The sequence below is a fragment of the Saccoglossus kowalevskii genome, chromosome 6 (genome assembly GCF_978046115.1).
Source record: "Saccoglossus kowalevskii chromosome 6, keSacKowa6.1, whole genome shotgun sequence".
In the NCBI taxonomy this organism is placed as follows: Eukaryota; Metazoa; Hemichordata; class Enteropneusta; family Harrimaniidae; genus Saccoglossus; species Saccoglossus kowalevskii.
Genome location: NC_140646.1, coordinates 20,938,740 through 21,010,828, shown reverse-complemented (window position 1 = coordinate 21,010,828; position 72,089 = coordinate 20,938,740). Strand labels below are relative to the sequence as shown.

The following is a 72,089-nucleotide window of genomic DNA, read 5'->3' as shown; positions in this document are numbered from 1 at the left end:
AATGGCAGGGCCCTTATATAGTTGCTGAAAAGTTGAGTGATGTCACTTATAGATTACAGCGAAGTCCTCACTCAAAATCTAAAGTAATACATTTTGATAGGCTGAAGCCATATATGAGGGAACCAATTAAAAACTGGTTAAAGGAGGAGGAAGTGCTGGAGGGAGGAGCCGAAATGGAGGAGAAAAATAACAACAAGGAACTTCTAGAACAGGAAGGGCCTCCCCCAGATGATCAATTAACGACACTCCCTGCAAAGAAGGAGAAATCTAAAAATCTTAAACAGGGCACCCCAAAGAATGAAAATAGACTACTCCTTGAAAAAGGTGGACAAAAGAAACAGACTTCCCACCAAATGCATAAGTGGAATGAGCCTGAAACTGAGGGAATAACCATCACCGAAGCTATAGTTGAAACATACAAGGAATCCCCACAGAGACAAGGAAAAATAATAGTAGCACCCTGAAGAGATAACTTTGACCAAAGCTCTCAATAAAAATAAAGGAGGAGGAAGAAACCTCAGAGTTAATTGAAAGAAGGGAACAATTGGAGACATTTATTTGGGCGAAGGGCCCAATCACCCATAGTCAAATGAAAAAGAAGAAATTAAATTGAAATAACCAGGAAAATTGTGCTAAGGAAAACGCGGGAACTAGTTTAGAAATAAATAAATGGAACAGAGCAGGGAGAATGGGCACTAGAAGGAAGAGCTTGGCGGGAAAAACCCCTGACGTGAGAAGCAACGATATTAAACGATTAAAATCAGAAAAAGAATCTGATGTAAAGTGCCCAGGACTTAGATGTTCAAAACACAAAATAAATAAGCCGGTCCGTTATCAAAACCACGCCTGATTATAGCGGCTCGAATTGAGAGCGCGGAATGTAGTGAATCCCCTATATTTCGGCGCAACTGTGGTACAAAATCTTCCCGTGAAATTAACGTGTTGTATAATGCATAGGCGGAACTAATGAGATCTTGGTGGTGATGGTGATGGACAATGGTGCGAGGTGATGGACAATGGACAATGTACCTCACACCCTGGCTAATCAACAAGATTGCGTTCTCCCTACGTTAAGTCGTCAGTATGCAACCATGGGGTGATTGGAGTTAAAGAATAAAAGGGTGCAAAATCCTTGAATACGAGCAAATTAGAATAATGGGAAATACCACTGGTGTAAGTGCGATGGGTTGTGGTTACACTAAAACTTAAAAAGAGTGAGAAAGCCGTGTGTGAGTGATGGGTTATAGCAGAGATTGAGAAAACATTTCTCAAATAAAATTGAAAGTTGAAAGATGGTAGAGTCAGTAATGAAACTTGATTGGTGTGAGTCTGATTCTAATTATTGTATGTTAACATGTAGTTGAAATTACTTTATAAACATATTATTAATTATTAGAGTATAGGAAAACATTTAATACATTTTATTGTGTGTTTATTTTGTTGTTGAGTTGTATAAAAACAGATGTGTGTGTGCACCATACGTGACCGTTATAAGAGGCGAAAGAAAATGAGCATTCATTTTTTTTTAATTGACAGGTCGCTATTACTAAGCGAATAATTAACCAAAATTGACCATTTAATTCATGGATTGTGCCTCTATAATAACTGGCACGTATTGTGGTGACGAGTATATAACCAGAGTAAAAGTGTGTATGTCAAGGAGTCCCATCAAAAGGTGTGATTGACAATGAGGCTGCAAGTGAGATAACACAGCCACTAGATATTTAGATAGCGGAATCGATGTCGTTCCCATGAAAGCAGTATAATGTGTGAACTAGACTCCAGGGAGTTGATGAAACAAGCTGGTGACGCCGAGTTATTCTGGCACTTGGACGACAAATGGTAACTAAGGGGGTATCTGTCAACACTTTAGAGTAAACGATGTATCTAAGTAGGGAAGATCCCAGATAGAATAACATACATGTGGGAAAGGAATATTGTTTTCATTAAAAAGCGACTTTCAAATGAGGTGAAAGTGACTACCATCGTCTTGATTACAACCGAGCGATAGAGACAAAGTAATATGCAAATCAGGGCTAATATAAGAGAACTTGACACAAACTGCAGCTCACTTCGCCTCTCGGACAGATCAATGCCACTGATGAGGAAACCATTCGCTGTAATATTATCCAAGAGAGAGATGGAAGATGGAATGATGAAGACGGCGATTGAGTGCGTGATTTGTTCCGCCGTTACTTGGAACAGGGAGGAATACGAGGACCACGTCCAAAGGCAACATACTAACTTGTTGTTAAGACCAGTGTTGGCTCCCATGATGAAAACCTTGGTCAGAGGACCAACTTGTAACTATATCGCTTCTGTGGAAACTGGCAGTAATGAGGGAAGCACCAACATAGCCTCGGCCCCGCGTACAGTAACATCGTCCTGCCGATATAATACAAGACAGAGAGACTCGATACCATTACTTGGTACTCCTGATGCTACGCACATGGTAACTAACATGATGGCCGAGTTATCGCAACAGCGGGATAGTCAGCCGCCAGAAGTCCAGCGACCGGAGCCTGTGGAGCCGACACCAGGGCCATCACGACCAGCACAAGACAAACCGATGCCGCAGAGACAGGAGCAGGACACAAGTAGCGAGGAGGTCGACACCAAACTTGATAGCGACGCAGAGGGGATGGGCATTATGCAGCAATGCCTTTACGATGTTGGAAGCGCCACCGTCAACTATGGACGAAGTCCTGTAAATGGAGGAAGCGCCTATGGACAAAGTATGCTCAACGCCTTCGCCCGGGTGATGACCCGTTATCAACGCCAGTTGAGACGAACATCCAGAAACAGAAAAAAAGCGAGGAGACTCTGCAACCATTTAGGTGAACATTAGTCATAACCCGCAAGGGCGAGGAACATTGAGTAGTGACATATATTAGATCCATTTAAATTTATATATAGACTTTTTTTTGTTTCGCATCGCAGCCTATAGAGTCATGTCGTGTCTCAAGGCGACGGTCACTTTCACCCGTTTTAAGGAGTCTTTAATATTTTATCTTACCTTTACGTTTTAAGGAGTCTTTAATATTCTATTTACTTTTATTTGTAAGCATGGTAGTTGAATTGGAATTTATTGTGTTTATATACCAGTATTTAGGAACCATTTTCATTTTAAGTTAATGACATATATTTAAATAGAATATCGATACTGGTATGCATGTTGGTCTTGATAAATACGTCTATGTATTAAATTGAGTGAAACTTGCACCAAATGTTGTTAATAAACTTTGTCTACAAATGTACATCATTAATTGCAACAGTGGGTGTTTTATTTGTGTAACCAATACCAAAACTACGGGGAAATTACATCAACCACCATCTTTCAATATGCTGTTTCAGTGACACAGTGAGTCTGCTATTCAGTTAATATTGTAGCTAGATTTCCCGTTATTTGTGACCACTATTAATTTTTTTCAAATTTGGCAAAAAAAATTGATGGTTGAGTTGTGGGCGCCGATGTAAAAGAGATACGATTTTGAAGACTAAATGCAAGTATAATAAATAAATAAAGCGTCAATTTTATTTCAGAACGTGGTAATAGATGTAACAGGTGATATCTTCCAACTACAGTCTTGGTAAGTTTATTTCTATATTGAACAAATTTCTTTTGTTGAATTGATGTTTGTTTTTTCATCCCCAAAACCTACAGTTGATTGATACAAGTTAAAATTCAAAAGAATAAAGTTCTCAGAAAACATTCAGTATAGTTAATTGTACGAATTTGAGTGCACTTTCAAGGCAATAATTACCTTGCTGTTTCTCTGTGCATATCACTGCAATCATTTAAGATTTAACTATTTTGATTCAAACATGTATTAAAATACAAAGCTGTCAATAACAAACAATATTTTTGTTTAAGATTCCTGTCCAAATAAATCCTTAGAATAATAATTATGCAAAAACAAAAACTCTACAAACTACAATGCAGAGTTGTATTGGTTTCTGAAATGGCCATGTTATTTTGTAATTGAATTCAAAAAAATGTTAACTCTTTTTTTGCAAGTGTTGTTATATCTTTAATTTTTAGTGTCGCAAAATAACATTCAATATACATTTGTATGTTTTTAGTTTTAGCTATATATAGTTGATCACCATCAGCATACAGGATACTCAGAAATAGTAAGATACTCAACCTACCATCAGATAAAAGTTTAAACGACTTCACAGCATGCAGCAACCACAGACCTGGCATCTATGAAGATTATTTATTAAATCAGGCCAAATTGTATCAAGCAAAACTGGAAAAAAAATACACCAATCCGACAAAGTGATGGATGTATTGTATTTGATATAGTGAAAGTCCAGTTAGGATTCAAATGGACTAAATACAAAGACAATGTACATTATAGGACTTACAAAGGCCGATGATAATATTAAAGGTATGTACTAGTATTCAAGATAAATTACTCACCATGCATTTCGAAAGTCAATAAACCTTAATATTGTAACTAAAATAAATCTCACCCTCTTAACTACCTGTTACACACATTTTTTTTATTTACTGTGTATATTATATTAGTAAATTTGTGTAGGCACTATGAATTATGTATGTACGACTACATACATATGCTCATGTATTGTGATGAACACATGTATGTAGTTTGCACTGTATGAAGTGTACATATTTTACACGCTGTATGAAATGTGTATGTACTGTTTACACTGTATGCAATGTTTATGTACAAATCCCATATTATTTGTCAAAATCAAAATGATTCTTTTCAGAAAATAATTGTACAAGTTTTGATATTCATTTTTTAACATGTGCTCAAATCTTAATTCGTGTTCTTAATTCACTTTAGGCATGAGTGATGTGTTCCAAGTTAGAGAAAGAAAATAAACAAACCTCGTATATCTTGCAGTTCATACGGCGGGATATTACAACATTTGATGTAATCGGGTATATATTAGTTTCTTGCCTCGTATTATTACTAGAATTCAAATTTACTTTGTTTTGTATAATATAATAATTGATTTACATTTTTCCTTAAATGATTTATATACATTATTCAATCAAACTTTTAGTTACATATAGTTGTAGACATTGTATCAAAATACAATGACAATCAATGGTATGTAGATGCACAATATAATTTCGGATATAACGTTATGTTCGTTACAACCTGGCAAAAATGGAAATGTATGGAAACAGTGTACCTACGAGTTAAAGCTGTTTCGCAGCAATGACCATGTATATGTTCTCCGTAAACCGTGTCAACTGTAATAATTACTTCCATGCTTGTATCAACAGTAAATAATCCTGATTTAAACCCGATACAAAACCCTCGGATCAAATTGGGAGCACTGTACAGAGGCGTCATATGACGAAGGTATCTGAGCCGTACACAGAAGTAAAAGAAGAATTTGAAAGTGTACCATTAGCAAAATGCCAGATACTTGTCAGATCGATGACATCAAGGATGTAAGCTGTCATTCGGAACAACTGTGGAGCTACTCTATACTGAGATGTAAAAGGCGAGTGGCACACATGGGTTGGTGTTTATTTACTTAATTCATTGACCTCTTACGTTACTTTACATGGGAAACCCCATAGACGCATAGGCGTGTGTTGGAAGCTATACTATTTCTTTCGTTTTCAGAGGGTTGTTATAACAAATTATATAGCGTTTGCTAGCTAAAAAATACTTTATTTCTGTGGGAAAGAATCAAGTTTCATAGATAAAAATGTTATTTGGTCACTGTGATGTTTATGGGACTGCTTAATTGCATGCGTCAGAATACATAATTTTGTAATGGTGTTATGTCACCTGATCACCAGAGTGTATTGATATGTACAAAGTAGTGCCATTGGTGTAACTGGAAGTGGCGGAATAAACAAGAAGTTAAATTTGAAAGCTCTCTGGTTTCTTTGATGTTCCATGTGTTCCTGAGTCAACAGATGACAGTTACACAAAAGCAGTTTTTGGATTTGGTGACACAATGACAGATTGTTAGTGTACAGCCACAATTCATGAATCCATGGACAGGAAGACCATGCAACTTTATGACATGCCCAACACATCAGGTACATCACAGAATGTTATTCAGTTAATGCCTAGACAAGACTATCTGCAAGACTATCTACCTAGACAAGACTGCTATTAGCATATCATTCTTATTTAATTTTAATATTGCTCATACATGTAAAACGATCTGAAAGCCTTGGTCATAATTGAGTAATCAATATTTTTTTTCAAACTCTGATTTCAGCCTATAGGGTTTTTTGAACCCCAACTCTGCTGAATATGTTTACATGGTTCATTTTTGCAGGCCTGAGCTGTCGGGTTTGATAAAATGCTGTTGTGTAAACGAGGTAATTGATTAGGTCAAACTTAATTCAATAATTTTTTTAGACCCAAATACAAAATTGAACAAGGTTCAGTAAGTATGCGATGTTGGAGGTCCATGTGTAATGTATACATATACTTATGTGATGTTTTTGTAAGACGCCCCTTACTTGTAGGTCGTTGGAGATGACCCCCAACACGAGATGTACGCTATTTTCTAGACCAATATGAACTTGACCTTAGAGGTCAACTAGAGGTTACAAAAGGTCATGTTTCGTAATATTTGCAATATAGATATATTATAAGCTTGAACATATTTCAAAACACACTTTCAGAGATCATATGTGATAATAAACAATTCACATAGAAAAACTATATCATTTGCACTTGATTAAGTCTTTACAAACAATTCTCACCAGCAAATAGGTAACATTGCAGTCAAAATCACCTCAATATAACTACTTATAATATATTGATTCTAGAATTTCTGTTGAAACACAGTTTGAGAGAATTGAACATATAAATATTAGGATTCAAGTACAAACAAGTGTATGTCGGGAAAATATTGGGGTTCAAAACACTATTTTGGCATAAGTGACTTTAAATTCACAATTAATTCCATGTATTTTCACAAATTATAATACTAAATATGAAATAAATTACTGTAAATTAAAGATGCAATTTCAGGACTGTTTAATGTTTTCAAAACATGTTTTATCAATGGTCACCACTGAAAAATGTCTTTGTTTAATCTCTACAAAATTCCAAAAGTTGCAAACTTGGAATTTATCACATCCTCTTGAATTTTCAATATGAAGATTAGTCTCTGTCACATACACAATGCAGTACATGGTAGGTTCGTTTTAATACACTTGCAACGAGATGAACAACCCTTTTTGCACCCACAATGCACTGGTTCATAACAAGACTTGGCTGGAATTCCTCAGCTACAACATGCCATCCCCAGTTAACAGCAGACGGTAGTGTTGACAATGGTGAAGTGGACTGTCCCCAAATATGGCCTCCTTGGTAAGTAGCTCGTAGTATATGTTGCACAAGTGCGTCCCTGGTTGGTAGGACAGCTTCAATGGGTCTTCCCTTCTTTGTGAATAAAACACGGCGGACATCATTAACCTTAATTAATGGTAAGAACTTCTGGAAAATTCTCCCAAGTCATCCATGCTGTTTTCTTGCCACGTCCAACAAAGGATGATGTTGTGTCACATCCCGTCAATGTATGGAACAATGGCAGATATTTTGATCTTGTCAGACCAAGAAGTGCTGCATAAGAATGAATAGGTAGAATTCTGTAATGCTGTCCCGTTCCAAAGACAATCCACAGTTTTAGGATATGAAGTGCCTGTACAGCAGCAATGGAAAGTACAACAACATCTGTGTCCACTGTACGAATCATGAATTCTTGATGATCTCCACTTCCTCTTCTAGCCCGTGTAGATGCTTTTAAACTTGTGGTGAAATAGTCATCCACTTGCTCTAATTGCTTTGCCAGGTATGGTAGGAAAATTCGTTCACTATACTCTGGAAAATTTCTAGATGTCCCAGGTTTTAACATTTGCACAAGAGCTGCACCGTCCATGATGATAACAGAGTGATTGGGATTATCTTCTGAAAGTGTGTGTCTTTACTTAAACATAGGAGAAGATCACTCTTTGCCCCTAATCTGATTTTGCCATCATCAGATAAAGACGATATTTTTGGTTTTCGTGGGAAAAAAATTCTTCAAGGTTACCATTACGATTTTGACAGCCAATGTAGAGTTTGGAAAATAGCTGGCAATTGTTCTTAGTTGATGCCAATTTTTGTTTGTGTGTACTTGCTTTGTTCTTGCTATTATGCCTGAATAGTGTGAGCCTGTTTTGAGGTATAGCAGCTTTTATTGGTTTGGATCTGGAAACAAGTACACCAATTGCTTTTATCTTATTTACAGTTGTTGGAACTGATGAATCAGCAATATCCCTTGATGCTAATGAGATAATATCTCCCCCTTCTTCGAAGGGGTTGCCCACCTCCTGTACGGCATTAATTAGGGAAGAAACATGTTTCTTGAATCGATCTTGGCTTGCTTTAGGTTGATTGTGGTGTGGCAATTTCTCTACTTCATCATATGTGTTCCCTTCCACAAATTCACATACAATCCTGGGGAGTTCAGGTCCAGCCACTATCCATCTTAGCAGTGCACTTGGGTTTTCAGTAAGACCTATAGCTCCATCATCACCCTTCACCAATTCATTGTTTTGTTCATGGGCTTGATTTATAGGAATGGCTGAAAATATATGTGTGGTCTTTTGTACTGTGAACTTGCCATTCTTAAATTCATCATGAACAGACGGGTGAGTTTTTGGTAGTTGAACCATATCTCTGATATGTCCTGGTAACCAGCGGGCATAATTTGTCTTGTCCAATGCGAACATCTATGGGACAAGGTGAGTAAGTCATGCTATGTACAATGCAAAGTTTGATTCTCTTAGAGCTTCTCATAATGGCTTTTGTTCGATCACTATTTCAAGAGTCAGGCTCCAATAGGGAAATTGTGGACTCTCTTTAGATCTTTCATTGCACCAGGAAGAAAAAGTTACAGCTACTTCAGTTGGATTAGACACAAGATACTTCTTGTAAGCCAAGTATTGAAGTTGATAAAGACATGCAGCAGTGATCTAGTGGGTATATCTTGTACGTGTCACATGGGAAGCTTGTAAGAAAGAATCTGTTTTTCCAGGTGTGGTAACCTCTTCAAGAACCAATACATCTGTCCAACCACTTCCATCAAGCCATGTACCCAGAGCTTTTAAGGCAGCCATTTCTATATGCAGCCCACCCATCATAGCTACCAGATGGTCTTCGCCTATGGTCAATGGCCAAGTCCATTGTACTTCTTTTGTCATGGCAAATAGTGGTTGATCTATGCATTAACAGGAATTTGTCTTGGACTGAGATGTTTCACAGCCTTTTGTACTACCAATATTGAATGACGAATCATTGCGATTGAGTGTGCACAATCTGGAAAAAGTAGTAAGAGAGCACTTGTACACTTAGGCCGGATGTCCTGTGTCTGATGAGCGGCATGATAGGAAGACCAATATAATGTATGTGCATCTTCAGTCGGTTCCACATCATCCACATTTTCAATGCCATTGTTAATTTCCTCCAGATCTATAGTGGTGCAATGTTCTGTCTTGTTTCGAACATATTCAAGCCATTCTTTTTCTTCCTTTATATAATTCGCTATTATAGGTTGATAATCCATTTGTGCAGTCATAGAAGGTACACTAGGGTATGTACATCTAGATGATACAGGATGTACATTTGTATATGATGCAGGCAATGCACTCACACATTTTGTAGAAGATGTGTGCGTTATCATCACAGAACCAAGGTCATTGCTTTGTCCTTTGACACTTAGATTCTGGTACCATGAAAGGAGCCTGTTGCAGTTGTTGATGAGGGATTGTGGTCAATATTATCGACAGCAGCCGTTGTAAATACACCACCACGAAGTTGAGGGGGACAAATGACTTGATGCTCTACAAAGCGCTCACATACAGCATTTGCCAGGTCAGCAGACAACCTCAAAACTCAAAAAATCAGAGTGTCTGTCTATCAATCCTCGTTTTTGCATGTACAATGGCAAAGGTGTTTCACTGTTTTTCAGATGCCTTATGGAACTTGCTCCTATGCGCATGTGCTTCACACTGTGAAACTCCATTAATTGAGCAATTGTTAGTGCTGCTTGGTTTTCTGGATTAGCTGCTTGATGTTTTATATTGGGACCCTCAAGAACCATATTTACTAGTGCTAGGAGTGATTAGGGTACTGATTTACGTTTACAGTCTGGCTGGAATGTATCATTGAATAATACTGTTTTTGTAAATAGTTCCCGGCGTACTATTTGTGCTGTTCTTGCAAGAGTCACTGCGTCGGAATCATTGTTTTTGTGAAATGCATCAGAAAGAACTTGGCCAATATCATCATCAAATGCTAGCAACAAGTCACGGCCTTTATTATGTGCCGAGAAACCTTGAATATGTGCTAACAGCTTGTCTTTCAATCTAGTTGTGTGTATTCGTTGCTTCTGTATCACACCTAACTGCTCTAATCTACAGTAGTCCTGTCTGTCAGTTTAAAAATTGGTGCATGGGATTCATCTGATCGCATTTCCTCTATGTAAGATATGTGCTTAGCTAAAACGATACTGTGTATCATAGTTTCAGTGTCTGTTTTGACTGTCTTTCACTCTTATCTCGCGCATGATTGTATAATGATGCGAGACATTTGTTATGGTACTTGGCTTTGATGGCAATCATATCACCAGCACTAAGCTTACGGAGCAGTTTACTATCTTCTATCTGGAGAGCTGCTGCACGAACATGTGAATCCAACCCAAAAGAGCATGCTTTCAACATTTACCTGGCTCCTGTCTCATAACACTGGAGGCTCAACGTGTACGTTTAATTATTTCAGAGGAGTCTTGTTTTTGACCTGCTTGAAGTGTTCTTTTTGACATTCGTTCTAATTTATTTCTGCATGATTTATGAAATTTGGCATTGTGTTACAGCAGAGTTTGCGATATATCTTACCCTGCCTTAAAATTAGACAAATTTACTGGAAGCTCACCAATCTCGTCAAAACTCTGTAAATGTTTGGCTAATGTTATGTACCCAATGCCTCTATCACTTCTTGTAGATGTTGCAGGACAAACATTTGGTTCTTCAGTTGCCGTTTGACAAAATAAACACAATGACCAGTTCATAGGAAGTATTGTGGAACTTGTGATTTGTGTGTATATATAATGAGGCATATAGATAATATGTGGATGAAATTCAGATATGAAGACAAATAATAGACGAAGTAAAACAAAATGTAGTCGAAAATGGACGAAATGTAGATAAAAAATAGGTGATTTGACATCATTCATAAATGGAATAGTAATAAATGTACATGACTTTAATTTGTAATTTTTCTAACTGATGTTCAGAGCTGCACACATTTATATATTATACATTGAAGCACATGTGTGTTCAATGTGACTTTGGGATGAATGGACAGATAAATTGTTTCATAAAGTACAATTTATTCAGTTGTCTGGGGTAATTCCGGTCATGTATCAGAGTGGGTTAAGCGTCAACAGTTTTAAACTTTGCCAATAGCAAATAAGTCTCGCACTTTCCTCGGGGGAAAAAAACATATTGATTGGTCATTGAACATTTACTGAATGTGCAAATAGGACAACGCCAAATGTCCAGAAGTATATCAGTTTGTAATATTTGGCATTGAAATGAGGTTAAATATTAAATTATAATGATTATGAAATTCGAACACTGAAACATTGTTGGCATAAAAACGTTGAATAGACATCACAGAACTCAAAGTCATGTGATGAATTTGTTTTTGCGTATCTGTTGATCGACTTAATTCGCTATTCGGACTACTATTTCTGACAGTTAGTATTTGCAGTTATTAATGTAGTGAACGATTAATCAAAAGATATGACGTGTTCAGTGCTTAGTGTGATTGGCTGTATGATTGAAGGTTACGCCCTAGAGTCTTTTTACTGCTTTGTAATTGGTTAAGGTTTTGAAAGTGAATAAAGAGTTTTCAGTTGGTCTTGGCGAGTACACCGGAACAGACGTAGTCCTGGAGAGTCTTGGGTCAGCCTTGCGATAGTCTTGGGGACTTTTCCCCAGGGCGCCGTGTCTTATAAAGTGCTCGACAGACCGACTAAGACGAGAGTTGAAACGTGTCTTATTTTACTGTAGAGCTTAAGTGACTTCCCCGATCCCGTACCTCAAGGGGACGCGATAGGGAGACTAGACGAGATTCCCCCTTGCACGTGTGGAGAACCCAGAGGAGAAGAATTCCCCCCTGAGTCACCTCAGAATGGCCTGTAGTGACCCCCCCACAATGACAAGATATAGAAGTACACAATCTGAACAATGTGTATAGAGAATTACCATTAAAGTCACAAATTGAACAAATCGGAGTGACAGCACCCCCAGTTACCAGCCTAGCATATAGTATACAAAGCATTACTGGCTACTAGTTAAATAGCAGCAGTTAAATATCAGTTTTCACAGACACTTTCTTCCTTACTGGCAGATGCATATCAAATGTGACCTTTGCCTTGGAGTAGACATTCCCTGAAAAAAAGAAAGAAACGCTACCATAAAAAACAAATTCGTTTTATTAAATAAATACAGGAAACATTGCGAAGTGAATTAGGTACCCCCCTCCTCCTTGGCTGCCTAGAAATCGTATAGGAATGGAACATGTAAATTTTTCACCTGTTTCATATATCATTAATATAAATACGTGGTGTTCATGTTCTCCCATTTGAAAACCATGGGCAGGGTTGTCATTAGAAGCGGGCGAAATCATACAGCTGTGATGGTAATTTAGCTGGCTGTAAGTGTGACCCAGAAGTTGGGGAATTTGACGAATAATGAAAGTGACCATAAATAATAACAAATTTCATAGAAATAATACGATTAATAAAAAAAGTGACTAAATACACACCAAAAACGAGAGAAAAAATGGGAAAACGTGTACTCATATCTAACACGATTCTGCGATGTTAAAAGGACATCTGAACGTAAGAAGTAAATCATGTGCCCTGTGCCCTTAAAACGCGCCCTGTGCTTCGCCGAACCAAAAGTTGGATTGTAAGCAACGTTTTGATTGGGCATGACGCATGACCTATATTTAGTACATTGAAAAAAACAAAACATGGCGCTACCCAGCAAGCGAGCAGCGATCACTCTTTGATTTTGGCATGATCAAACACCCACGGTAAAATAACATGACTTGTTGCCGTTTTTGATAATGTTTTTTGTAATTTATTCTTCTATTGCCTGACTGCATCATCGCAATGAATAAAATGGGTGAGTGAATGATAGATCAAGATGAGAGTGTAAACATCGTTTATCCATTCTGTGTCCGGGATATGTGTAAACTAAATAAATTGTCAAATATTTTTAGTTTAATTTATTATTCTTCAAGTTCAATCAAAGTTTCTTTAGCCATGTGCCGACTGCACGATCGTAAGTTGTAATGATTGTCGGATTAGCGTCTGTGGATATCTCCTATTATGCTCATGCATGTCATGATAATACATTGTTAGGAATTTTATGTTTTTATTTCCTGATTTTTGTGTTGTAGTAATTCGGAGTAGTTCTATTTTGTGTGATCATCAAACACTATAAATATATAACACACACTGCATGTATATATTTTTATTTAGTTTTGTGTACTGTTTAAACGTTTCAGATCGTGTTTTACATATTTTGCCACATGGCCAGCGGTCACTGCTATTGTGAACAAAAACATTCCAGAATGGTACTTTAAATTTTGCTGCTATAACTCCAATAGGTGGAAAGGTGCAGTTGACACAGCGCTCAGCCTTGTTACTATTTATAGCCGTGACCTCGCGGGCGTAATATCATGAATATGCAAAATCTGAGAGTGCGCAGGCTTTTTGATATTCAGCCAAAATGGAGGAAACGTTTAAGAAGTTTTCTACAAGCCAGTCTAAGAAAAAATTCTACTGAAATAGAAGTCATTCGAGTAAAAGAGAGCGAATCGCAGTTCATGTCGAAATATTTGGAACTCCTAAAAGACAAAGGTGCTGGTGTATTTAGTTACCTGAAAGACTGTGGAAAAGGTGTGAGTGGAACAGGAAACCACGCGGAAAATCGACCATGGAGCCGGATAAAACTCGAGCAAATGGTTGTACCGCTTACGTTTCGTTCAAATTTATTTATTATGTTGATCGGTATATGACAGCTTGCATTTACCGTATTCAAGACTGTCACACTGGCTAAATCTTAATAATGATAACGACCTGGTTACAGAATACAGAATACACAGTGACCCCGACCTAGTAGCGTACATTGAGTTGATGGCTGCTGGTGACAAAAATGCAATAACATCATTACACATGTGCAGAAGTGCTCTCAGGAGCGAGGACATGTAGACTTGAGTGATAGAGAGTACTACCCCACACCGTCTGATATCAAATACAATGTAAACAGTGTGAACACCTAACGACACAGAGACGCAAAAGATGCAGTGAGTGTTGATCAGATCTCAAAGATAAAATAATAAAATATATAATATCAACCAACAAGACACTTGAAATGAAGAGTGTGATTCCTAATAAAAGAGTGTCCGAAGTCAGTGTACTTGCATTTATGCAAACAAAAGTAAATGGAAATGAAAGATAGGGAATTAAACCTGCGTAAAGAGGAGCTAGAACTGGGGCGTAAACGACTGGAACTACAGGAAAAGAGAAATGCAGAGGAATCTAATGAGAGGCAAATGTTTTTGGAATTCCTTATGAGAAACAAATAGAACTGAACATTAGTTAGGATTGAATATTACGTTTATGTGCTTTGCAATAATGTTTATATAGGTTATTTTTAGATTCTATTATTTAATTATGTAATTTAGGACAACATGGATGAAGAAATTCTTCAGTTGCTGTTGAATGATGATGATGACAATGTACTAATATGGATGCTGGCTGATGACGATGACAAAGATGATGGATGGCGAGAGATAGTATTTTGCCTTGATGATTATAGTGATGACAAGTGTAAGAAAATGTTTCATTTTTATAAGGAAGATTTATATAAAATTTATATATATCTTGGCATACCAGAAAAAGTGGTGGGTGAAAATAATAGTCAAACAAAGGGTATTAATGCACTATGCATGTTAAGGAGGTTATCTTACCCAAACCGATTGTCTGATTTACAGTGTACTTTTGGTAGATCTGAAAGCGAACTGAGTGTTCTCATCAAAGCTACATTAAATCATGTGTACGATAACTTTGGTCACTTGCTACGTACAATGAATGTATGCTTCATGCAAGAGTATGGTGTGTCATTAGGGCCAAAATTGAAAAACGCCAATAAATAAAAGAATAAATCAAAGAATAGATAAATAAATAAAAGAATAAATAAAAGAATAGATAAATAAATAAAAGAATAAATCAAAGAATAAAACAATAAATAAAAAAATTAATTGAAAATTAGAACAAGAAATAAAAGATTAAATTGAAGAATAGAACGATAAATTAAAAAATAGAAGAATAAATAAAATAATAAAACAAAAAATAAAAGAATAGAAAAATAAATAAAACAATAAACGAAAGAATAGAAAATTAAATGAATAAATAAAAGAATAGAAAAATAGAATCAGCTTATTTAAATAAGTGTTTTAAAAAACCTGTTTAAAAGTAAACCGCCGTTGCGCCGCAACGGAGGGAAAAATTAAACCGCTGTTGCGCCGCAACGGAGCTAAAAATTTAACCGCCGTTGCGCCGCAACGGAGCTAAAAATTTAACCGCCGTTGCGCCGCAACGGAGCTAAAAATTTAACCGCCGTTGCGCCGCAACGGAGCTAAAACTTTGACCCAAACTTTAACCCCAAAGTCACAACGCGCTTGGAAAACAAGATGTCGAAGGAAAGTCATCACCAACAGGAAGGTGCTGATCATCGTCGATCTCGTTTGGTAACTGCGACTGAAACACTTCACCGAGCCGCTGCTGACGTGGCGAAATTATTGGCCGAAGACCAGACAAGTCGTCGCAATGAACCAAGTCATTCACAGTTACAAATATCCCCGCCAATATTGTCGGCGCCTTCGGGCTCCCGCGACGCGAGCAGTTCGTTGACAAAATCGACACACGACTTTTCTAGTAAAGAAGTCCTTGGTGAATTATTCCCTAGTTTAAGGGATCAACGTTCTGGAAAAGGTCGCTCAAAACCTAAAAGCAAGTTTATTGCTCTCTTGACGCCCCCAAACACATGGACACATAAGTTTTGTGTTCTGGCATTGAAAGACGCCAAATTTGTTCCAAGCACTGCGGATAAGGAACAATTGAAACTTGCTGGTTTAGGCGAGAAGAAAATTGTTTTTCAAAACAAAAGCGGCGATCACGAGTATCTCATGAATACATTATATTCTGAATTTCCAAAGCTAAGACATGCTATGGGATTCACAATTTGGCGCACGTGTGGCCGAAATAGCAAAACGCTTGTTGAACTCAAGCCGCCTATATATGGATATTCGCTGAAGTTTCTCAGAAAGGACTCTATACTAGGATCTGCTGTTGCCTATGTGAAGCCATTACAAAAAAATCTGTTATTGGAACCAGAAATGACGACAAGATCATTAAGCTCAGACGTAAGTGTTCTTGTCTGCTTTGTATTTATTTATTTGTTTATAAATTTATTTATTTAGTACATCATGCAAAAATTTAAAGTTCATATTTTTGGCTATTCTAGATTAATTAAGGTAGAAATCTACTCATAACTGAAAATATGCAGAATTTATTCATTTTGCAAAATTGTACTCCTTGTCAATCGAAGTATAATGGCATAAAAAAGTTGGGTGTCACCAACTGTATTTTAATGAATGGCAGCCATTTTGTTAGTTTTGTAATGCTTCTACTATTGGTTCCTAGATATTATGACATATTATGAAATATCTCAAATTCTAGGCTGTATGGTGACAGAGTGAATATATATATATATATATTTGATGCCTGGTGGGATACATTTTACTATCTTGAATTATGTTCTATGAAATTTCCCTAAAAATATTAGGTCAATTTTCTCAAAATACAGGTAGTGTAATATACACAAACATTTTACCATGTTAACTTTACCTTAGGTAAAGCACATTTCACATTAATTGGTACTCAGCAAATTTAAGACATACCACAGTACTGTATATATGTTATTTTGCTTGGTGACATTAACTCATATTATTATACATCTGTCACCCTAATGCCATAAGTTACAGTGTGTCGTAATTTTGCAGTATTTTACAGTGTATTTTCATCCTACCAAATATGGAATGATTATGCCCGTAAACGTCCTCTAATAATAAAAACAAACATGGCTGCAATCATGGTTTGACCGGACTCCACACAAAGAAGTTCACTGATTCTGTACTAAACTTTTCGGCATTGTATCTTCGAGAGGAAAAGATGTATAATAAAAAGGTTATTACTAGGATACCGCATAGTATGCACTCAGACTGTACACCCTAGCATTGACCTCCGGTACGCATCGGTCAATACTTTTTGGTATCCTCTTAATAACCTCATATTAATGACAACTGAAAGTTTATTTTGAAAACATCCGTAGGAATAGTCATATTTCTGCCTATTTTGAGAACCAACAGCGACTGTAATTTTTTGCAAATGCATGTCCACTAAATTTAAATTTGTCCACTAAAATTAATTAACATCATGCCCAATTAGCATAAATTTGTAATTGTAATTTGTAAGGAATGTTCCATGAAAGCATGATTTATTTGTTGTTTTGATGCTTGTAGATGGTCATGTGATAAAAAGGTTGTCACTTGATATCACTTATTCATAGAGCTGGTTAATAATAATGGCATCATGGGTTATTTATTCACCTCATCTTTGGTTCATGAATAATACTAGCTCATGGCATTACTCATATCAATCAGCTCTATATACAAGTGATATAAGGTAATAAATAACCTTGTATTGTTTTTTTATCATAGTTAATTTCAGGAAAACAGACCCCACAAGTTACATGCATTCACTGTAATGCATCTGTTGACATAGATTGCTTTAGTTATCATTACAAACATTGTAATAAAGAGACTGACTCCAGTGATAACACCAGTGATGAAGGGATAACTGATGAAGAATGTAGCAATGAATCAAAAAAATCCAAGGTGGAACATCTAGCTGTAGATTTTACAAGTAGCCGATTAGAGGATCAGGTAAGTTTGTGTGTGACACCCCCATGGTGTACTGTTAAAAATAAAGTATGCTATTGCAAAGTTTATTTATCTCTCTGTAGTGATATACAGTGATAGGAATATTTATAAAAATTTGTGATTACTGATTATCAGCGTTATTTCAAATTGAAATATTAAATATTGAATACTAGTAGCCCAAAATAAAGCACTTTTTGATTAAATTATGTTGAACTAACTTATTTGTTAGAACTTGTGGCAATGTTACAATATTATCCGATCAATTTAATTATTAGTCATTATGATTTATAAAAATTTGTGTATTTATAAAACATTTAATTTTATTTATAAAATGTTTAATTTTATTAATTTGTCATGAACCTCGTTCATGCCTTTATGGAATTTACTGTACAGTATTGCAAGAGATAAAAAAAATATTGAATGCATTAAACAATGAAACTCTGGAATTAACAGGACATAGCAATAAGAAAGACACTAGATTTTAAATATATTTTGTTACATTAGATATGTAGTTGTCACATCATGATTGTAATTTGATTTTAAATTACATTTTAGTTCAATGCTAAAGTTGATGTGTTGATGAGTGTCTTCAATGGAACTAAAAATAAGGAAGAAATTCTAAGATGCATGTCTTTCTGCAATGGTAACTCAGAAAAAGCATATGATATTCTGTCTGAACATGAAAACGGTAAGAAATTGTGTCATATTTGTTTTGTTGTGTGTTCCAAAAATCAAAAAGCTGAATTTTTCTATTTCTAGAACTATTGTATGTAATTTGTATGAAGACATTTTAAACTTGTTTGCAGGAGAGGGATGTCTTTGTGTCCTTGAGTGCTTACGGTTTGGGTTCTGTCTGTTTGTCTGTCCGTTGCATTATCTTCAAAGTTCATGAACCGATTTTCCCTAAACTTGGTACATATGGTATATACATGATGGTGTACAAATGACCCAAATTTTTGCCTCTGTTCTGATACATTATGGCTGAACAATGGCCATTAATTGACCCCAAAATAGCCTAAAAACCTCATTTTATATGTGTAGAGTATTATTTCTACATTGTGCTGGCCAATTCTGTTCAAACTTAGAATATGGATAAACCTGTTTTTCAGATTTTTTAAAATTTGTTAGTGAAAAGAAAATTTATTTTGGTTCATTTTTGCAGCAACTTGGGAATACATTAGACATATCACACATATTGAATTGTCTGGCAGTCCAAGTCATTAGTTCAGTGTAGAACTGGTACATGTATGCACTTGATCAAAAATGAGCTGACATTTTATTTGTCATATATTTAATTACAAGAACAGAGGATTCTGTGACATTCTCAATAGCTTACCAAAAATTGCTATAAAAATTAAATTTTTATGGAAAATATTAATATATGCCATGTCTGTAATGAAATGAAAGAGAAAGTTCTAGAGTACACTTGTTTACATTTTGTGTCCATTTTCCACTATGGGTAATGTTGTCACAGCAGATCATGGGCAATTGCTGGTCAGTGAGCAAATTTATTGTATAATCTTGGTGCTGTTCAGTGTTGGCTAGGTTTAGTGCATATAATTTTGGAGATTTTGGTAAAAATGTTTCTACAAAATCTGCATTAACTTAATATGTCAGGAATGTCATTCAAAAATCTTATTACAACCTAGCAACCTATATCCACCTAAAATATAGCCATTGTTCATAAGGAACATGTTTCTTTTTTATTGCAACTCTCCCAAATCTGATACATGTACTTAGAGCATGGTTAGTAACCGTGCTTAGAGCGAGTGCATAAATCAGTTTTGTACCCTTTCACAATATTTTTATCAGTATTGAATGTTGATCATACTCCCTTCCTCCCTCTGATATGTTAAATAGATGGACTTTGATATTAATTGTGCCTAGATTGTATCTATTTTTATTCTTTGTAGGATATTTTTCTTCTTTCAATCATAATCATGTTTAGGCTACAACTCTTCAGTATCTGCTCATTCAGATTAAAGTGAGGACTATGCTTCCATAACTTGTAATTTGACTTTTCTCTATGTGATTGTACAATCATAACAATGTGTTCCTAATCTGTGTTTATTGAGGTATTTTGAGGCTAGAAATGGTGACTTTGACAAAACCTCTTTTTACCCTGAAACTGTGTCATTCAATTAATATATGAATATTATATTGTGGCAATTAATGGTGCACTTTTTAAAGTTGTTTGTTCTAATTGTATTAACTCACTCACATTCACTCAACTAAAGGATGATGATGTTTTATGATGAATATGCACTCTATTTCAGGTGCATCACTATCAAATGTGTCAAGTCAGAATGTTTACACTTCTATAGTTGAACCAGCTGCCAGTGACAGTGATGTTGGTCATTGTAGCTTTCAAAGTGATCCGTTTGAACCTGTTGTATCTACTGAGACAGCAGCCAGTGACATGGCCAGTGACTTGTATAGTATTGTACTTCCAAATCAATTGCAAACTGCAGTAAATACATGTACTGAAACAGCAGCCAATATCAATAGCATGTATACTACTAGCTTTTCAAGTCAACAGCAAACTGCAGTATATACAAATACTGGAGCAGTATCAAGTGCCAGCAACATGTACACAAGTTTTTCAAGTCAGCCACAGTGTGCAGTTACTGCGGCAGCAACCAGTGCCAGCAACATTTATGCAAGTTGTCCAAGTCAGCCACAATCTGCAGTTACTGCAACAGCAACCAGTACCAGCAACATTTATACAAGTTGTCCAAGTCAGCCACAATCTGCAGTTACTGCGGCAGCAACCAGTGCCAGCAACATTTATACAAGTTTTCCATGTCAGTCACAATCTGCAGTTATTGAGACAGCAGCTAGTGCCAGCAACATGTATACTACTACCTGCTTACCAAGTCAGTCACAATCTGCAGTTATTGAGACAGCAGCTAGTGCCAGCAACATGTATACTACTACCTGCTTACCATGTCAGTCACAATCTGCAGTTATTGAGACAGCAACCAGTGCCAGAAACATGTATACTACTACCTGCTTACCAAGTCAACAGCAAACTGCAGTACCTACAAATACTGGCACAGCCTCCGTTACCAGGATAACTGATTTGACTCAACTAATTGATGCAACTAAGGAAATGGAAATACAAGAAAAACTGCAAATATTTAGGGAACAGCTTCTATTTTATGATGCTAGACCACACCGACTGTATGTGGAGCGTACACATTTATTAGAAAATAACATATCATTCTTCAAGCGCATTGACTTCTCAATATTGCGGCCTATATGTGTGATATTCGAAGAAGAAGATGCTGTGGATGCTGGGGGTCCTCTGAGAGAAAATTTCTCTCTGTTTTTTGAAGAAATAGTTTCAGCAAAACTGGATATGTTCATCAGAACACCAACTGGTTATTTACTTCCAACGAACAACAAAAGGTGTATCTATGGTGGACTGTTTGAAATTGTTGGTATAGCAGTTGCAGCGGCAGCAATGAATGATGTGCCATCCATGCTTCCATTACATCCGGCTATAGTGAGTAAAATGTGTAATGAAGATCCAAGTAGTATGATGAAGTTTCTCTGCATTGAAGACGTGCCTGATACTTATGCTCAGCAATTTATTAAGAAGGTAAGATATGTATCTCACACAATCATAAAGTTCCCACATTAAAATCTGCCAACCTAAACACAGTGTCAAGTGTGGACCGTATATAAACACTAGTCACCAAGTATGTCATTGTGTATTTCACTACATGGTCTATGAATCAACTAGATGCTGCCTCATTGTTTCAATTGCTTCTTTTTCATTCAGCATCATTTATAGAGATCTTTTTATTAGATTAAATGCATGTACCAATTTGTGCAGCATGCACTACAGTCATATTGTCCCTGCAAAACAATGTTGTTCTTTTCCAATAAATTCTGGAGTTTCTAAAATTTTGCCAAAACTGGTTACCCACATTATCAAGTGAGTTTAACTTATATCATGACAATCTTGAAAAATGAACAAAATATTGTGACAAAGATTGCAATGAACATGAACTAGATGACTGGTGATACCTTCAGCCATTGAGGCAAATATACCTTGCACAGTTAAAGTGCTGGTTTGAACTTTCTATATCTAATTAACTAACATGGACGTTGAACTTGTTAGGCATACTTTGACCGATTTAAAAAAAAATGTCTTTTCTCATTTGGTATAAACTGTTATCATGCTGAAATAATCCAAATATTTACAAATTACATTTTTATAGTTGACACAGTCACTAAAACTGACTGGGGACTATTTCATTGAAAATGACTTGTTAACTTGTTATACTAATATCCTAAATAATTTATTAGAGAGTGAATCAGTTGATTATGTAATGTAATTGTATGTAATGTAATTGTAAAATAAACTTGTTTGCAGATAATCTTGAATACATGCTACTACACTCTTCATAAAAGTACAGCTGCACATATAAATCACAAGCATTACAACATGTATATTGAACTTATTCCTTTCTGACAGTCCAAGAAAGGCAAACTATTTTTGGGCTTGTCCAACAAAACTTTGTTTATTCTGCTTATTTACAGATGTTGGAATGTGTCTCGAATGATGATCTAACTGAATTGTTGAATGATGAAACCCAACCAACACATTACGTTGATATGTGTGGATGGGATAATACTTGTATAATCACAGTAAGTTGTATTTATTTATTTATTTGTTTATTTGTTTGTTTGTTTGTTTGTTTGTTTGTTTATTTATTTATTTATTTATTTGTTTGTTTGTTTGTTTGTTAATAGCAGTAGCAAATCACCCACCCAATTGTTGCTGCCACATTGTTATGAAGTCCAACTCACAATTAAATGATTTTTTAGTCCCTGTTCGGACACAGACCGAAAACGGGGACTTATGGTCTATGTGTTCATGTGTGCGTCCTGACCTATATCTTAGAAATGCCTGGGCCGATTACATTCAAACTTCACACATACATCATACATAATATTATACTTATGCACATCAATTTGTTTCATGATCTGATTCAAGATGGCTGAATGGCAACCTTTTTTGTGCTGAAAAATCATCAGAATCTAGCATTTAGGGAAGGATTTTGTTCAAACTTGGTACATATGTTGGACATTATAAGACCTTGATGCATGTCATTTTATTTTTCAAATCGAATTCAAAATGAATGACTGGTGGCCATTTTGTTTTAATGAATGCTGTTCTAGAGCCGTATTTCTGACTTGCTTTGACTGATTATGTTCAAATTTTATATATTCATTATACATCATGTTATAAATATACAGATGTATTCAAAATGGCTAACAACTAGCCATTTTGTTTTAATTAATGCTGTTCCAAAACAATATCTCCCAATATGGACAAGTACTTGTTTAACGATCAGAAACAAGATGAATGAATGTCAATCATTTTAATGTTAAAAAATCATCATAATTAGCTTTTGGATCCATATCTCTGACATATTTATGTTCCAACTATATCACTATAAACAAAATTAAGTTTGATAACTAATGGGGACTGTGCCATGCATGGCTTGTGTTTCTCTAAAATACATCCCTCTACCTTCTAGAATCAAAAAGGGAGCTTATTTCATGGTAATGTCTGTCTGTGTGTGTGTGTGTGTATGTATGTATGTGTGTAGTTATGCATACATGTCTGTCTGTGCATGAAATATGTTCAACTGATCTATCTTGAACTAAAATGACTTGGATGAATGAGTGGATGAGTCTCAACTTTCATTAGTGTCAGTTGCCACTTGCAGTGTAAAAGCATATGCTAGAAACTATATACCGGTAGTTTTGACAGTTTTAACTTATGGAAGGAGTTATGATTTAAAGCATTGAAAGTATCAGTAACTATCACCCTTTTTTTCAGCTTTCAAACCGTCATGAATTGGCCTCGTACATCATTGAGTATTCCATTATTGGGCAGAGAGAAGAGGCTATTAAGCATATTTCCAAAGGTCTCTCCAAAAATGGCTTTTTATGTTGTTGCAAAAGGTCATGTATTATGAGTGTAATAAGCGTAAGTAATGTTACCTCAAAGAAGCTGTATGATGCCACCAGAACTCAGATTAACAATATGAAGAGTGAACATTCATCAGATATAAACAGTGATGCCTATCGGACTGTTCTATATGTAGATAGGCTTCTGAGTGAAATAGGTGAGTGAATGCATGTAGGTATAGATAGGTAAAATGTTGCCAGCAAATTGCACTTAATTATATAAGCCATTGCTACCTATAAATTTATGAATTTACCAAGCTATATATGCTAGTCTGCTCACACAAATGCATTTCTGTTGGCAATACTACGGTACAAACAAACATAACTAGGATTTATGTAAATGCATTTGTTAAATGAAAATAATGTTGAAAACTAAATAAATACTGCACCCATGGGAGAGCAGTATTGATTGTAGTTGCATTCATGCACAGTTCCTTAGCATAGACTAATTCGTCAGAAGTCTTTGTTGAGACAACATGCATGAATGTTTAACCAGTGCTATAAACCAGTAAGTACAAGCTAAATCTGACCTGTTTTTAAGACCCGGTCTGCACTCATAGCATTGGCTAACAAAGTATGCACAATTTGTATTCAATGTCCAAAAGGTTTGCAATTCATTTTGGTATGCCATATCCGACATGACAATCAACATGAGCACATACATGGATATTGTTCAAAAAAAGGAAATAACTGACAATGAGACTTTACTACTTCATCCTATTTGATATTGTTTTATTACTGTATACCTTCTTGGTACTGTACTATATAATCATAGTTAAAGGGACTAACAATTTGTATATTCTTAAGTTTTGGCGTACCTTTGGTTACTTTGAATCTGGAATCTATTCTAGCAATAATACATTTGACAAATTTCAGATGCCCCTACTGACAACCTGTAACATTCATATGTAATTAAAAGTTTAGTTTGAAATAATAATTCCACTTCCTAATCAATATATGTTATTATACTTCTCACTCACAGTATCAAATTTATTTGTTTACAGATGACCAAGATGCAATTGATTTGGTCTGGTTTGTAACAGGGACACCAACAATTATGCAAAGCAGACCATCTGTAATGGAAATAACTATTAATAATTCAAGAACAGAAACATCACCAATCGCAAATACTTGTAATGCCACCTTACTTATGCCATCAACATATTTGAGATATGAAGACTTTAAATATAACATACTTGAACGTGTTCAGCTAGGATTGGGACATTTTGGTATGGCTTAATACATTGCCTGCTGAAAGCCACCACAGATAGCTGTAGTAGCAGTATTTTTCATTAAACTTCAAATGTTGGAGTACAACTAAATATATCTGCTTAGAAGAACTTCAGCCTAACTGAAAATGTTTAACATTGATTCTCATACACAGTATCATGTATCAACATATTTTGTGGTCTGTGTGGTGCATGCAGTAAGTTTATTCTGTACTCAAACATTTGTAAGTTTATACATGGACACACGAATGAGCTTATAATATAGATACAGTATAGCAACATTCTGAGGAGAGTTTGGAGCTTTTTCAAATTTGTATCTGTTTGTTTAGTTCTGTTGTTGACTACATGAAGCTATATTCATATTGGTGATCTGTCACTCTGTCATCTGTCCAACGGTCTGTTTGATTTTTTTTATAAAAACTTATACTCTTATGAACCATAGCTTGTAATGGTCTCAAATTTGCTGTTGATTGAGTATGTGTTCTATGATTAGTTGATGCTTAATCATGCGGCACATTATTTCACGGTTCATATTAGAAACTCTTATATGCTATGTATTGTCAAATGTTATGAATTAATCATTCCGTTCTACTGCCATGGTTGATCACCTTGCTTCACTTCATTTATGAATTGCAACACATTTTGCATAAGAAATGTTTTCCACAATATGTGTATATTATTGATGCATTTTCTCCTAGGTTGAAAAGAAAACTTTTAATCCCCAACTGGGCATGATTATACGTTTGATTCCATTTGTCAGTCTTTTATTTCTTATGTTGTATTTCTTTAGAGTTTTATAGACCAATTATTCAAAACTTGGTAACAGCTGTCTGAGATGGCTGACAATTTTATCTTTTTTTTGTGCATAATTCTGCTTATATCTCAAATTCACATAGTCCATTTAGAGCCAAATTTGGTACACAGACATTTGCGTTCTAGCACATCACCAAGAATTGACCCTGTTCAGTCAAACTTGACACACAGAATACATCCTGGAATAGACTTCATTTGTTGACTCGTTTCAAGATTGCTGAATAGTGGACATTTCACTTCCAACAAATTACAAAAACATTGAACATTTTTGTCATCCCAGAACTTTATAGTTGGGAAATTTTGTTTGTAATCTTCTGACGTGTCAAGTAGTATGTGTACTGTAACACGTGTTAAAGCTGAATGTACAGTATCTTCAAGATATCCACATCAGATGTCTTGCACAATAGTCAAACATTAAGCAGTTCCATGCACAGTATTAAGTTCAGATATGATTTTAGGTCTAGTTACTCAAAATTGAGAGAATTTTAACAAAGTTTTGCCAACATTACAACTTTGAATTGCTTTTCATTATAATTGATTCAGTTGACAGTGTAGAACTGGAATTCGCACTTGTTCAAAACATAGAAGAGAGCTGGTTTTGATTTGTTTATTGCAAATCACAAGTCTTTAATTGTTCCTAATTATCTTGTTCATAATTTAATTGTTACTAATTGTTCTTAATTTAATGTTTTCATGATTTGATGTTCATCAGGGATAAGTTGGTATAAATACCAGTTATTACACTGATTTTAGTCAAAATATTTACAGGTTATGCCCATTTGTGCAGTGTACAGTTGATTTTAAAAACAGTGAGCAGTATCAAACAAGTTGTCCAAGTAGTGGGGGTGGAGGGTACTCTCCTGAATTTGAGGTATGCTCCGCAACAAGTTGATTGGCCATTGGGGCATTTTGATTATAAAAATAGCTTTGTGCTTTGTTGCTGCAAAATCATTGAAAAATCTCAAATTTATCCGGATGCATCTACAGTCGTTTCAGTTGGAGTATACCTCCCTCCTTGTTGTTTATTTTCTCCATAAAATATTATATAAAGTAAAAATCTGACCAGTGTTGTTGTAAACAGTTTATTATACAGACGGCAGGCTAATGAAACAATGTGAAACAACAGTTGTGAACCTGTTTTCAAGATATGAATATCTTTGATTAGTCTGGCATGTTCACACTGTTTACAGCAATTGAATGTTGCAAAGGTTTACAGTAATATGAACATTTAAAGTCATTGGCGCATAGTTATTGCAGTTTTAGCTCATGTCACAGTACCATCAAGTGACCTACATATTTACTATATTTTTATACATGGCAAAGACACATTAAAGTTGTGATAATCACTGTACATAATGACCTAATTCAGGAACATATTCTCTGTTGTGTTTAAATTTACATGTTTATAATGTACAATTTGTAACTTTATTAGTTTTTTTATCATAAGTGTTGATAATAAACAAAGGAGTTGTTACACACATGTTCAGTTTAAAAACAAATTTGTCAAATCATAGTCTGGCATTTAATATACCAATGAACAACAATACTGTTTTCAGAAAAGAGCTTCTCTGTTTTAGGGACATCAACTGGTGAAGCATTCATTCTGACTAAAATCTAAATCAGCAACTTAAATTTCATTGATTCTTCAAGAATGAGTTTGTATAAAGTTACTGCTCGAAAATACTTAGTGAAAATGAGTTAATAATTAGATAAATTAGGTTTTGTCACTGCATTGGTCTGTGATAAATTACCCCAAATTATATGTATAAAATATTGGAAAACATGTTCTACATGTGTCCGTGCACTGAACAGCACTGCTGATTATGTACTTGTCAAATTGAGACTTAATATAGTAACATCGTATAACCTAGAAAGTACTTAAATGGCTATACAAATTAATTACTTTATTTAGCACATTACAATTAAATCATGGAACACGCAGACACAGTCTAAAATTCATTAATTGTCTGCAATGCCATTTGATACAGATCTGTTCCAAAAACATTACTTTGCTGCAATGGGTCTATTCGTGCCTCCAACAGACGAATCTGTGCTGAGGTAATATCACATTCAATTGTTGGTACATCAACATTTGGAATATCATCATCAGCTGGAGTAGGACCTTCCCAGTCTATTCCATAAGATGATAACTCTGTCTGCAAAATGAAATTTAAACAACATAAATTGTGACTTTCACACAATTCAGAGACAAAGTTAATTAAAAAGATGTTAATTATCAAGTTAATGCCCATAATATACACAAAAACTGCCCAAATTATCACAATAGCAGATCATCCGGGGGCACAATTTGCTCTTCTAACAGATATTATATTGAATCATATAAGTTGAGTGAGATGCATGTCCAAACAGAAAGTAGCTGGTGAACATATGCACTAATTAGGTCAATGATACTTCCACATTTTTTACTCCTGTGTGCGAAGCACACAATGGGAGTCTTTGCAGTTACCCTGTCTGTATGTGTGTGTGTGTCCTTCTGTTCCACTGATATCTCAAGAACCATACATTGTTTTTTTTATGAAACTTGGTGCATAGATGCGCAGATTTGTTTAGGTTTTAGTAGAAACCATGCATATTAATTACCTAATTTGCATGATAATTAGTTCATTTTTAGCTGTTCCATAACTGTTCCACTGGTATCAAAAGAACTACTCATTGGATTTTGATGAAACTTGGTTCATAGATGCTTTGAACTAATGCCAGGTTTTGATTAGTTTTGGGTGAAAATCTGTGCATATTAATTACTTAATGTGCATAATGATTAGTAAATTTTCGGCTTTTCCACTGATACCTCAACTACTAATCATCACATTTCAATGAAACTTGGTACCTAGATGTCTTAGGACACTGCACAGACCTAGTATGTTTTAGGGTAATATCAGTACATATTGATTACCTAATTTGCATAATAAATTAATTTTCAGCTTTTGATATTTCAAGTAGTAAGCAATACATTTCAATGGTACATAGATACTGAAGGACTATGCAGAGATCGATTGTTTTGGGATAATATTTGTGCATATGAATCACCTAATTTGCATAATTAGTTAATTTTCGAATTTGCACATACATCTCAAGTACTAATCATCACATTTCAATATAACTTGGTACATAGATCCTCTAGGACTATGCAGAGATCTGATTAGTTTTGGCGTAAATAATTGTGCATATTAATTAACTTATTTGCATAATTATTTAATTTTCAGTTTTTTCACTGATATCTCAAGTACTTATCATCACCTTTACATGAAACTTTGTACATAGATGCTCTAGGACAATGTACAAATATGATCAGTTTTGGGTTAAAATCTGTTCATATAAATTTTCTAATTAGCATAATAATTCATAATTGTTCTGATCACATTTCAATGAAACTTGGTACATAGATGGTCTGTTACATTGCACAGACCTTATTAGTTTTACACTCTGTTCATTTTAAATTTTCTGATTTGCATAATTAGTTTTCAGCTTTTCCATCAATATCTCAAGTACAAGTAATTTTGAATTAATATTTACTGTGTCTCTAATACACTCAGCACACGGGAGTTCTTTCTAAACTTTCTTTGATCAGTCATTAAACCCGCTAGATGATATTGTCTGTGTTTATTACTTACATTTGTGCTAGGTTCAAATGCTTCTGTAGCTTCAGTACTAGAAGAGGCTGCGATATTCAGCAGTCCGGACACCCAAAGTTGATTGGGAGACATGTTCCCTTCTGTTGTTCTAATTGGGTGTTGATTCCAACTTGCAGAAAACATGGACAAGTGTCTTCTTATACGTGGTAAATACACATAATGTAAACAGAATAAATGCATATCATTACATGAATCAAGAAGACCCTGGTCTTCGAGAGCATAAAATGTATTATAAAATACATATAAGCACCCACAAAATACATCACGCCATAAGCGCTCAATACGTTGATTGTGTATACTTTTTCCTGTGATATGACTACCTCTCCCAGGTCCTCTGTCTGGGTGCGAAAGCATATACTTTGCAATTTCAACGTTTTCTAATCCATGATCAGATCGCACTCTAGACGGTACACCATATTCACACACAGCTGACATAAAGTCCTCCAGTACTGTGAATGCTCTGTTGTTGTCATTGCACTGTAAATACATAATTCTACGTGAATATCCGTCTATGCCACCATGGATCACAAATCTCCAACTGCAATAAAATTGGAATGAAAGTATAATGTGTGGTATGTTTACACAGTACCAGGTACATCAGTATAATGTGTGGTGTATTTACACAGTACCAGGTACATCAGTATAATGTGTGGTGTATTTACACAGTACCAGGTACACCAGTATATTGTTTGGTGTATTTAGACAGTACCAGGTACACCAGTATAATGTATGGTGTATTTACACAGTACCAGGTACACCAGTATATTGTTTGGTGTGTTTATACAGTACCAGGTACACCAGTATATTGTTTGGTGTGTTTATACAGTACCAGGTACACCAGTATAATGTGTGGTGTATTTAGACAGTACCAGGTACACCAGTATATTGTGTGGTGTGTTTATACAGTCCAAATCCAAATTAAATTGCAATTTTACCGTAGTCGTATGTTCTACCTCTCTGTGGATGGTTTTATTTTCAGCTATATATTATGTCCACTCTCGGATATTGAATTGTCCATGTATACATAATTTATGTTCCTTACCGTATTAACTTGTGGTGTCCATCTATGTGCCATAGAGACAGTGGTGCATACACCCTGTATGCACGCCTTGGCGTTGAAAATATTTCTAGTGATCGCAAAAGAACTCCAACAGGGTCGACCCTGTGTAAACTAAGTCTCATTCTCTGTTGCTGGACTCGTAACCCCATACTTCGGAGGAAGCCTGTCATACGGCGATAACCACAATTTGGAAAATCGAGGATGATTTCTCTTATAACGTCATCCAACTGAATGTCGGAAATATCAGAATATGTATCTCTTATTTTGATGTCAAACTTACTCATGCGTCTTTTCACCGTCCGCTCACTTACACACAGTAACCGGCTAATATACGGAATAGTAAATCCGGTATCGACTAGGTATATCAACTGATCCTTCGTAATACAATATGGAGGTCTTCCTCTTCCAGATAGTACTTCTGTGTCCACACAATATCCTTCGAATACATCATTGTTCAGGGCCGCAAATGTTTCATTGACCTCGCTTATATCGCTCAAAACAGAAGACATATCACAGTAGTAGGAGTTAACTTGCGAACAAATACGCTTCAAACTGTTGAGCTTGTATTGAATGCTATCATAATTCATACGATCTTCATCCTCAATACACTTCAAAACATCGCTAAGCAAAAGATGTACCCGCCTAAGAAGGAAGTGTTTACCATCCATGGCTGCCATGATGTTTACCATCAGTAAAGGTGGTTCAGTATAAAACAACGCCTTTTACTTTTTCTTGTCAACGTTTAAGAATTACGCTTTTTAAATAAGCTGGTTTCTTTAATTGTCAGTCTATATGCTTGATGTTTTATCGATTCGCAGTTCTATTTATTTATTTATTTGTTGTTTTATAAATTTTTCTATTTGTTTATTTATTCTTTTATTTTTTGTTTTATTATTTTATTTATTCTTCTATTTTTAATTTATCGTTCTATTTTTCAATTTAATCTTTTATTTATTATTTTATTCTTTGATTTATTCTTTTATTTTATTATTTTATTTATTCTTCTATTTTTAATTTATCGTTCTATTTTTCAATTTAATCTTTTATTTATTATTTTATTCTTTGATTTATTTTTTGTTTTATTATTTTATTTATTATTTTATTTATTCTTCTATTTTTAATTTATCGTTCTATTCTTGAATTTAGTCTTTTATTTCTTGTTCTATTCTTCAATTTCTTCTTTTATTTATTGTTTTATTTTTTGATTTAGTCTTTTATTTATTTATCTATTCTTTTATTTATTCTTTTATTTATTTATCTATTCTTTGATTTATTCTTTTATTTATTGGCGTTTTTCAATTTTGGCCCTAATGACACACCATACAAGAGCTCTACTTGGGTAGATATGATGATGCTATTCATGCAAATGTCCCTTAAACAATGTGTTAGGATTTATTGATGGCACATTACGTCCAATCTGTAGGCCCATACATGATCAACGAAATAGTTTTTCAGAGCATAAAAGATGCCATGGCATCAAATTTCAATCTATCATTTTACCCAATGGTATAATAGGAAACATGTTTTGCCCTACTGAAGAGCGTCAACATGATTCCTACATGTTGCGAGAATCTGGCATCCTACAACAACTTCAAGACATACCTCTTCGTAACTATGCTTTTTATGGGGATCCAGCATATCCCTTGAGACACCAGTTACTCTGTCCATTTAGGGGTGCCAGACTCGCGCAACAACAACAAGAGTTCAATACAATAATGTCGTCATCTAGACAGCGTGTTGAATGGGGGTTTGGAAAAATTACAACACAGTGGGCTTGTCTTGATTTCCGTCGCAATTTGAAATGACCAATGGCAAAATACTACTTAGTTGGGGCTCTTTTTACCAACTGCCACACATGTTTGTATGAATCCCAGACTGGGGCATACACTGACCATGAGTCATTAGCAAACTCCCATAATGTAGATGTGGATGATGTCCCTGACTCCCAACAAAAAACAGCAAAAAATGAAATTCAACATCAGAGACTCTGGTTGCTGGTTTTGCTGACTATAGAAATGAAAGACAGGCAAGACATGATGAGAAGAAGGAGGCCATGGAATGATGGCATGCTGACAACATGCGCACAATGAACCGATTTCTCGATATATTTGGGAAGGTTGTAAATACAAATAATTATTTAGTGTGATGTAAATAGATATTTAAGCTTAAATTTTGTTCAAGTTCTATTGTAAACTATATATCAAATTGACTTGTAAGTGAAGGCATGAAACTAATGCAGATTAAAAAAGTTATACCAGACATCAACATGTAAGAAATCAACTACCGAGTATTATGACCTTCACTTTGAATTGTTGTACTTTTGTTTTGTAGTTTTACAACTTTTATCTGACGGAGGTGTACATATTTATATACTCCACCAAGTGTTTGCAATAAATACTAGCAGTTCTTCATTGCCCACTGCAATTTAATTATCATGTGTCTGTCAAGTTTTTTCCCCATTTCTTTTTTTAAATTTATGTTAATGCTGCACTGTATCATGATAATTTATTTTGCTATATCTTACAGTATCTTTTCAAACACATTTTCATATACCTACAAATTAAAACAAAATAAATAAATTTAAAACCCCATTGCAATCATAAATTCATTTTACGAATCATTGTTAAACACAAAACTGAAGTATATATGTATTAGTTGATGTCACTGTGTATCACCAGTACAGTAGTTACCAGCATTTTGTATACATGCCTGTATCAAAACTAGATAGTGGGTGTGATTTATATACCATAACTTGTGGTCAAGCTACAAAACACACGAGAGCTGTAATCCACACCACTCACAGATAATTTATTCTCAGAGTTAGAACAAGCTACATAAAAAGTATATGTGATAATTGATTTTTCTTTATAGCACGAATTATTATTAATTATATACAGATTTATACTAATCGAGGGCAAACTGCTACAAAGATGTGAAAATACACAACACTTTCTAAATTTTCTTTCCTCTGTTTAAACATATATACAGTAGCAAAAGTTGAGAAAAAACAACATTCCTTAAACTTAAAGAATCTCACACTTGTAAAACATAATTCACAGGAAGTAAATGGAAACAGTTTGTGAATAAACTGTATGATCATCGTTAGCATGTGGCTACCTTTGACGCCATCTTTGAAAAAAAAGAAATGCGTACACCAGTCACATGAGGCGCTATAACATAATCGTAATGTGCCCTCTTCTTAGGTGATCATTATAATTCTCTAATTTAGCAATGCCGCTTATCTATCACATCGATGTCATTGCGGAAAATGTTTTCAAAGTCATTAACCTCATCAATGCCAGCTGCATCAATATATTCCAGGAAGTCTTCTTCACTCATTCAACTTATGTTGTGCAGAACACAGCATGCACTAACAATTGTCGCAATATCTTCCACAACGCTAACATCCATGATCACTTTCAATTTTCGAAAGCGGCCCTTTAAAAGTGCAAATGTTGTTCTATACGCTGTTTCTTGCACTCAATTTTCTGTTGAACGCTATTTGATTACGATTGAGAGCACCGTTATTACGATATGGTGTCATAAACCAATTTCGCAAAGGATAAGCCTGGTCGCCCGGAAGATATTCCACATGGAAAATACTCTGATTGATGTGCCATATCTACGGACAATCACAAATTAAGCAATACTCATGTACAGAGCATGCCCATTCACAATAAATATCAGTGAATAGGTAATCCCTTCCGATTTAGATAATATTCTTCCTATTAAGAGAAAATATATAATCATTATTTATGCTTTAAAAATTAAAAAAACCTTTTTTAGTTTTTTTAACTTATCAAAAATATTGATACATATTCTTAACAAAAACAATAAAATGAAATGAGTTTGGATTTTATATCACTACAAACAGAAATACTAGTAAATCTAAGGTAAAGTTCCGCATATTAAACTACTAGACTGCTAGAGGTTTTAAATACATAAACGTAACCTTTACATTGATGTAGAATTTGCATATGAATATAATGAAACAATTTGCATACGTAAACAATGAAGGAACAGGCACAATATTATAAATCTAAAGTTTTTTGGTCTGACGAGCACTTATCATATGCAATATTTATGTAATCTATCTAAAATTAGGTATGCGTCGTGTGAGGGATTTCAGTTATTTATATGAAAAAGCTCGAGACTTTCATGTAAAGTACGAATACAAAAATATCTCTTTCACTTGGAGCTGTGATTGGTATACGAGTGCCATCTAAACAACCGATGACCCGCGCAAGCCCATTCCGCTCAAAATTGTCCAAACTGCGACGCAGTCTTGATTCTTTCGGCCAAGTTATTACAATTGGTGCTATATATGTGACAAGAGCTTTGCATATTCGGCGGTACGTAACGTATGCGGTGGACGCAGCTAACCCAAATCGGTCCGAAACAGGCCTCAAACACATTCCACAATGTAATAAGCACTTGCTTACGAAGCTCAACAGGTGGCCTCCCATGCAAAGGTGTGGTGCGTTCCGTTGGTATCTCTGGGCAATGATTAAAAAGTAAATTTTGTAGATTATCAAAGTTGCTTTCTTTAAGCAAAAGTGTATCTTAAAGTCATCGAGCGGATATCGTGGAACAACGTTCTCAGCATAGCCGACAATTTTCACTCTCGTGTACCGCTTAACGCCACCGAATAATAACATTAACGTATCGTCGTCTTTATCCTTGTAAAAATGAATATGCATAAGAATACGACGCTGAAGGCCGCCATCATGAATACTCGTTATACGCTAATCGTTGTTTTGTTTACAGCCTTGTTTTCAATATTTACGTCATGGGAATCGTTGAGAATCATGATCGTAATTTTGCAAATCAAACGCGCTCCTGGGGGACAGGGGGGAATAACATTTATGAACACTTCGCACTTCTCTGCCACTATTTATTTACACGGCGCTCAATGGGCGGGTTAGTAATTTTGGAAAAAGGATGAAATGTGCGTAAAAAGGACTCCTGTAAATTCACATATGTGAAACTTTTCAACAAATCTTGACCATGAACCAATGTGATCCAGGTATGAGCTCAAAAAGATATCCACATGACTGTTTACATCGACGCGAAATGTGAGCATGTATTGCTTGTATTTATGTTTTCCAAAATCGAACCTGTGTCATTAAAACATACATGTACAAAAAAAACAATACAAACAAAAAATGTCGTTCCTACACTGCCTACTTCTCGGTATTACTCTAGGTGCAAGTTGTATATGCCCCGATAATATGCCGCCCTTTTCCGGGTGCAGACTATAAAACAAATGGCGCGAAATTATGAGCAAGATTTATTATATGGCAACGACAGTATTGCCAAGATGGCAGAGTGTATCTTGGTTGGTAAAACACGGTCACAGTTTCGTAACAGATCGTTACGTCCAGTAACCGGTGAAGTTGTACGCTGTTGTCAATGTGAAAAAAGTGAAACCCTCTGGATTTGCAAATTTCATTTCCAATCCGTAACGAGAGAAAACTCTCGGCAATGCTCCTGTCCAGCAACATGGCCCCACAGTATGAAGCTGAGTGACAGACCGATTCCAAGCAGGTTGTATGCAGTGTTTGACGACATTGGTCACAATGACCCGACATATAAACCAGGTACTCGGTTGCAAGACAACTGCCGATGATGAGTTTTCCTCCATAATTGGAAAACTGCACAAAACGAACAGGGAGGACAATCGACATCAAACTGACCAACGCGACAGATCACCCGTGGTAAGTATTTACACCAGAGAAAATATAAACACAATCTGCCTCCACTATATATTGTTCTACTTCCGGTTCATTGTAACCCGTAAAGGAACGCCACAGTGTTGTTATCGATCAGTGCTTATGTTGTTTTTTTGAGAGCGCCTACCAATGAGTTTTAGAATTTCCATTAAGTCTTGGCATAACTATTTACTGCATAGTTGTTTATACTATGAATTTATAATTTAAGTACATGTATCCTAACTTTGTTTTTCTATTGATTTTGTTGAAACAATTTAGAATAAGAAAAAAAGTGCACAACATTTTACCAAGTTAAATCAAAACAATGTGGTACAGTGTTGGCCAATGATGAGGGGAATGTACTGTTGACACAAAATCAGTGGAACACAATAACCTCAAAACTAAAAGGTAGGTTTCTTTATTGTTATACATTGTACTGTGTGATTAACTTGTATATTGAGTTTTGAGTCAAGAAATGTAAGTATACGATTTCTACTAACAATTGTATAACCAGCCAACATGTCACTCGTAATTTTGAATTGGTAAGCTATTTTCAGAGATGACATTTTTATTTTATTATCTGTAAATGATTATCTATCATTATAAAATGTATGCATCATAATAGATAAATACATTTTATATCAGCCATATTTTCTCAATATTGTTATAATTTGTATTATGTCCAGTCCCTAGATTCTCAGATCAAATCAGAAAGCTTCAAGAGGTTGTGTACCACAACCAAAAAAGTGATGCTAAAACATTACATAGTCATACAGTGTGCAACGTATCCAGAACTTTGCAATGAATGAAGTCCCACAACTTTATGATGAAATGTATGCCTCTATTGTTGACAAACATACAAGTGTGAGAAGACAAAAACAGCAGGAAAAGAGGATAGTGGCAGTTTTGATTTAATAGCATTTTACAGGTAATGATCACTAGCAAAACTGCAGGTAAAAGAAGGGGTGTACAGTTTAATAATACTGTACTGAATTTACAGTGAAGAGTAGCTTTCTAAGATTTCACAGTTTAAAACTGCAATATGGACAAGAATTGTGTATATATGTAGACTGATATGCAATTTTATTACATGCTACATGTTGCTTTAAAGCGACTTTTTTTCAAGGATATTGGTTTTACCACAGGGAGCCCAGAAACTACAATCAACTATAGTACGCAGTCTCTATGAGCGGAGGGGGGGGGTATCGGCTGGTATCTCGTGTAAGAAATAGACAAGGGATGAAGGCTCCAGCCAGCTCATATTTTTTAAACTCGAAAAAACAGACGAAAAGAATGAAAAATAAAATCTAAAAAAAGCCCAGGTTGAAGAATATTAGTTGCTCCTTCAAATTTCGCCAAAGCCTTACCTACATTTTACCGATATCTGCAGAATAAATCAAGAAAACTACACAAATTGACTCCATTTAGGAATTCCTAACGGTTTGCCCGACCGCATGGCACAGATGGAGGCGTGGCCTGTTCAGCATTTTGTCAACAACTAATCACACCACTGGTTACGAACCAGTTGAGCAAGGCTAACCGAGTCGTGACCTCGATGTTTTACATTTTGTGTATGTTATGTTATAATAGGTCTCAAAAGACGAACATATTTCAGGAAGCTGTGGGCTTGTATATGAATAAGCAAGGTCTGTCACAAGAAGCCCAAGATCTATGTAGGCTAATTGGCTTTTCGTTACATTCCAAAACTATACTAAAATAAAGAGAGAAATAACCGATGAACAGTCAAAAAGAATTCAATCAGACATACAGAAAAAAATACAAACTTGAATTTTATACATGTCACAAGTTTTACAACACAAACATGTGCCTTTTTCATGTGTGAAAGATTAATACCAAACAATAATATCTGTTACTATATTATAGTTGTCACTCTATTTACTATATTTACTATACGACTGTCATCATCAATAAAATGTAATATTTCAGGTCCAAAACAAACCCCTGATAATCTTATTGCATGATGATTTTCATAACATTCATGGCTTTCGCTCAATATCACCTGCATAGAAAAAAACTGACAACCAGCCAGGTGGTGCACACGACAACATCTTTATTGGACATCTTACCATTGAGGCCGCTATCTATACCACAGGATGGTCCAACTTCAATACATCGGTAAGGATAAATTGCTACTACAATGGTAACACACCACAGTTCAGTGTCAGTCTTATAGTTGATTACAGGCTTCATGTACACACCTGTGGATAACACATATTGCTAACTGTTATGAAACACAGTGAATAAACTACAATTATTATTATCTTTATGTTGATTATTTTCAGGCCTATATACATCTACAAAAATGGACAACAAACCTTGGTAAAAGGTGGGATTGCTGGACAAATAATGAGTCATATGTTTAGGACATTTAAGAGCGATTACAGTTTTTTAGCAACACTACTATTACCTTTTCACAGATTAGATCAATTACAAGCTAATCAATGCCTTAGGAATATGAGGTAAGTACAGTGAGCTTTAATTGTTGTATAATGTCACTAGATTATACAGTAAGTACAGTTCATGGAGAATATCCAGAAATATGTGTATTGTCTCAAAGTATTGGTGTACCAAATTGTGTTCAGGCAATCAGTGCAACAAGCAGAGAGAAATCATTTACAAAATATTACTAAAACAAAATGACTTATAGTAGAAGCACGCATAAGCCAAATGTATGCTGTATTATTAAAACATTACTGTTTGTTTTGTTACATTAGCATATAAATATATACATCTAACTACCAAATGTACTGCTTAAATTGAAACATAATATGAGTTACACAATTATTCTTTTAATAAATTGTAGACCATACACAGATGTAAATTCTGAAGAGCTGCACAACCTGGACACAACTATTTTAGTTGATGAAATGGAGCAACCACTTAAGAATACAGAACAGCTGTACATGTCAAGTTGTGGGAAATGGAGATAAATATACCATCCATCAAAAAGTATATATCACAGCATGCTACCTTGGCCCCAGGTGATTGGCCAGTTTGGTATTTTGGGAAAAAAAAATCGCTTGTTATAATATCACTGATACTACACAAGATGTTTTATCTTTTATTCCCACTCTTGGTCAATTCCACATTACTCTAAATGCATCAAAAGATATAGTTACATCATGGATTTTTTTCTTCCAATTACTTTGCAATGGTGTTGTTGGTAAACATTTTATTTTATCAAAAAAACCCAAGCCTTACAAAATGTCACTGTGCATTTATTTAGCCTACAGTGGATGGATGTACATCAGACCTCATGTAATAGGAAAGATGAATTCATGTAAGTCTGTTGAAGTCAGTTTACTTTTTCTTTTAGATGAATTAGTGCCACTTCTTTATTACCACTACCCTGTATTTGTTCAAGGTCATGGCCATATGTTGCTTGATGTTATAAAGCGCACTGAAATGTATTACATAATTTCAAATAGGCATCATTATAACAAGTCTCTCCTTGGTTTACTTTCTGATGACCTTTATCACACACACCCCTTGCCAGGATATTCCAATCTTTCACAAAACCATCAAGAATAACTGAGAAGAAAGTTGAGATATTTCATTCATCACTACGACACCACATTAAACCACACGACAATGCAACCACTATACACACACAAGCACACACACTACATTACACCAAACATAACATGTTAATGAAAGACTTGTTACAACATAACAATCATGGAAAGAATGACTATGACTTGACGCTTCTTGCAGGAAGAAGTGCGCAAACACTGTCAAAGATCATTAAGTGATGCAGACAGCACCATTTACAGAATCATTTACCCACATTCAACACAAACATAACACCAATATTATTGCCTTTAGGATTCCGATACCCTGAACATCATCACAATGAAGACCTGGCATGTGATAACCAAAGCTGTGTAATCACATCACACATAAGTATAAGGCGTCTCACGTGTGGCCATACTTATCACGTTTGTTGTTTTCCAGAGTCTGGATGTTCCAGCTGCTCAAAGTCTCTCTCAGCTGAAATTTTAAAACTTGCAGACTCATGGAATGAAGGATTACTAAAGGAAACATTACATCCCACATCACAAACTGACGACACCGCCGATGAGACTGACACATTGTCACAACCGCCAACAGTAATACAGCAGTATTATAAATCAGAACAGTTTAGGGATGAGATGAGAATTAGTGCTCTATCCATTCCTTCAGGCAGCAGAGAGAAGAAATTACATCACAATGTACAGACACAATACATTCAACAACAACCAACCACACACAGTCAAGTACACCTATTATTTGCAGCACACAGTCATCAACAAATCACACACATCCAAGTACCGACACACCTGTTATTTGCAGCACAGTCATCAACCAATCACACGCAGCCTAGTGCGCATATGCTGCATGTTACAAACAGCACAGCTTCAACAATAGCACTTTCTAAATCCACATCATCAAACAAAACAAAATTAAACAGAATAATTCACAGACATTCACATTTACGACATCTAAAACCACTCTCACAGACACATGTAAATATAAGGTACTGAACATGCAATTCTGTCGTTTCACAAGCAACACTTCACACAATACCATTAAGATCAGGTAGTAATGCTTGCACATTAATTTGTTTGCTTTTTGTAAACTGGTATTACAATGATTGTACAGAATCTTTAGTACCATCATCTTACTTACCAGAGGACTGGTTAGTTGGGCTGATCATTTTATGTGTTTCTGGTAACACAGTCCATGATATATACCGGCTCAATTTCCCACCATTGGCTTCTCTCAACTTAACACCATTGGAGACATCCAAACTAAGTTCAGCATCAAATCTCATACCATAGAGATTGGTCTAGTATACAAACAGCGTCATACGGAGACTGGTAGAGCATTATTACAATTTTATTTTCAGCAATGTATGGCAAAGCAAAGAATGGCAATATTATTTGTAAGATGTGAAGTCACAGTTGCTTTTATATTTGATAATAATCATGTGATCCTTTTTGATTCACATAGTCATTATAATGATACTCGGGGTGCAATAATTGCACAGACAGAATATAATTACTGCAATCAACTACTTCAATGGTATGACAGCATAATGATAACAGATGGGCAATGTACAGTGGGAGCTGTCACGTTATTCACATTTTAACTTTCTATTGCAATAATTGACAATTCATTATTTTTAGCGTGTTACTCATTGCTTGAATTTTGTGACTGAGTAGTCAGTCATGTTGTATCAATGCAATAGCATTTTTGTCAACGAATTACATAGAAAATTTAAATAATTTATATGAAAGTCCAGTTATGATATATGGGGTATTACTACAGTCGCAATTGACAACAAAATGTCACCCTAGATGCATGTGAATGTGGTGGTATCACTATCGCGTCAAGCTGGCATGATCTCAGTCTCGGATAACAATGCAGTCGCCGTTTCGTCATTTTATTATTATGATCGACAACTGATCTTTTTCTTGTTTTTACTTATCCCAGTACCGTCCTGCCGCTGTCTTCATCGTACTTCCCCGACAGTCCATGCCCAAAAGTATGAATATGACAAGACAATAAACATATCGGTCACATGGAACGATGCCCAATGTCGTTAAAGCTCCCAATTTACGCCATATATATAAAGATAACGTCATAATTCACCATTTAAAAAAAAAAAAAAAATATCTTACCTATAACATGGTATAAGTTGCGTTATCAAAAACTCGTACGGACATGTCCAAATAATAGAAACGATCTCTAAATCATAGATGCACCATGAAGAAATGCAGGAAAATAGTATTCCAGCTGATTACACGCCCACAATACCCGCACATATTATTCTCTCCTGTCGAGGTGCGTTCAGTAAGGCGAACTTTCGCTAGCGCCACGAGCGTTAGGTAACTGAACAATGCGTTTTTCTAGGGGCGTAGGAAACGAAGATGGCGGACAGGTATTGTGGTTATCGTGTTTTTTAAAATATTTGTTATGTTTATCTAGGACAATGTTTTTGTTTTGGCATATTATCACTAAAGACAAACTTGTTTAGTATTCGTTACTTCTAATACATGTTATTTTAATGTCTGATTCTATGTATTTCTTAAAAAAATCGTTGTTCATGTCATGCAGCTTTATTGTCTGTTATCTAGCTATGGTAGTTTGTCATAATTTTAATGAAATTTGTCTATACAATTTTTCGTATTTACAGCTTAAAATAAGTAATGCTGCATCTTTCAGACGGGACTCAAGCAACTGTAATGGTTGGTGGAAAAACGTACAATTCTGTGGTTAGGAATAGTGAGTTAGTCCTTGTACCATAGCTGTTTTGAATTGGCTAATAAGCGCTCAAGAATTTAAAATTTCCATGTTTACCCATATACCGTATTCCCATGTTATGGCAAAATACGCTATATCTATATACCATGGTATATCAGATCAAAATTCTCTCACATTACAAGTTGCATCAAATTTCAATTTATTCAAACATTGAATTTGTGGCCACTGTGGATTTTTAAGCACATTTTTGTACTGTAGCTCCCTGGTTACTTACATGCAACGCTTCAACTGTCATGAATTAGTGTTTGTGTATCTGTTGACCGACTTGGTTAGCTGATTACTAGTGAATGGCTGTGGTATGTCTGTCATCGTTTAGACCTCAGCGGCGCCATGGACGGAATTGAAATTATTGATGAGGAACTACATTTGACAGTTGGTATGTGTTTGTTTCTGATTTAGCAAGTAATTAATCGCGTGATTATGACGTGTTAAGTGCTACGATGTGATTGGCTGTATGACTGAAGGTTACGCCTTATAGTCTTTATACTTCCTTGTAATTTGTTAAGTTTTACTTAGTAATAAACGAAGTTCGAGTCAGTCCGGTTAAGGTGCTCGACAAGACGGTCAGGAAGCGATACTTTTGGGGACTTGTGTCTTATAGAATGGCAGACTAAAGACGAGAGTTCAGACGCATTTCGTTGTGTGTGTCTATTTGACTGTAAAGTGACTTTCCCGATCCTGTAGATCCTGTACCTCAAGTAAACCCATGACACAACAATGTCTTGCAATGCCATCATAAAATGGATTCTTCTGGGTAGGAATTTCTGCTAACTGTTAAATGGTGAAATTGTTTTTAATCATGTCAAAATTCACAAACGTTCAACACTAATATCAGATTTAACATCATTCATTTTGATATCAAGTACACTAATTTAGTCGGACTACAATTTGTTTGTATTTTGGCACATGTCTTTTTTTTTTGTTTTAATATAATTGTGTTCACAGATCAAGAAATTATATCCATGATCATTAAAAAATATCTAGAAGGAAAAAGCTATTCAGCTTTAGATCCATCTTTATTTCTTTAAATTATGAATACAAGGATCATGTCGACTTTTATATGGTTAGATGATTCAAATATCATGAACCATAGCATACATTTGCATTCTGACAAACTTTTTTCCTAATATATTTGTTCTATGTGTAACACTTATGTAAACAACTGAGATATGTCTATGATAAAAATACAATACCTGAAATATGTGAAAGAAAGACGGATGATAACAGAAAATTCAGTTTGACCACTTGGCAAAATTACAAAAAGAAGTTGCGAAACAGCGTAACGATATTTTAAAAGATTTTCCTGAATTGTTGGCGCAAAAATAATGTTTGCTAATTTAATATTACTTTACAAATAATTTAATTAAGTTTAGTATTTAATCTCACATTTGAATACAAATTTATTTCTATATATTTAAATACAAATTTTTCATTGTTATTATATGGTGTGTTGTCTTATTCCTGTATGAGTATAAATATTTACCTTGCCAAAGGATTGTCGTAACAATGAATATGTTTTTAACAAATAAGTAAAAATTATATTTACTATTGTACCCCGTCGATTTAATTGAATCACATTCCCTAATATAATTATTTCTCGAATTATTTGATACAATTCTATTTCTTTATAACCTTATAATTAAGCTTCTCCCTACGATTTACAATGACATTTTGCTGTAAATTTTACAACGGTATTAATTTCCTATAACAAATAATTCGCAATATCTTGTTGCTTTGCCCTTGCTACTTCTCGATTGTTGTTTTCCCAAGTAGTAATCATCATTGTCGCCAATATTATCTTCATATACAAACAAGTCCATCTAAATTCTCATCAACGTCTTCATAAACTAATCTAATGTCTTCATAAACTAATCTAATGTTATGCAATACACATGCAGCTACAATGACAGTGGGAATTTCTGTCAACAAATACATATCAAGGTATTTTAAACGTCGAAATAATTTGCACTTTAATAGCCCGAACGCCCTTTCGATGTCAACACGTGTGGACGAATGGCATTTATTAAACTGTTTTTCTACAGCATTTAAATGTCTGTTGTCTCTATATGGCGTGAGAGCATACGTTAATAACGCATACGCAGAATCACCAAGTAGATGTAAGTTAGGTGGTAGCTGGTTATGCAGCATGTTGCGCACTGGACTATTTTTAAAAACTCTGGCATGTACTGAGCCTGGCCATCCAGTGTAAACATCCGTGAATCTCAGATTGCTGTCGCATACGGCATGCAGTTGAATACTGGTGAACCCCTTACGATTTATGTATGAATTTCTGTGGTGTGATGGGACAGGTATGTATATATGGGTTTCATCAACAGCACCAATTACGCCTGGAAACCCTGTCTTCTGACGAAAACCTTCACATATATGTTGCACTTCAATGCCACTTTGCCAACAAATATCACTTGCTTCGCAACAAGGACGTGACAAACGGTCATTGCTACAACACTTTTGCCGACGTTCTTGATTTCCAAGAACCCAAAGAGTTGATAATAGTTTCTTCTCTATGCCGAGAGATCTCTCCGGTAAAGATGCTGCTAGTAATATGCACAACTTCTATATACAAAATAAAAAAGTTACGAATTAATTTTATTGCATTTCCTTTTGGCACAAGTACATACTACGATTGTAATAAATATTCATTCAAATAACATTTTGAAACAAGACTTGTATCTGCATGTAGTAATTTAGAATAAATAAACTATATACTTGGCGATGAAAATCAACACTTACTACGCAGAATGAACGCCAAAAGTGTCGAAAAATATTTTGTTTTTATAGTTAGTTAAAACCACATAGCACGGATAAGGAACAATTTAGTAACGCCTCACTAATAAACATAAATTTGGTACTCTATTACAAACTGTGAAGATATAATGCCGAAATAACATAAATATGATACTAATCTTATAAATTTTTCGCAGTCTCATAATACTAATATTAATATAAAGTTGCTGAAAGAATCATTTATGTATGAAAAGAAAAATCATTCACAAAATATTTTACTATATACACATTTGTTATGGCCTTACTTCAAAGGTAGATCGATGTATGCGAAAATGTGATTCGTACTTGTACGTAGTTGTTTATGCGTACCGGGATTTTTTTCTGTGTTGATGTCAACGCAACTGAAATCGCAGTCTTTGGAAAAGTTAGGCATGACTTTGCCGCATCGAAATTTACACTATCTTCCGAAAAATCGTCAATTAACAGAGCAATTGCTTGTCTCACCAAGGGAACGGCCATTTTTGCGAACGTTTTTGATATGTGTCTTATGACGCATAACGAGCCTCTGACGGCTAAATATCCACCATTTTACTCAGCGTTTCTTCCGCGGAACTATATACAAGTATTTTTTGTTGAACACATTCACTCCCGATTAAAATAACGCACAACACTCATCAGAATGTCTTATTTTATTATTATTAAAATGCATGCAAATTTGTAGGTCAAAGGTTTCATTTTTCTCAATATTCTCGGGGCGGACATCCGGGCATTTTCACCGCATGGCTAATATCAAGGAGAAAGCAAAGGCCGAAAACTCTCAAAAAACGGTACGGATGGTTGTTTAGACTTCCCTGAACAGTGTAACACGATTACCCCTGCGTGTATAACGTATATAAATTTGATTGTTCAGGATTACTTCAAAGTTGAGTTCCTGTTGTTTTCTTGAATTTTCACCGGCTCTTCGCTCGGCGTTCCGCGTTCCTCAGCAGAGCGCGCAGAGGCCTTATAAATACATGGTACAGTGGTGCGCGTCTTAGCACTGTGGGACTTCTTGTGACTCAGCTCCGCTCCCGAGGATTGCACTGGGTTGCCTCGATTGTCTGCGCCATCATATGCCATTCACGTGATAGGCACATCGGTGGCGTAAAGTTCAATCGAGGGCGTTCCATCTTTAACGGCACATTTGAGTGACAGCCCGTTTTCGTAATGACACAACACAGGCAACGTTCGCTGGGTTTACTCGGTGTAATATCGGAGTTATTCGAAGAGGAAGAAATAGAAACCGATAATTTACTGTTAATAATCATAAATATGATAAGTATTTATCTAAATAAAAATAGTAATATTTGCCGACTCTCTATTGATTCAAGCAATTACAATTTTAAGATCATATAATATGAATAATGTATACAACTTACTTGTACCTTTAGTATTTGTTTATTTTTTCATCTTTTTTTTGGCTGGTGTCGCAATACTTTCCTCGTCTTCACTCTCACTTAACGTGACATTTGCAATTTCTGAAAAATTATTAAAAAATTAACCTTATAACATAATTTTAATTTGTTTGTATATTGAAAGCAATTTAACATACTATACTATACTATACTATATTATACAGAATTCAGCATTTTAATATTTATGTTTATTTATTTTTTTTTTTTCAAAAAACACTCAAGGCTTTCTTCGATTAAAATTCGATTATTTCCTGATTTTCCATTGTGTGCTTTCTGTCGCTTATATTTTTCTTCAGGAGATCTTATTTTTAAGCGACATTTTTCTGTTGTTATAGTTTGCATCCCTGGAATTCCACGCAGCTTTGCAGCAACCTTAACCCGTTTATTACCATCTTGTCTGTCAGAAGTATAAGCGCCTAATATGACTTGGTCCAAAATTCTGTAAAATACACGATTACGAAACAATTATTTAAAGCTTATAATATGAAAAATCAGCTAATATAACTTATTTATTATTTTATTATAAAATCAACATACCACTGTCATGTCTTTGTACGCCACAGGGATCAGCTTGAGCGTTTCCTCCACACAAACTTACGCAGACATAACCGACTTTGAAAGCGTGTCAATCGCTTTTTTGTCTAAAATTATTTACATCAATACTTAACAATACATATTTGTTATTTCATGTGGACACACATTTTTTGTTATATATGATTACGTTTTATGATTACGTTAATAGATATATAAAGATATTGTATTGTATCTTACCACAAGATTTATTCTGTTCAACATTGTTTTATCCACAATAGCTGATTTGTTATCATGACGGCACTGTTACACTAACATACACATAAAAAGTTCATTCCTGTCACTATTATACATTAGAACGATAAATTTGAGTATATTTGTTGTCCTTTATTTTTACAACAGTCGTCATATAATATTAAAAAACAAATATTGAACGGTATGTCGTTTGGTAAATTACTATTATTTATATCAAAATAAATTTGATGAGCATAGATTTAAATCCATCAAAAATCATAACATAAATTAATGATTTAGAAAAAAATTCCTGCCATGTACTGCTGTATAAGGCTACACTATTTATTGCGATAAGCCAACTACATCCTCATTTTCAAGAATTACGGTCGAACATTTCTGTAAGTTTTGAAATGTTTGAGTAATTAAAGAATATCGGCATATTTCCCCCAAAAAAATTTACTCACATTTGCCGGTGCGATGTTTGCGCGTTTGCCCCGAAGGTCACTGGGCGGGACAACCGGTGTACGCCGGTTAGATGCGAGCGCATCCAACCCAGAACAATCGTGAATGACGCGGTGTACCTTGCGCCTCGGGACATCAATCGTGTCCACTTATTGACATGCATATCGCCACAAACCAACCGAATAGCGCTATCTGTGTTGACACAATGAGGAAATAGTTCCGACCACTTTTCCCATAGTTCCACACGCGGTATATTGCTGGTTCCCTGCATCCTTTGTGAATGGCAAGTAGGACGCAGGTCGTTGTGTCGTCACAGGAAGCGCTGTCCCAACACAAACCTGTGTCATATGACGCCTTACTAGCTAAAAGTTTGGCTAAAATAGCGCTCTGCCGCTTCTTTACACTAGTGTTTATACACGGAACTTGAAATATTGTTTAGTGAGTAAAATATCATATAAATAATTCTTTGAAACAACAGCAACTAATGTTGAGCTATTCATCCTTGGTTAGTCACGAAGTTACTCGCGTCGATGGGGCAAAATAAGAAGAGGATATTATAATACAAAACAAAAACACGAGTCATCTTGACGATTAACGAAATACAGGGATCTTCCCTAATTTATTATGCATGCATGCGCAAATGCAAAAAGTGAACTTACAAAAACTAATGAACACCTCCACTTAAACTCAGTTTGCGTATGCCTAATCATATACCATCAAGAATACATGAAAAAGTTGTCTGCACATGGTTTGGTACTTATATTGGCTAATCGTCTAGACATTTTAAACTTTCTAATATATCTATACCTTAAAGTCGAACTAACTTTGTCACCATTTAAATACAATGCATAACATAACATCACTACGGTTTAAATTACAGGACTCCAATATACAATTATATATATTTAAGAAAATTGTGATCCCATCTGAATTTCACATTTAGTGAGTACTATCAGCAATATTTTGATCAGAGAGTACATACTTGATCTCCATAGATTCTTTCTGAACTTCACCACGTATAAAATGGTATCTTATATCCATGTGTTTTGACCTCTGATGTTGAGTAGGAGTTTTAGCAAGTGCTAATGCTCCCTGGTTACAACAATACAAAAATAATTTTTCAAAATCACGACCGGTCACGTAACAGCTCTTTCAAAAACTTCCCTTCCTGTGTTGCAGCTGACATTGATATACGCTCAGCTTCACGTGTAGATAAAGCTACAATAGCTTGTATCCTTGGCTTCCAAGGACCCAGTGGACACTCTAGTGAGTTTAAAACCATACCCTGTAATGCTTTTCCTGTCTTCTGAATTTGCCCAATGGGCATCACAAAACCAATCAAAATGAGTGGATCAGTTGACTTTCTGAATATCAACTTTTGATCAATGGTACCTTTCATATATATTAAAACATGTTTAGCAATTACCATGGGTTAGAAGTTGGATTTGCCAAATATTGTGATCATGCCATTTTCATGGACAAATTCAATGCCAAGAAACCATGCTATCTTTATCACTCACTTCAAAACCTTCTGGTTGCTCCACATATATTTCATAATCTATAGGAGCATTCAAATACGCTGCTTTCACATCCCTTTGATGTACAGCCAAATCGTTTTGAACGGCCAAATGCATTACCGCTCTTATGAATGTTATACGAGCGGTGGGAGAGAATGTTTCCTGTTAATCTATATTGGGTTTCTGGGAATAACCCTTAGCCACAAACCTAGCATTATACTGTTCTTTATTATTTTGATCCAATTTAACAGTATTACCCCCCCCATTGCTTCTCTGCCTTTTGGCAGTGTGGTCAACTCAAAAGTATAATTTCAGTTTTCAGTCTTTCGCTAATCATCATACTTATCACAATAAAGTGCATCCTGGGATGTTTCCGGAACACTAGTTGTTTCTAAGTTTGTTTTTTTGGATAGTACGTCCGGAGCTATCTATATCTTGAACACCCATTGATGGATTTAATTCAATACATGAAGACAATACATAATGTCTTACATATGCGCGTCAAATTACTTTATGATCGGAGCAAAAATGGCCGACTGGATATAAAATTTGCTATTTCTGATACCTAAATGTGTTCACAGCAGTTTCTCAGAAGTGACTGGGCTGATTTGGATCAAAGTTGGTATGACGATCATACATATTGGGTTATAAGTGCACGTCATTTTTTCCTGTTTCGAACAAATATGGCCGACTGGCGGCCATCTTGTTTTTCATGGTGCCCATGCTATTTTATCTGGAATGAAATAAACTTTTCTTTTTAAATTTTGTACAAAGACAGTATAACAATAAGTACATCAATATTTTTATAATTTGATTCAATATGACTGCCCATTGTCCAATTCTCGTGTAAAAGCACTAAATCATACTTTTTTTACAAATCCATCTCCTACTAATGGTTTCAGTCTAATCTCAATGACTTCATCAGCATTAAATTGATATGTCAGATCACAAAATTTAGGACGGGGACTGTCTTCAACAATTACTTGTTTTTTACATAATAATTTGTTGTAGAATTTGTATATTTTAAATATGTATTCTAGTAGTTAGTGTAACCATTTTAATTCTTTCTTGATTTCCAAAATTTAAAATTCTCAACTATCACGTGTTATCTTTTTATTGTTCAGATAATCGTAAAATATGAAAGCCAGACGAAAACTAAAATTGTAACAAATGACAACATTCAGCTAATCTGTAAAGCTATAGTCACTAACGGAAACCTCGATTCAGTTACTAGGAAGATATACAGGAAGTGTTATTTGATTAAAAGAACATAAATTGGTTCTAAATGACTGTCAACACAGTGTCAAAGATTGTATAGTAAGAAAACCTCATCTATTCCACAACTCCTGATGACCTGTTGCAGGTCAGTTTGGAAAAAATAATTACTGAGTAGAAAGAAAGGTAGGTTGTTATACATCAGAGATGTAGTTTTATGATTGATACAAGATTGTATATTATGTTTAAAATGACATTTCTGTTAAGGTAAGTCAAAATTATATTCCCGATCAGTGTGTAGGTAATTGTTGCCACAAGGTAATTTTTGCACAGTATCTGTTTTTAATACAAATTGTGGGTAGCTGTGATCGGTAATGTGTTGGTGTGGGGAAGAGAATGATCACCAACATGTTTTCAGGAGTAATTATAAGCAGTTATCTGTGAAAAATAAGGAGGTTGGCTTTCATTTGGGAGAGCCAATGAAATACTTATGAATGGTATATTCTAACAGCCTATGGCTATTTGACTTGAAGTAAACCTAGTTAATTTGCCTTGGATCATGGTATTTACTAAGGAGAGTTTTAAGAAGTCTTACAGGCTGTCCAAGTATCCGAAAATAGAAAATAATTGGTATCCCACATGTTTGTAACTTGACAGCTTCCTGCGACCTTAAGTTTGGCAATGTACTTCCTGACAGTAACTTGTGATGTCATTCAATGTTTTCAGTAATAACTTAACGCAACGATCTTCCAATTGTATTGTGTGTTTGGAGGTGGCTTATATTCGAGCAGTAGTTTATATAAAAAATATGTAATGGCTAATTTCATTTTTCTCAAAAATTGCTGGACCGTTTGTCTTGATTCTTGGTGTGCAGGTGTCTTAAATGTTCATGAGAAGATGATCCACCTATAAGTCTGCAATTTATAGTCAAAAAAGATGAAAAACGTTATTTTTGACAATTTCTTCAAAACTATTAGATATTTTCTGTACAGATAGTTGAGGTAGTTCCCTGTCATATATCATCACATGGTGACTGTATCTACAAATTTCTGTTTTTGGAGAATTTGTTTGTCATTTTTGGTACAAATTTTAGTCCAAAACCTTAAATCCAAATGCTTACATATTTGCAACGATGATACTAACTTGATAGCCGATGTTCAAAAGTTACAGGTCATGTGACTGTTGAGCGACAGGCTAATTGGCCTATCTTTAAAAATTCACGATGGTTTACTCCACACATCTTTTTTCTGCATCTATGATTTCTTCATTTATTGGTATTTATCAATAATGTGCATGGAGCACTGGGGTATACATCGAATAATTTCATGACAAGTAGAAAAGATGTGTCAGGATACATGCATGTTCCTTTGTTCTGCATGTTGGACTAAGCCAAAACTACTGTCTGGTTGCTATTTTATTGTAAAAGTTACTGTTCATCCCATTTCGTGAAATTCACATGCCTCTTTTTTATTTGTCTCCTTACAAAGACTATACATTGACTACCGTCATAAATGTAAGACTTGGTGATTTGGAGTAGCATATTATATCAGTGCTGTGAAAGAGTAATCTCCACTAGACCACTGAATATCAGATAAAAGCCACATAAGCACATTCTGTTCATGTCTCTTGTTTTACAATTTGCAGATCCCATTATGCATTTATTAAAGACTGTCTTGATGCTCACATTCTAGCAGCTACTATGGAACACTTTAGTCCGACAAATCTGGATGATAATCCAACGATTAATCTTCCTGTTCACCATATGTCTTCAATGACCCCACAGCAACGATATGATTGCACCAGAAAAGAAGCTAGCAGTATGCTTGACTGGAATCTGAAAACTGTTCAAAATACGTCTCTATAGAGAACAAGAGACAGTGTTGCACAGCTAGATGACAATGGACGTCTCTTATTGAACATGAAACCAAATGATGGCAGATATGTATGCAGTGCAGGTGGGCATTGTGGAAAAGTATATGAACAGGTTGGACGTTTTAAGAACCATTTTCATTCAGTCCATGGGTGGACTTTGCTACAAACTCCTGATGACACTATACAACAAAGTAATGAAAATGACAACGGTTTGCACTAAAGGGTTCATTCATGAAGTAGTGTGTGCCTCATTAGTTAGGGACACATACGATGCTTACCAACATTGCGATGGGAATAAAATATTCCGGAATGCAAAGTTTGACATCTTACTAGATTTTGAAATGGGGTATACTAAATATTGCCTATGGCTCTGGCGCATGCTTGCCTATGAAAATGCTATTTTAAGCCCACGACAAGCATTTGAGTATAAGTGGAACATCTCCAGCAACTTGAACCTGGTGGTTCATGCCAACATATCCCAAATGATACTGTTGTGGAAATTCAGATGCATAACATGAAATCACTTTTGAGATCACAGGGTGCAAATGTCACCTTTCAGTCAGCTCATGTGAATCTGTTCAAATAGTGGATGACATTACTCTGTTTAACTAAGTTATCTCTAAAGTAGGAAAGCATTCACGTGAATAGAAGCTAAAACAGATAGTGATATCAATAAGATGGTCATCGAACTACAACAGTCAAAATTGTTCAGCTTTTGTCCAGGGCGTCAACTTGATCCTTTTACTCGTTTCAAAGAGCCAATAGATACTGTTAATTACATTAAATACCATAAGTGGGTGGGAGATGAGAAAAATAGAGCTGCATGTGAGCTGGTCTAAATTCATTGCGGGAACAGTGTTTAGTTTACCTCAGTTTCCTTACTGACTTATTGAATAGTTAGTTGTCATGCAATCTAAATTCTAAATTTTGATTCAGTTATGCCAGGTGCCAAAAAATATCTGATTTTTATCTCGGCGGTCCATCGGCGTCCGTCCGTGGACGACTTCTGGAGATAGGGGATTTGTTAATGAGAAGACGATTTGCCAAAAACTCTGTAAATAAGGTAAAAAAACATGAAAATTGTCATTTTTGACTTCTCAAAAACCGCAAGCCCAAATGCTTTTATATTTGACGCAGTGGTACTTGGGCCAGTCCTCTGTCAGATTTGTTAGAATATGTGTCAAAATATGCAAATTTGGAATTTTAGTGACTATTTTTGTCTGGTTATTTTTGACAACTAGTCTGAAACCGCAAGTCCAAATGCTTTTTATTTTGCTGCAATGTTTCTCTGCTCATGAATATTCATTAATTCGTGGGTCAATGCATTCTAAAAGGGGCGATATATTATTTTGGGTGGAAGAGTTAGAAAGGGTGATTAGCAATATTTAGGGGGTCAATACAATAGAAGGGACCCATTTGTAGAGCAGCATTGGTTCTCGAGTCTGTTGTTGCACGTGAACTGCAGCTGTCAACTGTGTTCGTACTTCGACGATTCGTCGGCTTCGACTGACTTCCATGTGAGGTAGTATTCTGTTTTTCTGACTTGAGTTCTTGCTTTTTATGTTTTTAACGTCTTTCATATCTTGTCTTGTAGAAGTGTCCTGTCGTGATTTGAACTTGCAATCTTTGAGTTTCCAGCACACTGTCTTGTCCACTGTACCACGAGTGTCTTCACACAAGTGATAGGATTTAAGTCCTACTTAAATTACTCATTTACCATTTTAACACTGGAAGGTAGTATCAAAGTTTTCAACCAATCTAATTGTGCGCTTGCAACAAAACTTCCATTGATCATTTTAACCCTGATTCATTGAGATATGTGGTACTAGTTTTCAATCGGCTCTGTGGCATCTGGCAGCACATCTTCTTGTCTAGTAGATCCAAGCAGATGACTGTAATAAAAAATATACAGTGGTTGAAGGAAATGTATCTGCCTAACTCATCAAAATTGCAGTCAAACTGCTATTTATGCAAATATTGTGTCTAAAGGTGCTGTGAAGTGCGGTGTCCTAAGAACAAAGCTATTGTCATTCAAGTATATTTTGATAAGAAATTAGATACATCTTGTTTTTTTTTATAATAACATTGTGCATTCTGTTTACTAACAATGTGTGTAAATAGTGTATGTATGTTATGATTAGCAATATTTGGGATCATGGATGAGAGCAGCAAGAAATCACAGAGACATACACAGGCTATTAAGTAAATAGTCATATTATCAGTGATGCAGATTTTCAAATGATTGCAGTTTATGCTAGAATAACAACCATTCAGAGTTGGATTATAAAATGTTCTGAAGCTCGGACATTGAGTTGAACTGTCAGAATTATCATATTTTGAACATCATACATACAGCCTTCAGAACCTGCCAGAATTCACTATTGACCTCTCATGAAACTAGTGTTTGACGGTACCTCTCTAGCATACTATATTATGACATTCACTAAGCTATTAAATATCAACATGCTTACTTATCATAATCAAAGCACTGTCTATTGTACGAAGCATCATATAACACATCACACATGCAAGTAATTACAAAATATTTACTGTTATATGACTGATTGTTCTGGCCCGATTTCCTGCACGAGCAGTTGTGACCTCACTTGATTTCAACAACAACCGTGGGGTTTTATATAAAAGAGACATCACACTAAAGAGCCGGATGTGTGACGTCAGTATAAGAGGAAAAACAAGATGGGAATATTATTAGCAACGGTGGTTGTTAACAACAATCGTAACCAGTGACCATGGAATGAGGTCCTCTATAGCGATTTTTATTCTTGGCACTGTGCCAAGGTTTGTGACGCAGCAAGAAATAAAGAACATGCAGCGCGCACGCAGCGAACGCGTGATCAATGGAACTACCCAATGACGCACGCTTTATTTTTATACCCGCGCGACGTTCGACGCGCGTGAGATGGAAGGATTTGAAGTTGTTTGTCAGTTACCCGCAAGACTCCGAGCAGTACACACGTAAGTGCAACACTCTCCTCAATCTAGCAACTCAACTCTATCGAAATGTCGTATAACAAGTTTGTTAAAGCCAAGGGCTACATCGGAAAGGCATCTACCAGTGCAGTAGTACCGCAAGTGAAAAAGAATTGGTTATCCGTGAATAACGACGATATCAAGACTAAGTATATTATTTTTATAACTAAATTCCGTGTCGTTCCTGAACAAATGGACATTGGTATGGTTAATCTTAATAGTGAACTCATTCGTGCTACCGATATGTTGTTCCAATATCTTGAAGTGAAGGGCGTCGATTCGTACGGGGCGTATCATGATGGTGTAACAGATCCCTGCAGCCAATACAAAGGACCCCATATACATGTTATGGCGACAGCAGGAAATGACACAGATGTGAGACAACTCGCAGCATTCCGCCAAGCGAAACTGTCCTGGGAGGACAATGAGCCTAATTTTCATATAATTTCGCAAATTTGTAAGGTTCCTTCCTCCTTCGCTGCTTACATTCAAGGACCGTCCAAAGAAAAAAAGTGGCTCTACACGAAAAATAAATCTCCTCTAGAACGACTACTGTTACATAACACCTCGGTAGAAGACATCGCCGCTATGGAGGAAAAACGAAAAGAAAGGGCTATAAAACGATCAACAAACGAAGAAATGCTCTACTTTGTGAAAGAACTGATTCATAAATACAATCCTACCGATCTCCCTAACTTAGGACGTTTGGTGACAGAAGACAAGACAGCCACAACTGAGACGAAAGATAAGTGGCACAGATTCATAAGCAGATCCGTATCGGAATATCTCTACCGTACAGCTGTGGATACTGTGAGGTCCGAAATCCTAAGACTCGAATTCGGTGAGTGTGCATCTACTTTACGAGATTTAAATTGTGACAAATATAACAATCGTACAAATTACTTAAGTGTTGAAGACAGTATACATTGGTACACTAAATGGTGCGAACATCAAGGGTTAAACATGTGGGATTTCTTGTATGACACGATAATATGGTTCGACAAGAAGCAGCCGAAAAAAAACTTGATCTACCTTATGGGCGCCTCAAATGGCGGGAAGTCATGGGTCATGCGACCGTTGCATGACGTCGCCCGTTTCTGGGGAAACATCATTACGTCAAACGAAAGCGCGTCGAACTTTATGTTCGAGAACTGTTTGTCAGCGCGTATTGCCATGGCAAACGAATTTATCCTGTCCGAGCATAACGCGGAGATGGCAAAATCAGTTTTCGAGGGGATGAACACAATGGTGAACAGAAAAGGCAAAGCGCCATGCCTACTAGAGAGAACACCAATCTACATAACAGCCAATAAAGCACTCTGGTATCAAGTCTCCTCTCAAGAAACTGCTTTCAAGAATCGTATGTTGTTTATGAAAGACGACATAGCCGAGATGCCAGAGTTAGAATCAATTCAACAAGATCTCAATCCAACAATGTTTGCGTCACTCCTCGATATGGTTAATGGTGATACGAAACCAGAGGATTATCAATGGCCAGAACGTAGTGACATGGAAGAAAAACTTGACCATCTATGGAGATTAAGTAAATGGGTAAACATAAAAAAGAAGCCAAGAAATAGGATGTCACAAAGATATAAAGATCAATATATGCTAGAAACCGAAAAGATGATTAAAGATTGGGAATGCGAAGAAGAAGAGATCAAAAAATTGTTCGAAGAACCAATAGTTAAACCAATGGCAAAGAGAAATTTACCAACTAGACAAGAAATAACTGGTGAGCGATACTTTCAATTATTTCAACAAGAAGAAAAACCATTTGTTGATTTTACGGAACTCGACAAACAACAAGACGAGTGGAAAAGTAGCGAAGATGTGTTCAACTTAAATTGCCAGAATTTCTCAATAGAAGACCAACATTACAACGCGATGATCCACATGCATAAAACAGAGTCAATTCCTACCTCCATCTGGAAACCCAAACCCATGTGGGATATAATAGAACTTACAATTGCAAGAGACAGAAAGAGCGCCATTTATTATGGAAACTTAATGGAGAGACTCGGCGAAATCGAAAGAATAGAGAAGTTAAAAATCCAGCAAGATAACATCAGTTACTGGAGAACATGTTCAATGTGGCCGGCAAAGTATCTAACTCCGTATACAAAAGACACCCGTGTCAAAATCGTTGAGGAAATAGATACAGGATATGTTGATTACACCGACCGCCTATGGGGGTATGGAACAATCATCTACAGAAAACCTAAATACACAATGATGAATACCATCTTACCAGTTATACCAGTTGAAGCAAGAAATGGAAAACTTTACCATCATAAGCCACTTTGTCACCATGTGATAAATGACACGACTTCTCATACATTGCTGTATCTCAGAATACAAGGATGCAAATCCTTACACATTCTAGATACAATGATTCCGATCGTATACGATAATCAAATATACGAGGGAAAAAAAGCAATGGGGCTGCCAGACCTTTGACACCAGTGAGGGGAATCTAATTCTAAAGCCAAACTCCGATGAGTTTGCCGATTTTCCGCCAAAACCAGAACCCAATGATCTATATAAAGATGGTGAGATATTAGACGAAGACAATGACCATCATTGGGAGATTGTTAGAACACCAGGTAAAAACATGATCTTAACACGAAAACGAAAATTATCAAAGTGTTAATAACGATATTATTTACCTTTACAGAAACAATAACAGTAATGATGGAAAATCTTCATATCTAATTACAGACAAAGTGGTCCAGGTATCTGAAGACAAGGCCTGTGAAACATATCTATCTAAAAGAAAAAGTGAGACACTTGAAGATGAGATTGACAATTGAAGACGTGCTTTTTCGAATTTATAACAATCCAATGTTTATTTACTCGGTTTGTTAAGCACTGTATTTAAAAACAATTTTACAATGTTTATTTATTAACTTATTACATACAATTTGTTCACGAAACCATTCATTTTTACTGTTATAGACCAACTTAGTGTTAATTAAATGTTATAAACTCATACAACTGTTTCATTACTTTTACACGCACACACATAGGTAGGTTATAATGTTTAAATTTTCATTCCCGGGATATGAATATTGTGGCCCGGGGACTAACCTTAAAGAATATAAAAAGGCCAAAGATGAAATAGATGAAATTTGTAAGGAACATGATATCCAGTATGCCAATCCTAAAATCCCTACTTCTGTGGCAGATAAAATATTTGTCGAAAGAATACAAAAAATACCTAATTGGAAAGCCTATATTATGGGGTTCTCTATACAAATGAAACAACTCATTGATACTTATGTCGTTGATACTGATAAAGTAATGCGTGACCCATACTTTGATAAACAACAAATGGCCAAAAAATACAGTATTGCGAAAAACAGAGAGGCAACACCATACGACAATCCAGAATTTGATGAAACAACAAAACAATATCATCTAAGAATGGCTGGCAGAGTAATGGAAATTATAAAAGAAGACGAACACAATGAAAGATATTTCGGAACGGGAGTATATCAAAATCAAAGAAAGCTTAGAAAGAACTCCCATGTGCTGAGAGTATTGGAGACACATTAAATATAATTCGAAATTACTTAGCTGAAAACTAATTATGCAAATCAGAAAATTAATATGACCAGATTTGAGTGTAAAACTAATGAGGTCTGCGCAATGTAACAGAAAATCTATGTCTCCAAGTTTAATTGAAATGTGATTAGAACCAAAAAATTATGAATTATTATGCTTATTAGGGAATTAATATGAACAGATTTTTACCCCAAACTAATTAGGTTTGTACATTGTCCTAGAGCATCTTTGTACTAAGTTTCATTGAAATGGAATAATTAGTACCGTGAAAACTCCAAAATTTCGACCCCTCTAAAAATTCGATTGGCTATTTATTTGCCGGGTTTCGACTCCACTAAAAATTGCCGACTCATTCTTATTCGAAAATTGCGACCAGTTTTAGTTTTCCCCCAAACGAAAAACCGATGTGAGCGTTCAAACGGGACCTTCCTCGAAGGCATGAATCCGGGTTTCTGATTGACTGAGAGATTTTTATTTTATTGGTAACGAAAATATATTCTAAATAAACGAAGTTTCAAATAAAAACGAACACAAAAATCTCGGCATGCTGCGTTTCTGAATTGTTGATTATTACTGTACTCAGTAGTGATTATAATAATGTACACAAAATAAATTTGTTGAATGGTTATGAAATACAAATAAAAGTCAACTAAGTTTCATCGTAAGCGAATGATTCCGGTCTCGTATAAACGTTTGATGCTGTAGGATATCCGCCATGTTCTCTTAGGTCAAATAGGTCAAATCGCTAATTAACCAATCAAAAAGCTGGATGATGCCAACGTGTTCAAATTACCATAGCTTATTTAAATATGTTAATGTTATTGAACGCAATGCGAAGAGATTGATGTTGTAGTACGATATTTTGGCTTGGATTTTGATGCGAAAACGGCATGATTTTTTTTAAATAAAAAAATTAGTTGTTTTTAAAAAATAAACTAGTCATCTGAAGAATAATTTAACATTGTTCACAGTGATAACAGCTCATTCTCGAAAGGAAGCTTACCCGCTCACGCTAGTCACGATAAAAATCATACACGTGTACTCTTGAATAGACAGACGTCAATGACTACGGTAAAACTTAGACTCTATTTTAGCCGGCAGGATTGATTGAAATGTCCGAAAAATGACGCCAAAATACACCTTAAAAGTCCCATTTTATTTTCTTAAATCCCATTTTATTTTTTAATCCAAGGGCGAATTTACGGCAGAATTTGGTCCCTCAAATAAGGGACACGTGAGCTTTGATTCTAACCGGATACATTGCACTGGGTCGGGGAGATAGTTTGCTAAACTTCCATGTATCTTTTGTCCAATGGGTACCTGTACTTCGAACATTCGCAAGTTTTCCTAGGTAGTGCGAGACAGCTTTGTCTTTTGACCTATTAGTTTTGTGCTGACCTCTTCTGCGCGTCTTGATGTTTTGTTTTGCTTGTCATAATACTCACTGATTGATGACTTTGTTTAGATTTTGAGTTACAACTCGGCCACGACTCTAAAAACATGTCACATTTCTAACGCCAATTATTTAAAACCGGTCGAAATTTTGGAGTTTTTACGGTACTTTAGATATCAGTGTGAAAGCTTAAAATTGGTTAATTATGCAAATTAGGTAATTAATATGTACAGATTGTAACCCACAATTATTCAGGTCTGTCTATTGTCCTACAGCATCCATGTACATTTCATTGATATGTGATGTATAGTACCTGAGATATCAGTGTGAAAGTTGGTTAATTATGCAAATTAGGTGATTAATATGCACAAATATTTACCGGAAACTAATTGGGTCTGCATAATTCTAGATTCATTGAAATGTAAATGATTAGTACTTTAGATATCAGTAGAAAAGCTGAAAATTAATTATGCAAATTAGGTAATTAATATGCACAATTATTTACCCTAAAACTAATCAGGTCTCTGCATAGTCCTAAAGGATCTATGTACCAAGTTTCATTGAAATGCGATGATTAGTACTTGAGATAAGCTGAAAATTAACTAATTATGCAAATTAGGTGATTAATATGCACAAATATTTATCGAAAACAATCAATCTCTGCATAGTCCTTGAGTATGTAAGTACCAAGTTTCATTGAAATGTAATGCTAACTACTTATATCAAATGCTGAAAATTAATTAATTATGCAAATTAGGTAATTAATATATTACCATAAAAACTATCAGGTCTGTGCAGTGTCGTATGACATCTATGTACCAAGTTTCATTTGAAATGTGATGATTAGTACTTGAGATATCAGTGGAAAAACCGAAAATTGACTAATCATTATGCAAATTAGGTAATTAGTATCCACGGATTATTACCAAAAACTAATCAAAACCTAGCATTAGTTCAGAGCATCTATGTACCAAGTTTCATCAAAATCCAATGAGTGGTTGTTTAGATATCAGTGGAACAGTCATGGAACCACTAAAAAATAGCTAATTATCATGTAAATTAGGTAATTAATATGCACGGATTTTTACCAAAAAATAATCAAATCTGTGCATATGTTCAGAGCATCTATGTACCAAGTTTCATCAAAATCCAATGAGTGGTTCTTTAGATATCAGTGGAACAGTCATAGAACAGCTAAAAATTAGCTAATTATCATGCAAATTAGGTAATTAACGAGCATGGATTTTTACCAAAACCTAATCAAATCTGCGCATTGGCCCAGAGCATCTATGCACCAAGTTTCATCAAAAACCGATGTATGGTTCTTGAGATAGCAGTGGAACAGTCGGACACACATACATACACACATACACACATACAGACACACTAACTGCAAAGACTCCCATTTTGTGCTTCGCACATGGGAGTCAAAAATGCTAGATACAGAATAGCACAAGAATTAAGCAGAAAAAGAGACTATGATCCAAACTGGACAGTTGAAAATACACAAGAATATAAAAAATTTAGATTTGGTGAAATACAAGACTTTGAAAAATATCAAATTGATGATAATAAATATCCAAGGGGGCAAGATTTTAACAGAAATAACGAATTCGATGTCATGGATGATATGAAACATAATAAAGAAAAATACAAATACAACACTCCAAAACAACAGAATGCCAAAAGTGGTGAAGAAACAAGTCAAGAAGAAAATCAAGAAGAAGAACAAAGACAAGAAGAAGAAGACGAAATGCCGCCGAGTAAAAGACCAAGAACAGACGAAGAGCCAATGCAAGAAGATGCGGCTCCGAATGAAAACCCATCTGCAGTTGGCACTGAAGGAATTGGCTGGTATGAAATGCCGATGTTTGCTAACAATGGGCCAGGAGATAAACCAACAGAATTAACATTTGCAAACACAATGCCAATATATATAGACAGACAAGAAGCAGGTATACCAAGTTTTGTACCCCATGCCGGACACGATCATGGGGAAGGAGAAACAGCTATACACGACCACAAATTCAAACGACAAAACTATATTAGGTACAAACCTCCTTGGTCATATGTAGGACATGATCATCCTATATTAACACATGATTCAAGAAAAGCACATTACTTGGCACAATTTGCAAAGAGTTGGAGAATTAAATCACACACAGTAAAGTTTACAAACATAGTACCATTAGCTGAAACAGACATGACAAACAAGAAGTCAATACTACATATACCAAAACCAGTACTATTTGTATTCAAAGATAATGGTCAATTAACACCACAATTCCAATGGCACAAATTAAAAAACAAGAAAAACAACTTGATCAATGAATTAAAGAAGCATTATCCAGTATTTGATGACTTGGGTGAATGGCGAGCAAGAATATACACATACCAAGACCAGAGACAGACTAACAATGAGGTCACTACAACTCAATTTATCAGACGAATACTCTGATAGATTTTCAGTAATAATGGCACTCAACTCTGAATTAATTGGTCAACAAAACTATGTTGAAAACGGAGTGAATGCACATGAAACTCAAAACACTGCTATACAAAGAGATTTAAGAATGCCAAGCGAAGAAACAAGAGGATCAGACAAGAGAGCAAAAAACCACAGACAACAATTGATAGACCTAATACACGAAGAATGGAATCCATTTGCAACTGGTAATGTAATACCAGTAACAGCAGGAGATGTATTAGAATTCAAACATGACAAACCATCACCATGGTATGCAGCTAACGACATGCCACATAGATGGAGAGAACGACAAGCACAGCCACAAGCCAAAGGAGAAGAGCCAATTCCAGACGTTCCAACAACTTATGACAAAATAAACGATAGTGACAACTCCATTGTTCATGGAACTATAGTAGAACCAGTTCTAGATTTAACATTGCCATGGCATACTTACTGTCCTTTGATTGACTGGCCTGGACATGACCTGGCCAGAGATCAAGGGGACGGAGGAAATTTAGTGACCAGCGGAATGACCAATCCTGATGGGACCAGACAATATAAATTCAAATGCAATAAACCACCTGATATATGGATGTCACCTAAAAAATATTCTAATTCAGAAGGTAATTTGCTAAACATCAGTTGGACAATGGATATGCAAATTAAAACAGTCATCGAATATATACCATGCTCTGGTCCCCAGCATTGCATTCCTAAAGTCATTGGATTTGATACTTTCACAGCAACTACTGAAGATAGTACACCAGCAAGATGGAATAACATCTTCTATAGAAACCCTACACTCGAAAATAAATCTCATATAGGTATTGGTATTACTAGAACACCAATTGGCAAATATGATTTAGGTAGACTAGATTTCACTAGTGTTGCTACAAAGAACTATGACATGCCAGACTATGTTAGATGTGTTGGTAATTACTAGTTATGTATTCTTTATTTATTATAGTTCAATAAAAATTTATATTCCCACAATGCATTGCATTTGTGAGAGAAAAAAAAAAAGAAAAAAAAAAAAGCCTTATAGAGGACCTCATGTAGGATAGTATATTGGAGGAACAAGTATAAATTACGTACCTGGCAAGTACGTAGTCTGTGTCAGTAACCATTAGGGGATAAACAGCCTGGAGTAGTCGGATTTATCTGTTCCACTTGGAGCTAATTGCTAATAGCTGTAGAAAATAAACTTCTAAACCGTACCGTCATCATCATGGCAAAGATCTTCACGGTGCACCATTATTGTGTCATAGTAATCTTAAATTAGAATATTCAGAGTCATTCTATGAGTGATAGAGAACATAGATTGTTTCATGTTGCAATATGGACAACGGAATAGCGATGTATTCATAAAGATAGGGGAATGTACATTTCCATTACATGCAACACAGTGATGGTGAATTATGGTGTTTTCACGGCAGCAACAAAACGCAGATTGCAGGTCACGTTACATGTTGTCGATCAATAAAACTTTTCTCAATATTTAACTTAAAAAAATAAAAGAATATGCATTGATATATCATCGACGTACTAGATCTAGGGACCTCCATGGTTACTTATTAAAGTTACATACAAACCCCGATACAAATGCTTATTTATTGCCTTGGTTCAATTCAGTTTAGAAGACGTTGAAACAACTAGAAAAATTTTCTCGGATCACTGGCAGAACTGAAATTCATTGTAAACTATGAATTTTTGTAGCCCTTCACTTTAGCAAGCATTCATGAGCTATACTGTATCCCATTCGATATTTACTACAAGAAAGTTTTGTGATTTGAGTACTTGTGTGGACAGCATTTTGAAACTGTGTGTTTAGGACCCCAAGGGTATATTCGTTGTAACCCAATTATGCAAAATTAAGGTAAATTTGCTCCTGTGAAATTAAGGCACTCGTTTAAAGTATACATAAATCCTGATTATTTCAAAATTTATTTAGATTTTGTTTAATCTATGTCTACTTTGCTACCGTTAATAAGTTCAGTTTCTCCCATATCTACTGTTCAACTGTTGTTTCTCTCCATTGAAGATAATCCTTAAATTTTCTAATGTCTTCAAGTGCAATTGGATATAGCTTTATGGCTAGCTCCATAAGATCTCACTTTCAACCTAGCAATTTTGCAAAATATTAGAAAGCCTCAGAGGTGTTTTACGAATTTATGGTATTACCTACGTGGTGATGCAGCCATAATTTTAAACTAAATCAGGAGTACCCTCATGTGGTTATTAGTATGGTTACCTACGTTAAATTCAACTGTAAACTGTCTTGTTTATAATTACAGCGATCAAGAAACAGAATCACCATGCAGAAAATGTACATTGCTTTCAAAGTTTTGAGGCAAATTCTAGCCATTCGAAAATTAGTTATTCAGGTTGATCAGTTTTAATATATTGCGGTTTTGAAAAAAAAAGGTATCTGTAATATAAAGTGCAAGTTTAGAAAAAGAAAATCATTTCTGTTTGGCGGTTAAGAAATCTAACCACTTATTTTTAGTCAAAATTCAGACGAAGGTGTGTATAAATAGACAGACACTTCAAACACATGAGGGCGCTTTCACTCGAGTTCAGTTCCAAACTTTGTTTCGGTTTGGAAGAAACCTAACAAACAACACATTAAAATTAGAAGTCATCAAAAGTATTGAATTAAACTCAAATTAGAATCGTTAAGCTTACACGTTCCTTCCCGCCATAAATCTTTGAATACTGCACTATCCTATGCATTTTGGACGACTTTTTGTTGTAAACATATTGAAAATTGTTGCTAATAAAAAAACACTCTAAAACTGTAGTTAAAATTAATCCAACAACCGGAGTTACACAGTACAACGTGTCAGCAGTATTACGATGCGATACAAAACTATATTGTAAGCTTCAAAATGGTACAATTAGGGATTGTGAATAAGGTGCAGAATATTTGAAATTCGGGGATTTTGGACAAACTAATGTCCATATCAATCCAAGTAGAAAAAATAGAACGTATTATTCATTTTAGGAAGCATAGGTATTAATGTAAAAAAAATTGACACAAGATTTATACGAATTTTTTTTTTATTTTCCAAGCCCTCCCCAAGATCTCAAATGGTTCACCCCTAAAGGCCGACTCAGACAGCTTCGCCCGACGTTCACCGACGAATACGGATGTCGCGTCGCTTCAGTGTGAGTTGTCGCAAAACAAAACTACCCGTGTTTAATATTTTAGACGAGACGTTCGTCCCAGCGTTCGTCGGCGACAGCAGTGTAAGATGGCGGTCGCAGAAGATTTTCCTGTGACGTCGAGCGAGGCTGTCTGAGTTCGGCTTAAATGACCATCGCTCTCGACGACGAGGACGACCCGGGATCGTGACGGATGTTATTACAAAAATCGTGAAGAAGATTAAATATTGAGAAAAATTTTATTGATCGACAATCTGTAACCTGACCTGCAACCTGCGTTTTGTTGCTGCCGGTGTTTTCAGGCTTCTCTGGCTGATCATTGGACGTAATACCCATGTCACCTATGGGTATGATAATTGTCCTTTTTGTCATTCACTCCACATTCCTTTGGTCAGGCTTACATTACTCCATGATGGTGCCTCAATAACATCAGTTGAATCGGCTAGGCTGAATTTGGTTCGGATTAATTCGTTCCCTTCAACCAATCATGATTATTTTGAAAGAAGCGAAGTCACTTTGAACATGGTTGATACCCGTTGAATGATGATATAGTAAAGGTCAAGGTAGTGATACTAATTAATACAGGATGTGTAGTTTTTATTCAACGAGATGTAATGCACTCAAGCCTTTTTAAGAACTAACTTGTAATAAACTTAAATCATTTTAGGGAACGTATTTATTAATAGACATAGTTATTATTCTAGTATATACCAATACTAAATTATTGATAGTTATGGAAAAATGATTGTTGTAAAATGTAATGTGATTTGTTTTAAGCATTTGGTGTTTTAGGAGAACATATATGTTGTACACATGCATATATATAAATATATATTTTACCAATTGCATTTTTATGGTATTATAAGCCAGCCTTATGAAATAAACTTGATTGAAGACTAATATTTAGAGACGTCTCCGATGGAATTTTAGTAGCAAAAAATTACTTAAACATTTGAATCATGCTATACCTTGTTGTAAGTTTAAAAATAACAAATCAACAATTCATGGATTGTGCTGAACTTGAATTAGTAGTCTGTAATAGCAAAATTGTGGTAGCACAAAAGCACCCACAGACTTAGTCTTACTGTAAAATACTTTATTTTCGCTATTTTTTCTGAAGAAATGATTCAGTGAAAACAAAATACAAGTGCACTGAAACCTCACTATAATAAAATATTTACCACAATTAGAAAGAAGATATCATCATGAAATGAAAAAAATCTGAGAAAGGTCTGCCAAAGGTACATATACACCAAGTATCAAATCAAATCAAATCAATAACAATTTTCAAGAAGAAGTCGAATAAGTAAAAAGGACAATCGCTCACATGATAAGCTCTACTAGACAAAGTCGACAGTGGAGCTAAACAAGTGCTACATTTTGTTGAAATTGTCATTAGTACAATGCGTTGTGACCTTGGATCATGTGCTGTGTTCGCCGAAGACGACGAGGAACATAATTTATTTAAAATTTACAGAAACAATGAATGAACACTTATTCGTTTTTTAGAATTTTTGGGTAATAATGATTTTCTTGTCACATTATTCTCAAAAAGTGACAATTAAAAGAGTACAGTGTATTTTTCAAAATTAACATGGTGTTCGAATTAATTAAAAGTTTTCCCGGTACCAAAGTTATGTATCATTCTAATTTAGGTGTCACCAACAGTTTAAATTTTACAGTAGAAAAAGTTGTCAGCATTTGTGGGTGACAACCAAATCCTCTGATTTTCTGATTGTAATAACATGCATTATTTTTCAATTTTGCTGGTAATGCAAAGCATAGGATAAGTTTTAAATAAAAACAAACACACTAATGATCAGAAGTGTACTTGTAATCCAGTCACACACATCCAAGAATTTCTGAATATCATCGTTCACGAACACAAAACAGAAGTGATTTATCGGATATTGGCATTGATTTTGGTTAGAAAACGACAAGATTTTTTAAAAAAAAAACAAGAAATCATTATTTTTGGAAGTTCAACATTGCTCAGTTTAAGTATTTAACACTTTTCACGGTGATAACCGGACATTGTCAAAACTGAGTTTTCGACATGAATGTATGCTGATTTAGCCCAGAGTCTGGCCGTTGGTTGGTTTCTAACCAAAGCCCAGTGAAACGCGCCTGAAAATTAAAATTGGATTTTTCAAATTAGCAGAATGTGGTCGTGGCAACAGTCGCAGTCGCTCAGTAACGATATAAGACGGCGATCCATCAAATTTTGACAAGGGCCTGTGGTTGGCTATTATTTTTAACCGCACTCATTACGTCACATGTGCATAATGTGTGCGATTATGTAAATTATATTTACGTTCAGACTCTTCCCTACTTCCTTTTCTGGCTTTTTCGAAATTGAAACCAGTATCACGTGGTGATGCTTTGACGTAATGTTGTTTGTGTCAGTTGTCCAATTAGCTTCATGCCACTCGTATTCTCCATTTACATACTCGCACCGATTTCTGTGCTAGGTCCAGCTCGTTTCACTGGGCGGTTGATTATGGGCAGCTATGCAAAGTATCACAGCAGAGTCTCTGGGCTAATGCTGATCTGGCTAAAAAAGACAATTATTTCAAATTTGACAGCTAGGACAATATGGTATGTGGTGACACAAAGTTCGGTTTAACAGAGTTTCGTTTAGCAAGGAGTGATGTATGTGTCAATTTAGAAGAAAATTGAACAAGTCCGGGATGCAGAGCACACATGTCGGTATGAACGTATAGAGAGAGTAAACCAAGTTACTGTTACTTGCTGGTTGATATGTCCTATTTCTTTAATGTCTTTTATTATCACGTGCGTCATAGATACTGGTATGAGATGATTGAAGTTTACCATACTCTAGTGGATCTAGTGTGGTTGTTTCAGTGTACCATATATCAAAATTTGTCGGGCACTTACCACCTGTGGAAAATATAAATTGTTAACCTTCTGTTTAATTGTCAAGGTACAATGTACAGTAAAATGCATTTTGTTTGATGAAAACCGAATAGAGACACAATGAACAGATCAGTAATTTTGAGTCACAGCTGAATTATCACATATATGTGATAAGAGTACGACACTTCATGGAAAGCTGATGTTCACCCATTCCACAATAACTGAAATTTGTTTCTTGCCACTTGTTGATTAATCACATAGCCTTATCCTGCATCTAATTCAATGCATAGAAGATGTATACCCAAACACAAAGTAACATTAACTACCCACATCCATGCTCTTAATCAATTGAGCTACTAGTAAAAAACAACCTTGGCCCATTCTTCGTCACAAACACTGCCTTTCAAAGTCCCAGTGTCATCAACAGACAAAATGGAAAACAACCTATTATTCCTGGACCAAGTATGTTGCACTTCAGCCAAGAATAGGAATCTGTTCATACTTTGCCTCGGTTCTTGCAGCTGCTGAGCCAAAATTAAGAGAACTCAAATTGTTTGGAACAGATGATGATCCAGCAATCTAAAATGGGTTTTGAGAAGGTTTGGGGTGTCTACCTGGTAAAGCTGGATCAGGGCTTTACTGTGCTTCAATCACTCAAAGGATATCATCATCATCAGAAAATTATCCGACCTTGGTTTTCCCAGAAAGACAGGTCAGTGTATCATATCTGATATATTTACTTTTGTTTGCATTACAAATAAGAAAAAACAAAACGGTCTTGTTGAGGCGAAAGATGCTTATGACTCAAATTAAAAACGGAAGCGTGCGAAGAGAAATGGTACAAGTTGAATCTAGAACACACAGTTTTTTCAGTATTTTGTTTCTCACAAAACTGAAAAAAAATGAAAGAAAATGTTATACCATGTCAGGGAGCAGGCAGGACTCGGAAACCCACCATCAGCATACACACAAAATGCTGTAAAATGTGTGAACTATCTCCGTAAAAATGTGTCAAAGTGGGGAAAAAATGATTGGTGTACTGTGACTGATCTTCAGAAAAGCATCATTGATGGACATTATCAAGAAGTTGTTAAGTCATAAGATAGGTGAGTTGACTTTGCCCTGGACTACAAACAGTATGAAATCCCGTTGAATGCATGGAGAATAAGACAGAAAGACGTGCACATGTCATGAATGAACCTCTTAAAATTAACATTTCAGATGAAGAACCCCTATCAGTATCAGTTGAAGATCAGGGCACTGTTTCTGTTGAGCTTTCAATAGAACCTTGGAAAATAAAAAAATAAAAAATTACCTGCTTCACAGCAAACTCTCGCAACTATATGGAAAGAAAGTTTGCAATTTGTGCTGCTGAAAAATCATGCATTGTATTACGAGATATTAATTCAAAAAAAAGGGGGGGAGGAAAAAAGGAGCCCCATATATATGTGTTATATGTGAGGATTCCCTGATGTTTTGTGAATGTGAGGTATTTCCCAGCAGTAATTTATGTGCCCATGCTCTAGGAGTAATCAGCAATCTGCAGATTTCTTCGAGAAATTGAGTAAGAAGGCAAAGGGATTTCTTATACCAAAAGCATTATTACAAAGATGGTTAGTTGCTTCCTTAGAAAATGATAATCCAGTTTTTTTATCTTTGTTTTACATTTTTTAATCAATCCTCTCACGACTTGACAATCTGTATAATTTTCACCCAAAATTGTTCTAATGGTAATGGGACTAATCCTTGTGGAATCTTCAATTTCTATTTTTTTATTTCATGTTTAGTGAGTAGTGTCTCTGACAAATTTGAAGATAGTTTCATGGAAACAGATGATTCTGAGGGTAAGTTGTGAAACTCTAATTTCAAATCAAATAACTTGGATAGCCGTACGTTTACGTATAAAATTTCAAAAATACAATGATTATCAATGATCTATCACATGAGTGCATGAAGAATGCTTGGCATTCACAGTCCTGATGTTTACTGTTAATTGTCAACAATGATATTTAACACTAAGTGTGGTGATATTTGTATTAAGCATCAGGTATTGCGTTTACAAATAGTATTTTATCACAGCGATACAAAAATTTCAGCCTGGCTAACAATTAGTACTTGTCACACAATTATGCCAATTGCAAGTTAATTTTCATGTCTTATAGGTATGTTGCTGCTACAAAAGCTTGAAGAGGATATTTTGCAGATAGCTGCTGTCTTGGCCCATAGTCCATGTATGGTTTGTATCTAATATTTCCATCGCTGTTGCCATTTGACTGTTGTGTTCTCTATGGGAACCACCAACTGGTATTTTGTATGAGAAACGCCAATAGCATGGTCAAGGAACCCTGATTAGCTTTGGCTGGGCTATAAAATGAACAAGGTGAGTGCATTTTACACTTCTCTTAGCAAAACTGTTGGGTTCATTTTGTAAACCCATTCCACGTTGTTTCCGACTTATTACCAGTGACTTATAAGCAGCTGTTGCATCTTTTCCATACAGCAACAGTGCATGGTACCACTTATAGCACTAGTGGTTTAGTAGTTTGGCACATGCGCGGATAAATCGTGTGGTAGAATTGGTGCTTCAGGATTTGAGTGTGTCGGTTGAGCACATGGCTTCCCTGATTCGTGAGGCTAAGGTGTGTTTGTTTGCATGTGCATGTCTCAAGAACAGTTCATAATATTTTGTTTAAATGTGAGAGAAGTTTATTTTGTTAGTCGTCATTTTCGGA

General features: G+C 35.4%; 1 protein-coding gene and 1 pseudogene across 1 annotated transcript; one reads left to right on the top strand and one right to left on the bottom strand.

Annotated features, from left to right (window-relative positions):
- Positions 1-28,047: 28,047 nt before the first annotated feature.
- Positions 28,048-30,293, bottom strand: LOC146741886 (uncharacterized). The gene is made up of 2 exons (XM_085500794.1): positions 29,749-30,293; positions 28,048-28,272 (listed from the first exon to the last, which is right to left on the bottom strand). Exons 1-2 carry the CDS (start codon positions 30,256-30,258, stop codon positions 28,066-28,068), a joined length of 717 nt encoding a protein of 238 aa, XP_085356920.1. The 5' UTR covers positions 30,259-30,293; the 3' UTR covers positions 28,048-28,065.
- Positions 30,294-38,539: 8,246 nt separating this feature from the next.
- Positions 38,540-42,823, top strand: LOC144361810 (uncharacterized; annotated as a pseudogene).
- The last annotated feature ends 29,266 nt before the right edge of the window (positions 42,824-72,089 follow it).

Bases quoted from the DNA above. Each gene is read 5' to 3' on its own strand.
- LOC146741886 (XM_085500794.1), bottom strand. From the start codon at position 30,258: ATGTATTTACAGTGCAATGACAACAACAGAGCATTCACAGTACTGGAG. The intron at 28,273-29,748 runs GTAAGTAATAAA...TTCATTTTGCAG, and splicing joins CATTTGAACCTAGCACAAAT to ACAGAGTTATCATCTTATGG.